The sequence below is a fragment of the Procambarus clarkii genome, chromosome 8, assembly GCF_040958095.1.
Source record: "Procambarus clarkii isolate CNS0578487 chromosome 8, FALCON_Pclarkii_2.0, whole genome shotgun sequence".
Lineage (NCBI taxonomy): Eukaryota > Metazoa > Arthropoda > Malacostraca > Decapoda > Cambaridae > Procambarus > Procambarus clarkii.
The window spans coordinates 53,487,123-53,542,266 of record NC_091157.1 but is presented as its reverse complement, the minus strand read 5'-3'; the positions used below and the strand labels follow the sequence as shown (position 1 = coordinate 53,542,266).

The following is a 55,144-nucleotide window of genomic DNA, read 5'->3' as shown; positions in this document are numbered from 1 at the left end:
ACATACTTCAGCCGATCAATCATACTCCGATTGGTCAACATACTTCAGCCACGTTATTGTGACTCATCGCCTGTACATTCATCCATGTTTCAGTAAGCATGATAATATCTATTTTTTTCTGCATTTAATTAAATTAGCATTTAAATCGTTTATTTTATTTCTTAGACTTCTACTGTTAGTGTAATATACCCTAAGTGAATTGTTATTTTGAGGCCCTTCAATTTCAATGATCATTTTGCCAATTCCTTTCTCCCCCAAACATATACTTTTATTATGTCCTTCCTCCAAATCAATTCCCATACCAATATCTACTCACAGTTTAAACCCAAACAAACACCTCTAATCACTGGTTCCAACGAGTTCGCAACAGCAACGACCCAAGCCCTTGATAGATGCACCCAATCCCGAGCATACATATCATTTCTTCCATAGAAGTGTTCCCAGTTGTCTATGAAAGATATTGCATTAGATTTGCAATATCTTTCCAGCCTGCAATTGACACCAAGTGCCCTCGACATCCATTCATTTCCCACTCCCTTTCTTGGAAGAATGCCACATATGATCGGGATTCCTCCCTTGCTCCTAATTCTATTGTTGCTTTGAATCTGTATTCAAATCAATAAAATCAAATATTTATTTAGGTAAGCTACATACAAGAGATTTTACAAAGAGTGATGGATTGCCATATTGGCTAAGTATATTGTGTTTGGCTAGATAAGAGTTAAGCTGCTTGTAGATTAGTTTTTCAAAAATTTGTGACAAGTTAGGCAGGATTGATATAGGTCTGTAGTTGTTAACATCTGTAAGATCACCACATTTGTGTACAGGGGTTACTCTCGCTCTTTTTAGGATATCTGGAAAGGTTTGGAGTTCAAGTGACTTGCTATTAGTTCCTCACTCCTAACTAGCCCAACATCATTACCCCCTGCACAAATACAAATAATGGGTTTGTTCCCATTTCCTGTCATGATATCTTTTATGTTTCCAACAATATCACCAATACCAGCTCCCGGATAGCAAATCCTTAACCTGTTCCCCTTATCTCTGGCACAAAACGTTCTGTCTAAATATCTCACCTGGGAATCTCCCACAACCAAAATTCGCTTCGTTCCAATCAGGAACGTTAGTTTACCTGCGCTTCAATTCTCCTCGTTGCTTTGCCTCCTCCTTGAACTACAGGTTCACCACAGCACTCGTCCTCTAAGACATCAAATGCGTTAGAAGTCTTTAGGCTATTAGGTGTCGGTTTTGCCAAGGTCTTCTTAAGACCCCTGTCCTTTACAACTTGCCAAGACGAGGCTTTTTAATACTGGTTAATATATATAATATGCCTAAATATTTATATATATTAACTCTATATTTTTACCGTTTATTTTCAATATAATGGGCCTCCGACGTCTACATTCAACGGTTTGTGTCTTCTTGGCTGGAGTGGAGACTTTCTTCTTGGTGGGTGAGGAGACTCTTGGTTGGGTTGAAGCGTTGCTACATCCAGCTACTGGGGCATTTGATGATGTAGGAATCATCATTTCTGCTTGGGAGGTCTTGGAGGCAACGGCAGGTATGTTCGTTTTGCTGCCTTGATCTATTCCGTTGCTGTTTCTTAGTGGAGTAGTGCTTCTTTGTTTCCTCCAGTTGTTGGAGGCCCTGTCCTTGCTCAGACTAGAAGGATTTGGTATGTCAGTTTGTTGCTGATCATCATTTATTCGGATTTGTCGAGGGGTGTACCACTGGCTTTTTACCGAGGGTCTGGTCGATTGGGTCTAGAAGTTGTTACTTTGGGTTGCTGGGTTGACCCGAAAGCTAATATTATTTTTCCCCTTTCTGGACATCGTTTGTCGCTTTCTGGACAGCGTGATGTGTATCCCCGCAGTTCGGATACTGCGGGGGATACACATTTTTGTGTATGGGGGATACACGGGGGATCTTTCGTTTGTTTGCCTTCTTTGTGCAGATTCTTGCATATGTCGGTATTGTGGAGCTCCCTACATACACCACATCGTTCCGGGCCTCTGCAGCCATCTTTGTGGTGGCCGAAGCGCTGATATCTGTAGCAGCGCATGGGTTCTGGGTTGTACAGTCTTAGCCTGAATTGACCATAGATCCCAACACTCAGTGTTGATGCGAGGTCCTTTTATTGTTACAAGAACCTGTCTTGTTTCTATATTGTTGTGCTTGCATCTTTCCGCCGTTGTAACATTTGGGCATTCTAAGAGACTGTTTACATGAACTTCGACCGGGAAATTTTGAACTATCATTTTGGTGATTTTTTCTTCTGGTTTCAGTTCAACTAGGTGTTCTGTGTTCCTGAGGTTTGTGACTATATTCGGATTAGCTGTGGATATATTATATTTACCTCTAATGTCGGGTTTGGCTCTAAGATCTGATCCTGGATTTTTGGTTTTGAATATGGTCCTTGTCATTGGTTTGGGTGCTGTTCTTGAGTTCTGGTTGGCTTCTAGTATGGTTTCTTTGGACGTTTCTTCGGTTCTTCTTCGTTTGTTTGCCTACAAGTTGCCACGGTGCTTCGTTTAGGGTTGGGTCGTCTTTAGCAATTTTCCTTGCTCTTGCTACTAGATCACTGTGTCCTTCTGACGTTAATAATTCAGGAAGGATGGTTAGGAAAGACATATACGGGGGAGACATGGTTACACTGTATTAAAAGAGTAACTGAGGGAGTGACTGTAACTGTGTACTGCTACACTCAGCGACTAACCTTTTTCGACTGAACCTTGGGTGACAAGAAACCGCAATTATAGTTCCTATTCCAAAACCTAAAGTCCCAGGAAATCCAAGACCCATCTCATTAACAAGCTGTCTGGCCAAAACTGCAGAAAGAATGGCCCTTAATCGAACTGAATGGAAAGCCAATCCACTACACCAAAATATGTTTGCTTACAGAAAAGGTGTTGGAACCATAGAATGCCTTACCTCCCTCCTGAATCAAATCAATGACAAACCTGGAATCCTTATTTTTCACAACCAGTTTTTCACAACCCTATTTTTAAACAACCAGTTGAAATTTACTCAAGAAATTGAATATCCAAGGAGTGCCGGACCAACCGGGCTGTGGTGGGTATGTGGGCCTGCGGGCCGCTCCAAGCAACAGCCTGGTGGACCAAACTCTCACAAGTCGAGCCTGGCCTCGGACCGGGCTTGGGGAGTAGAAGAACTCCCAGAACCCCATCAACTAGGTATCAACCAGGTATCTTCGGCAACGCTGTAAAGACAGAAACTCAGCTTTGCGCTCCCTGACCAGTCTTAGAGAGGGTGCATCTCTACCAGTACTCAAAATGTACTACGTTCAAGCAGTTAGGTCACTCATCGACTATGCTTCCCTTGCTCTTACATCCCTCAGTGATAACCAATGGGAGAAACTGGAAGTGTCTCAAAATGATGCTCTGAGAACAATGCTGGGAGCACCTATATGGACGCGTAGAGAGAACCTTAGAATGGAAACAAATTTACCAGCATTAGAAAACAGGATGAAACAAAGGATAGCCACCATAATAGGAAAACTTACTGGAACAACCGCCAGACTGTCAATCAAAGACAGCATACATAGATCCTTTCAGAAAGACCTACAGTATAGAACAAGCTCATGGATGGATAATGTGGTCAAGATTTTAGAGAAATGAACCATTGAAAACAGAGGGGAAGATAGACCATATCAACACTTTCGACAGCCTCCTCCATGGGAAGAATCGAATCTAAAGATAATCATTGAAAGATTACCAGTTAAAAAAACAGCATGTGACCCGCAGAGGCTCAAGGAAGTAATAGAGCAACAAATGGAAACTATCTCTGGACCTACGACTCACATCTTCACAGACGGATCAGTTGATCAAGAAAAAGGTTCTGCTGTGGCAGTAGTTTACACTAGCAACCATGAAGCTTACTGGGTGCTCAACATTGCAAACAGAATTATATGCCCTGAAAGAGGCAATAAACTACACAGTTGACAATAATTTACATGTCATCATTCATACAGACTCTAAATCTTCGCTCCATGCATTGTTATTCAGTCAGCACAGAGATAATATACAACTTCTCACAGAAATTCAACATATAGGAAAAGAAGCCCATAATCGAGGGCTGTCAATCACCCTAAATTGGATACCAAGTCACATCGGCATAGATGGTAATGAAAAGGCAGACTCACTAGCAAAAACTGTCACTACTCTACCTGTTGTACAGGTTCAAATACCTCCAAGTTTCTCACAGATAAAGGAGCAAATCAAGAAGAAAATATTCTCAACTATCAAAAGTCGCCAAAGTAGCGGAAGGAAGATCCACTGCGATATGGTACGAACAAGCCACTGATTACTCCTCTTTCAAGCCTGGTAAAAAGATATCCAGAGACATTGCAGTAGCCATACACAGACTCAGACTTGGTTACAAGTGCTGCTGGGAGGTAATGAACCCAATAGTTAAAGAGTGTCACATCTGTGAAACCGAAACAAAGGCGCCAAAATTGCACTACTTACTGGAATGTGAAGCTACTGAACCCCTGCACATCAAACTCAACATTAATTCAACGACAGCAGCTGCATTAGATGTGCATTCCACCGACTATTGAAAGGAAAAGCTATTGAGGAATGGGACTCATTAGTGAGCATTCTGCATCTACATCCGCAACCAAGATAATATTAACAAAACAAGATTAAAACCAGTGCACTAAAACAGAAGCGATAAATAAGCAGGGAAAAAGGAGATCTCCTCAATTCTAAACGTAGACCCAAATATCACAGGAAAAAGGTTATCATGTATAACCAAACTCAATTACGGGCTCACCATAGCCCGTGCTACATGGACACTTCGTCCTGAGTAGCTAAATCTGAAACAACAACATTCTACATTCAAACTTAGTTTTGTCTTCATTAACCACCAGTCCCATATGGTGTTGGATAATTCCGAAATTATCCAACACTGTTTGAACCTTTGAAATATCTTTGCCCTGAAACAAAATATCATCGGCATATATGATCGGAGTTACCCCATTTGAGAATCTCTGAGATGCTATCATATTCATTAGCACATTAAACACTCCTCCCTGAGGTGTGCCGAGTTCAAAAGATCTCACACCTGACATACAACCCTTGATACCACACCTAAGCCTTCCTTTCGTAAAGATAATCCCCTATCCAGCACAATATTCTCCCTTTAACACCAAGACCAGCTAATTCATATAAAATAACCTCTTTGTTGGCTTTATCAAAAGCTCCTTGTAAATCAATAAAAAATTCTATAATAATCATTATCATTAACTAGACATTTAATAATACAGTCAGAGGTACTTTTTCCTCTGAGGAATCCGAACAAATTACTAGACAGCTGATCACCTGTTATATATAAAAGTCTATTTAAAATGATCCTCTACATCATTTTACAAAAACACGAGGGTAAGGACACAGATCTGTACTCTCCATTAGCTTTAGGAATAGGGATGATCAAAGCTTTTTTTCCATTTACTGGGAATTCTGCCCTCCTTATAACTAATATTAAAGAGGTATATCAGTGGGCTTTTCGTCATAATGGCAAGTTCATTAAGTATTTCATAAGTTACTCCATCCTCCCCAGGGGCGGTAGATTTCCCAACTTTAATCGCCGTTATTAGTTCTTCTCTGGTAATACCAGAGAAGAACCCGAACAAATTGCTGGCCATTTTTGCTTCCTGACACTGTTTATTAAACCATGGGTTATTATATTCCCTTTACTGTTGGTATAAATCTCTCTTCGGCCTCCTGGTATTTCCGTATGACTAGGTCCATCATATCTTGGACTGTTTTTCATCTAATTTTTTCCTCCCACTGCACTTTTTCACTCCCACTCCCGGATAGTCCCTTATCCTCCTGTAGTCAACTCTCCTTTCCCAGACTTCTTGTCCTATGGTCACAAGTTTGAATTCCATCATGTAGTCAAAGACTAGGACACAATTTTTCGCTGGCCCCTAGAGGTATTTCATGCTCCAAATTCTTGATGTCTTCTACGTTCTGGGTGAAAATCAGGTCTAATAGACTCGGTGCATCTCCTCTTAACTTTGTGTCTTCCTTCACATGTTGTGTTAGGAAATTCCTGTCTATAACATCTACTAACTTTGCTCCCCACGTTTCGTCCCCTCCATAGGGATTCCTTGATTCCCAATTTATCATGATTTAGGTCCCCCATGACCGGCAATTGCTCTCATTCTGTGAGCTAATGTTGCTGCCTTCTGCAGTTCATCTATGCATGCCTTATTGTTGTCATCATACTCCTGCCTGGGTCTTCTACTGTTTGGTGGGGGATTGTATATTACCAAGATCACAATCTTTCTCCCATCTGCTGTCAGGGTGTCATGTATGAAGCTTGTGCTCTCATTGGTAACCCGATTTCCCAGGTCTTCAATCTTCCCTTTCCGCTCTATTAGGAGTGCCACTCCCCCTCCCTATCTCTGTCCTCTCTTTTCTTATCACCTGGTAGCCCTCCAGAAAGATTGCATCTGAGATTCTTATGTTTTGATAAGTTCTTATGTTTTGATACAGTGCCACATGAAAGACTGATTAAAAAAATAGAGTCTCATGGTATTGGGGGTGCTATATTAAGCTGGATTAGGGCATGGCTATACCAAAGGAAACAGAGAGTTAGTATAAATGGAATCAAGTCAGAGTGGGAAAATGTTGTAAGTGGAGTGCCTCAAGGCTCTGTCCTGGGACCTCTGTTGTTTATAATATATATAAATGATTTAGATTCAGGTTTGAGTAGCAACATTTGCAAATTTGCCGATGATACGAAAATCGGTAGGGAAATTAATTCGGAGGAGGACTCACTATCACTTCAAGTTGATCTAGATAGGGTTTTGAAATGGTCAAAGGATTGGCAGATGCAGTTTAATGCTGATAAATGTAAAGTTCTGAGGTTAGGTAATGATGATAGAGTTACAAGATACGAGCTAGATGGTGTTGTGATTGCGAAGTCGGATTGCGAAAGGGATCTGGGAGTTATGATTAGTAAGAATTTAAAACAAAAGGATCAATGCATAAATGTTCGTAATAAGGCAAATCGGACACTTGGATTTATTAATCGCAGCGTTAGTAACAAGACACCTGGTGTGGTTCTCAAGCTATATCTTGCTCTAGTTAGGCCCCATTTAGATTATGCAGTTCAGTTTTGGTCGCCATATTATAGAATGGATATAAATTCACTTGAACGTGTCCAGCGTAGGATGACTAAGTTAATTCCCCAAATTAGAAATCTTTCATATGAAGAAAGATTAACAAAGCTTAAGTTGCATTCACTGGAAAGGCGAAGAGTTAGGGGTGACATGATAGAGGTTTACAAGTGGATGAATGGACATAACCGGGGGGATATTAATAGGGTATTAAAAGTATCAACACAGGACAGAACACGAAACAATGGATATAAATTGGATAAGTTTAGATTTAGGAAAGACTTGGGTAAATACTGGTTCAGTAACAGGGTTGTTGATTTGTGGAACCAATTGCCGCGTAACATTGTGGAGGTGGGGTCCCTCGATTGTTTCAAGCACGGGTTGGACAAGTATATGAGTGGGATTGGGTGGTTATAGAATAGAAGCTGCCTCGTATGGGCCAATAGGCCTTCTGCAGTTACCTTTGTTCTTATGTTCTTATGTTCTTATGAGATCACGTCATTTATTTTCCACTATTGCAACTATATCAGGATCTGCCTCACTCACTTTATAAGAACATAAGACAAAGGTAACTGCAGAAGGCCTATTGGCCCATACAATGCCAATATTTTATAACCATAACCATATATTATAACTATAACCATATTACTATAAATATATAATCTATTTATAACCACCCAATCTCACTCATATACATGTCCAACCCACGTTTGAAACAATCGAGGGACCCCACCTCCACCATGTTACTCGGCAATTGGTTCCACAAATCAACAACATTGTTACTGAACCAGTATTTACCCAAGTCTTTCCTAAATCTAAACTTATCCAATTTATACCCATTGTTTTGTCTTCTGTCTTGTGTTGATACTTTTAATACCATATTAATATCCCCTTTGTTATGTCCATTCATCCACTTGTAAACCTCTATCATGTCAACCCTAACTTTTCGCCTTTCCAGTGAATGCATCTTAAGCTTTGTTAATCTTTCTTCGTGTGAAAGATTTCTAATTTGTAGAATTAACTTAGTAATCCTACACTGGACACGTTCAAGTGAATTTATATTCATTCTTTAGTACGGCGACAAAAACTACGGAGACTTTACCAGTCTCCACGGAGACTTTACCAGTCTCCGTGGTGTAGTGGTAAGACACTCGCCTGGCGTTTTCAAAATCTGGTCACCATTTGGTCCGGGAGACATCTCCCGTCACGCTGGGTGCAGTCGCACCTCCACAGATCTCTAGTATCATCTATTGATACTGGTGATCGCTCAAAAGGGCCACCACTTACGAGCTATTCATGCCCGTGCCACCTTTTGGGTGGCTTCATCTTCATCGTAACACATTCACAAGGGAGACATCATGCAGGGTGCATTCGCACCTCCACAGATCTTCAGTATCAGCTCTTGATACTGGTAATGGCTTAAAATAGCCACCACTTATGGGCTATTTATGCCTGTGCCACCTTTTGGGTTGCTTCATCTTCATCTTAACACATTCATAAGGGAGACATCTCCCGTCATGCAGGGTGCATTCGCACCTCCACAGATCTCCAGTATCAGCTCTTGATACTGGTAATGGCTTAAAAGGGCCACCACTTACGGGCTATTCATGCCCGTGCCACCTTTTAGGTGGCTTAATCTTCATCATCATCACCTGGCGTTCCTGGAGGGGTGTTTGGTGGGGTGAATGTGGGCTGGGGGGATCCGAGAAGTATCTGGGGGGGTGAATGGGGGTCTGGGGGAGGTGCTTGGGGGCGAATGGGGGCTGGGCATCTAGGGAGGTAGGTAGGAAGGTCTGGGGGGTAGGGCCTGGTTAGGTAGGTTTGGAGTAGGAAGGGAATACTGGGTCTGAAGATTAGGAAGGGTCTGAGAGGCTGAGAGGGGTTGAGAGGTAGCGTATGGTTGAGAGTCAGATAGAGGTTGAGAGGTTAGGGGGAGAAGGATAGAGGGGGTAGGGGGGGGAAGAGGGGCGGATGGAGCATAGATAGTGAGAGGGGGGAGGTGTTATTAGTCAGGGGGAACTCAGGGTAGGAGTGGTCATTAGGGAAGAAGGGAGGGAAAAGGGAAATGGAGGAAGAGGTGTAGGGTCCCCCCATCCCCCATGGGGGGACCATGTGCCCCCCCCTCTCGCAAGGGTAGGGGGGTCACATGGCAGGAGAAGGAATGAGGAGGGGTGATGGCTGGGCAGGTTTTGGGGGTTGAAAGGATGAGGGCTGGGAGGGTTTTGGGGGTTGAGGGGATGAGGACACCCTTGGAATGTGGGATGAAGCAGATGGATTTGAATGCGATGGTGTCAGGGGAGGTGTTGGGGAGATAAGAAGGAGGAGGGAGGGCTGATTTGGGGAGGAAGTGACCTGGGAAGCAGGTGTGAGCTGGTTAGCACCGGGTTGGGCACGGGGTGGGTAACTACGCTCAAATGGAAAGAGTTGTATCGTGGAGGTTTGCTCGCCTGTGGGCTATCTGTTCCTCTTTTGTCATGTATCTGTCAATATACATGTTGTAGTAGTTTTTGCTACCTTTTGGGTAAGTGTTTGTGATGCAGTATGTAATCTTGCCAGATGTGTTCCAAAGTAATGAACATGTAGCTATTGCAGGATGTGTTCGGAAGTGGTGTATTTCAGCCTGCCCACAGAGGTGCTGGAGCTGGTGTTTGCACATGTGCCTATAGTACATCTGTTGACTGTCGATGCAACTGTCTGCCGCTACTGGTACACAGTTATACTTAACCCTGCGGTGAGTAATGCAACCCTACAGTGAGTAATGCAACCCTGCAGTGAGTAGTAGAACCCTGCAGTGAGTAATTCAACCCTTCAGTTAGTAATAAAACATAATGTTGATATATGTAATCGTTCACTGAGTAATACATTATAGTGGTGAGTAATATAAACCTACAATGAGTAATACAACACTGAATTAAATATTACATAAATTGTACATTGAAGTTTTCATGTTATGTAGGAAATGAATTTCGAAATTATATGTAAGTATGGAAAATTGCTGCATTCAGAATGTGAATTTTTCGTAATTTACGTAATGTTCGTACTGATACATTAATGTACATACATAATGTACGTATTGTTATGTAATTACATAATGTCATACTGTTAATTCGTTTGTCTTAATTCTCTATTGAACTATTTCAGTTTATCCCCTGGAGAAAAATTCACCATAGACTGAAACTGGCGACATGGAGAGTACCATCCAGCATACCGCTCTTCCACACTTGCAGGAGTGACATGGTGCCAACCACTCACATCATGTCTACCCACTGTCAGCGCCACGGTTTTACTTCCGTGAGAGACTGTATCCCCAGTGTCATCAGGTAAGATAACACAACGATAGACTGTATCACCAGTATCATCAGGTAATATATCACCACGAGAGACTGAATCCCAAGTGTCATCAGGTAGGATAACACCATGAGAGACTGTATTACCAGTGTCATAAGGTAAGATAACACCATGATAGACTGTATCACCAGTGTTATCAGTTAAGATAACACCATGAGAAACTGTATCCCTAGTGTCATCAGGTAAGATAACATCACGAGAAGTTGTATTCCCAATTTCATCAGGTAAAATAACAGCATGAGAGACTATATCACCTGTGTTATCAGTTTAGATAACACCATGATAGACTGAATCACCAGTGCCAGCAGGTGAGATAACACCATGAGAGACTATATCACCAGTGTCATCAAGTAGGATAATACCATGAAAGACAGTATAAGTAGTGTCATCATGTAGATAACAGTAGTGGATACCAAGACTATAACAGTTCATTTTAGCTTTCTCATGGCAGGATTGTAGTCTGGGTCGTTTTAAGTTACGTGGTGACACACGGTCATAGTCTGGGCCCTTTTTAGTTACCCCTACAATGCAGTTGTAACACAGGGCATTTTAGTTACCTCGGTGATGCGCGGTTCCAGTCATCCCTAATTTTAGATGAGTGACAAAATCAGCCAGTTTTAATCATCTTTCAAATAGTCCAGTTTTTGAAAATGAAATGAAAATCAATGAAAATGGGATTTTTAATAAATAATTGAAAATGGGGAAAAATATGCAATCATTATTGCATATTTTTTCCCATTTTCAATTATTTATTATAAATCCCATTTCCATTGATTATTTATTTATACCCATTTTCAATTATTTATAATTAAATCATATTTTCAGTGATCGCATGTGTATTACCATTTTCAAAGATTGCTTGTTTATACCAAATAGCTACTTATAGATTACTTATTTAATGCAGGCCAAACCTGAAACACATTTATTCCCCCCCCCTATGTCAAGTCAGTCATTAACTGACACTAAAAATTTAAATAAACTGCAGAAGGCCTCTCCACAAGAAGCAAGAAAAAAGCACAATGCTCTCTCTCACACACACACATAGCCGGTGGCCGAGCGGACAGCACGCTGGGCACGTGATCCTGTGGTCCCAGGTTCAATCCCGGTCGCCGTCGAGAAACGATGGGCAGAGTTTCTTTCACCCTATGCCCCTGTTACCTAGCAGTAAATAGGTACCTGGGAGTTAGTCAGCTGTTAGTTAGCAGAATTCTGTGTTTAGTTTCATGTAGAGAGGGAGAATGCTGAGAAGCTGCCCTTTCTAGATGTAACAGATGTAGATGTAAGAGACAACATTAGCAGCATGATAGAGCATCACTAACGGTGTTGTGGATATTGGAGGATGATGGGCAGCAGGCAGGTGCCAGAAGAAAGGGTAAAGGATCACTAACAGTATTGTGAATATTGCAGGATGATGGGAAGCAGGCAGGGGCCAGGAGCTGGAGCAGCCACCAAGTTTGGTCCTTGAGAGACACAGACTGTACACCTTGGCAAGTGATACTCTGGAGAACATGGAGGAGGCGCTCATGCCCAGACCCTTCAACCTCTGGCACGTCGCTACCCTCATTGTGTTCCGTAGGTGTTCCATGCTCATGTTCTCCTCTCATTGTATTTATTTTCCTGCCTCGCTCCTGTTCTCCTCCACTTGGTCCTGTTCTCTTTCCTCCTCCTTCCCAAGTCTGCAGTTCTCCTCTAGTTGTTCGTGTTCTCACTTTTATCCTGTTCTTCCATAGCTCGTGTTCACCTTCAATTGCTCATGTTTTCCTCCCCTTTCTCCTGTTCTCCTTCCCTTCCTTCTGTTCTCCCTCCCACTATGTCCTGCTCTCCTTCCCTTTCTTCTGTTCTCCTCCAACTGTTATTCTTCTCCTCCTATGCTATTGCTATACTCCACCTGTTCCTGTTCTACTCCCATTTTTTCTGTTTTAGCTGTTCTGTTCACTATCCATTGCTTCCGTTCTCCTTTCCTTGCTTCTGATTTCCTCCCTTAGCTTCTGTTCTCCTCTCCTTTCTTCTGTTGTCCTTTTCTTTCTCCCGTTCTCGTACTAATACTGTTCTCCTCCTTTGCTCTTGTTCATCTCTCATTGCCCTCCTCTCAGCTCACCCTTCTCGTTGTCCTGATCCTGTTCTCCTTCCCTGGCTCCGGATTTCCTACATTTCCTCTTGTTCTCCTCCCGTTGCCCCAGTTCTAGTTGTTCCGTTTCTGTTCTATTTCCCTTGCATCTGTTTTTCCTCCCCTTGCTTCTGTTCTCCTCCCCATTCTCCAGTTCGCCTTTCCTTTCTGCAGTTCTCCTCCTCTTCTTCCGGTTCTCGTAGCACTGATACTGTACTCTTCCTCTTGCTCTTGTTCACCTCTCATTGCCAAAGTTCCCTTTGATCCGATCCTGTTCTCCTTCTCTTGATCCGGCTTTCCTTCATTTCCTCTTGGTCTTCACCCCCTAGCTCGTGTTTTAATCCATAGATCGTGTTCCCCTCCACTTGATCGTGTTCTCCTCCCCCTATTTCGCGTTCTCATTCCATTGATCGTGTTATCCTCCCCATGATTGTGTTCTAAACCCCATAGCACGTGTTACCCTCCCTTGATCGTGTTCTCCTTCCCTTAGCACGTGTTCTCATCCCATTGATCATGATATCCTCCTCTTGATCATGTTTTCCTGCCCTTAGTTCGCGTTCTCATCCCATTGATCGTGTTATCCTTACCTTGATTGTGGATTGTGGTACCCATTATAATTATGATCAAATTTATTCATTTGATATATCAAGGAATAGTGATTTCTGTATGTATCGAACTGAGTTAGGTTGAGTATAAATAGGAGGTGTCACGTATGGGCCAAGTAGGAAGATGCCTTTTTTATGTTTTTAGATAGCCAATACTTTCCACAGCCAGGCTGTTTACTCATCCTTGCTGATAAGCAACAATAAATGTTATACAGGTGGAAATGGTAATTGAATATCGACAAGGAAATATACTCCATAATTCACCTATTCCGTATAATGTGAGGGAAGTGTATTAGCAATGATTTGATGTTGGCAGTGTCGGAGGACGTGTGGGACGTGGAGGGGGCGGTCCACCTGCTGCTTCACCCTCACTCTCCCCTCACTTATGTGATGTCACAGAGGCCTTCTACTGCTTAGCTTCCCTTCTGATTTACTGCACAGATCACTTCTGTTTTCCAACAAGGTGAGTTAACTATTATTATTATGTTCGGGTCATTCTTGTGGTGAGAAGTTTCACGATAAAAAGTATAAATGATCACAATAGTAGCAACAATAGTAATCTCATCTGGATAATATATAAGAAACGTTATATAGATGCAATGTGGTTTGTCGAATTGCCCCTTTAAAAGAATGTCGGATAGCAAGGTGACCCTCACGAACTTGGTGGTATTGGACCTGAAGAGTCTCTGGAATTCTACTATTATGTGACCTTTGTAATCTAAATACAAAAAAGAGAGAGATGTCTGTCCAATGTCAAAGGCAATACGCTTGCATAGCCTCACCCAGTTTTGTAAAGTGATTACCGAGGTGTATTTGTCCAACACAGTCGGATTGGGTCTGCTTTATTATCTAACTATAAAGTGGTCGGCTCCCATTGTCACCACCATCAAGTTGGTGGAAACTCTGGCACTATGTTAATGACGTAAAATATTCAATTCCCAGGCATGTTTCCAGGTTGTGTTGACATAGGGTGGATCCAGCACGGATGTATCGACATTAGATTAATGATGCCCGTCTTACCAAGCACTTGGTTGATCCGGGTACCAGGTTGATCTGGGCACTTGATCGATCCGGGCACCAGGTTGATCTAGGTGCTGGTTTGATTAGGGAACTGGGCTAATTTGGGTACTAGGTTGATATCGGAATTGGGTTGATATGAGCAATGGGTTGATATGGGCATTGAGTTACTCTGAGCACTGGGTTGATCTGGGCACTGGGCTGATCTGGGGTCTTGGGTTGATCTTGGCACTGGATTGTCTTGGCACTGGGTTGTCTTAGCATTGGGTTAGTCTGGAAACCAGGATGATCTGAGCACTGTGTTGATCTGGGTACTGAGTTAGACTGGGAACCGGGATGATCTGAGCACTGTGTTGATCTGGTCACTGGGTTAGTCTGGGAACCGGGATGATCTGGGCACTGGGTAGATCTGCGTACTTGGTTAGTGTCAAAGAAACCTGAAGTACAATGTGTAGTGTCACAGTAATCTGACGTACGAAGAGTAGCGTCACAGTGACCTGACGAACCAATGACCTATCACACAACGTCAGGTGTCAGAGTGACCTGATGCACCCAGTGTAGCGTCACAGTTACCTGACAAATTGTCGTTTCACAATGACCTGACGTTCCAGGTGTTGCGTCACATTGACCTGACGTACCAAGTGTAGCGTCACAGTTACCTGACGTTCGAAGTGTAGCGTCACAGTGACCTGACGTACCAATGTAATGTCACAATGACCTGACGTACCAAGTGTATCGTCACAATGTCCTGACGTACTAAGTGTAACGTCACAGTGACCTGACGTACCAAGCGTAGTGTCACAATGACCTGACGTACCAAGCGTAGTGTCACAATGACCTGACGTACCAAGTGTAGTGTCACAATGACCTGACGTACCAAGTGTAGTGTCACAATGACCTGACGTACCAAGTGTAGTGTCACTATGACATGACGTACCAAGTGTAGCGCCACAGTGACCTGACGTTCCAAGTGTAGTGTCACAATGACCCTGACGTACCAAGTGTAGTGTCATAATGACATGACGTACCAAGCGTAGTGTCACAATGACATGACGTACCAAGTGTAGCGTCACAGTGACCTGACGTACCATGTGTAGCGTCACAATGGCCTTATGTACCAATGTAGTGTAACAATGACCTGACGTACCAAGTGTTGCGTAACAATGACCTAACGTACTAATTGTTGCGTCACAATGACCTGACGTACCAATTGTTGCGTCAAAATGACCTGACGTACCAAGTGTAGCGTCAAAGTGACCTCAAGTTCGAAGTGTAGCGTCACATATACCTGATGTACCAAGTGTTGCGTCAAAATAACCAGGCGTACGAAGTGTAGCGTCACAGTTACCTGACGTACAGAGTGTAACATCAGAACGACCTGACGTGTCAAGTTGAGCGTCACAGAAATCTGACGTAACAGATGGAATAAGTTGTAACAGGTCCGGACTTGGGACAGTTCTAACAGGTTGAGTGTCCGACAAAGTAGAGTCTAGGGACTTTTGTAACAAGTAGCGTCATAGCAGTGAGTCTTCCACATTGGTGTGAACATCAGATGGTGTTTTATCAAGAAGTAGAAAGAGGGTTAATAATTAATCAATTTTAGTAATTATAGTTAATTTAAGTTCGTTCAAGGGAAATATTTTTATGATGTTTACAGTCCAGAGACTGATGTTTTAAGAAGAATTCACGATATTATTAGCTGGTGAGGTTAATGGTGACATATTGCAATGATTTCCTCGTGTTCTTCTGAGGGAAAAATCCATGGCAATCTCGTTTTCTTTGAGTTATCTTGTTAGTAGTAAATAAACAGGAAGAATATTTGTCAAATGTATTGAAAGTTAATAAATGGGGTTGTTTTTTCCGATAAGTACCACCACCTGGAGTATTAAACTCTACCTCTATGATAACTTACAGGTACTACAACCTAGTGTATTATACGCTACCGCTATGATAGCCTTACAGGTACTAACTTCTGTATGGTGTATTATACACTACCTCTTTGATAACATTACAAGTACTACCACCTAGTGCATTATGCTCTACCACTATGAAAAGCCATTCAGGTTCCACCACCAGGTGCATTATTCTCTTTCACTATGATAACCTTAGAGCTACTTCAACCTGTTGTATTATACAATTTCTCTATGATAATCTTAGAGGAACTACCACATGGTGTATTATATACTACCTCTATGATTTACTTACAGGTACTACTACATGGTGAATTATACACTACACCTGTATGAGAACAGATGGAGAACTGCAGGAATAAATTATCACGAAGACCTACAGCAGGTGATTGGGGGTCAACAGCTGCAGCAGGTGTCTGTGGGTCAACAGTGGCAGCAGGTGTCTGAGGGTCACCTGCTCCAGCAGGTGCCTGTGGGTCAACAGCTGCAGCAGGTGTCTGTGGGTCAACAGCTGCAGCAGGTGTCTGAGGGTCACCAGCTCCAGCAGGTGTCTGTGGGTCAACAGTTCCAGCAGGTGCCTGTGGGTCAACAGAGGCAGCAGGTGTCTGAGGGTCAACAGCAGCAGCAGGTGTCTGAGGGTCAACAGCAGCAGCAGGTGTCTGTGGGTCAACAGCTCCAGCAGGTGTCTGTGGGTCAACAGCAGCAGCAGGTGCCTGTGGGTCAAAAGCGGCAGCGGGTGTCTGAAGGTCAACAGCTCCAGCAGGTGTCTGTGGGTCAAAAGCGGCAGCGGGTGTCTGAGGGTCAACAGCGGCAGCAGGTGTCTGTGGGTCAACAGTGGCAGCAGGTGTCTGTGGGTCAACAGCGGCAGGTGTCTGTGGGTCAACAGCGGCAGCACGTGTCTGTGGGTCAACAGCGGCAGGTGTCTGAGGGTCAACAGCGGCAGCAGGTGTCTGTGAGTCAACAGCGGCAGCAGGTGTCTGAGGGTCAACAGCGGCAGCAGGTGTCTGTGGGTCAACAGCGGCAGCAGGTGTCTGTGGGTCAACAGGGGCAGCAGGTGTATGTGGGTCAACAGCGGCAGCGGGTGTCTGTGGGTCAACAGCGGCAGCAGGTGTCTGTGGGTCAACAGCGGCAGCAGGTGGCGTTGGGTCAACAGCTGCAGCAGGTGGCGTTGGGTCAACAGCTGCAGCAGGTGTCTGTGGGTCAACAGCGGCAGCAGGTGGCGTCAGGTCAACATAGAACACAGAAGGTCATCCACAGCGAGACTCTTCATCTTACTCAAGAACAACTAAGAATCATCAATCATAAAATAAAAGCTAATCATGTAAGTAACGTCCTTTAGTTTGCACTTTCTGCCAGTAATGTAAGTAACGTAACAATGTGTGTGTACTTACTGAAGACAGTCATGTAAGTAACGCCATAATATATGTACTTACAGCCAGTCATGTAAGTAACGTCACTACGTGTGCACTTACAAAAAGCCATTCAAGTAAGTAGCATCATTCCGTGTGTACTTAGATCCATTCATGTAAGTAACTTCGCAATGTGTGTTCCTACAGCTAATCATGTAAGTAACTTCGCAATGTGTGTTTTTACTGTCGGTCATATAAGTAACGTTACTACTTGTGAACTTACAGAAGACAGTCATATAAGTAACGTCACTACGTGTGTACTTACAGTAAACACCGGGTTGTACAGTTACAGTACCGGGTTGAGAAGAATGTTATAATTGTTGTCCAGATTGTGAAGAATGATATAATTCAAGCAGGTAATGTTGACCAGACCACACACTAGAAGTTGAAGGGACGACGACGTTTCGGTCCGTCCTGGACCATTCTCAAGTCGATTGAGAATGGTCCAGGACGGACCGAAACGTCGTCGTCCCTTCAACTTCTAGTGTGTGGTCTGGTCAACATACTTCAGCCACGTTATTGACTCATCGCCTGCAAGCAGGTAATATTATAATCAAGCAGATAATTGTTGTCAGGTTGTGAATGATGCTAAAATAATTGTCATGTTGTGAATGATGTCATAATTGTTGTCCAGGTTTCAGTGGATGTTATATTTCCCGTCCATGTTGTGAATGATTGTATTATTGTTGTCAAGGTTGTGAATGATGATATAATAATTGCCTGAACTTTGAGGATGTTATAATTGTTGTAAGGCTGTGAATTATGTTATAACTGGTGGTTCAGGTTATGAATTATATTTTTAATTTGTTGTCTAGGGTCTGAAACCTAGAATAATAGATATGCTAATTGTCAATGACATTAAAGATGGTTGTCCAGTTTGTGAATAATGTTATAATTATTGTCCAGGTTGTGAAGATCGACGCCTTTGCAGGAGCAGGCAAGACTACAACCCTGCGGAGGTTGTGCCAAGAGCGACCACACACAAGGTTTCTCCTGCTTGTCCCCACTAAGTCACTCGAAGAACAATGTTCACAAACATTCCCCATCAATGTTACGGTGAACACTGCTCAGTCTATGGCTTTAGCACAAATTGGAACAAAGTAAGTTGAGCATGCTGGTTACAATCATACTATTTGGCTATCCGGTGGCTACATTCACACTACAGGGTGCATGGTGGCTACAATCACACTACAGGGCTGCCTGGTTGCTACATTCACAATACAGGGCTGCCTGGTGGCTACAATCACACTACAGGGCTGTGTGGTGGCTACATTCACACTACAGGGTGCCTGGTGGCTACACTCACATTACAAGGCAGCCTGGTGGCTACACTTACACTACAGGGCTGCCTGGTGGCTATGCGCACATTATAGGGCTGCCTGGTGGTTACACTCACACTATAGGGCTGCCTGGTGGCTACACTCACACTATAGGGGCTGCCCGATGGCTACACTCACACTATAGGGCTGCCTGGTGGCTACACTCACACTATAGGGCTCCCTGGTGGCTACACTCACACTATAGGGCTGCCTGGTTGCTGCACTCATACTATAGGGCTGCCTGGTGGCTACACCCACACTATAGGGCTGCCTGGCGGCGACACTCACATTACAGGGCTGCCTGGTGGTTACACTCACACTATAGGGCTGCCTGGTGGTTACACTCACACTATAGGGCTGCCTGGCGGCTTCACTCACACTATAGGGCTGCCTGGTGGCTTCACGCACACTAGAGCCTCAAACTAAAGCTCTGGTGCTGGTTTAAGATTATCTGAACCTCACACTTGGCAGTGCTGTTGTCGCGTGTTTGATCTTAACTACGTCTCTCTTCTTGGAAATGTAATAGTCATATACGAACCTGACTGATCTACAGTTGATGGCAGTTGTACTAAAGCAACTTCCTGCTGTTCTCCAGGTTCATGAGGAAACTATTCGCCCGCACCAGTCTTCATCAATGTGATGGACAAAACAAATATATCTTAATATTTCAAGAAATCTGACATTTCAGTGTTTGGATTAGGGATTTCAAAAGAGCAACAAATCTTTATGGTTGGTTTGGAAGAAATTATTATTCAATAATGTTTTGTTCTTTTGTTTTTCAGGTTTTCGTCAATTAATAAATTGGAGGACACATTTGGTCTGATTGATATATCTAAGTTCATCGACTTATGTAACCAGTCAAAAACCAGGTAAGACCAGCAAAGGCAATGAACAGTAGGATGTGTTGAAATATGGTCTCTAAATTACTACATTATTTTCTCAATGTCTAATTTAAATGTCATCACAAACATTAGAGAATTGATGTGTGAAAGTCTGGTATAATATTATGTTTCATGTTGATCATTTAAGTCATTGGACACTTAACTCCCTTGGAATTAATTATCTGTATGTATGACAGCTATCTGTATAGCTTATGAGTGAAACACTGCCTCTCCTGTATGTATAGTAGCTGATTGTACAGCTTAATAGGGACACACGTACTGTTTGTCCTACATGAATGACAGCTGCTATTACAGCTTAATAGTGGCACACTGTATATCTTGCATATACAGCTTAACGATATACTGCATGCATGACAGCTTCACAGTGACACACTGCATGTCCGGCATGTATGATAGCTGCTTGTACGGCTTAACAGTGACACACTGTATGTCCTGCTTGTATGACACCTGCTTGTACGGCTTAACAGTGACACACTGTATGTCCTGCACTTATGACACCTGCTTGTACGGCTTAGCAGTGATACACTGCATGTCGAGCATGTATGGCAGCTGCATGTACAGCTTAACAGTTATACACTGCATTTCCTGCATTTATGACATCTACTGTCATACATGCAGGGAATCACTGCATGTCCAGCATGTATGATACCTGCTTTTACGGCTTAACAGTGACACTGTATGTTCTGCATGAATAACAGCTGCTTGTACGGCTTAACTGTGATACACTGCATGTCCAGCATGTATGACAGCTGCTTGTACAGCTTAATAGTGACACACAACATGTATAGCTGGAAAAACCCTTTCCAGCTATACAACCGGTATAGCTGGAAAAACCAGCTATACAACCGGTATAGCTGGAAAAAACCTTTAGGATTTGTCTTCGCTTGCTCTGCTATGCGAACTTCAAAGTTTCTTTTTGCTTTCTTTATCTCTTTTTTAGTATTTCTAACCAGTTGTACGAATTCCTGTTCTAAACTGACTTCCCAATTCTTAATCCTTTTTGTACCACGCTCTCTTTTTACCTATAAGGTTCCTCAGATCCTTTGTTATCCACTTTGGATTATTAGTATTCAATCTATTCAATTTATATGGTATACTACATTCCTGGGCTTTGCTTAGAATATTTTTAAATAGGTTATATATTTTGAATCCACATCGAAAACCCATTTTACGTCACCTATCGCTGGGTTCACGTCTTGCTCCAAGACAGGCCCACACCCTATTCCCAAGACTTTCCAATCTATTTGACCCAAAAAATTTCTTAGGCTATTGAAATCAGCTTTTCGAAAGACAGGCACTAACAGAATTTTCTCCTACAGATATATTCCATTCAATGCTAAACCTGATTTCTTCATGATCACTGTTCCCTAGCTCACTCCCTATTTCGATGTCCTTAATTTGTGTTTCCCTGTTAGTTTACACTAAATCTAAAATATTATTTCCCCGCGTTGGTTCCTTTATGTGTTGCGCAAGAAAGCAATCGTCAATTAATTCTAGAAAATCTTCTGCTTCATTATTCCCTGTTTTGTTTAACCAGTTTATTCCACTAAAATTAGAGTCACCCATGACATAAATACTGTTAGATATAGATGCTCTAGATATTTCATCCCATAGATGCTTTGCTTCCATTCTGTCTAAATTTGGTGGCCTATATATAAATCCTATTATAATATTATTTGCTTTTTCGTTTAATTCCATCCAAATAGTTTCTGTATGTGGCTCAGTTTTGAAAACTTTCTTTGAGACTACATTTCAAATTGTCCCTAACATATATGGCTACTCCCCTCCTCGTCTAATATATCTATCCGTGCGAAATAGTTTTAATACATTTATTTGATATTCACAATCTTTAGCACAAAACGTTCTATCCAAATATCATATCTGGGAATCTCTCACAACTAAAGTTCGCTTAGGTACTTCCTTTACTCTCTGAGGGGCCTGCGCTTCATTGCTTTCCCTTTCGCGTGATCTGCAGTATCACCACAGCACTCGTCCTCCAATATGACAAATGAATTAGAAGTTCTTAGGGTGTCTGTAGGCGGCTTTATCAAAGTCTTCTTCTTCCCCTGAACTTTACAACTTTCCAAGACGAGATCTTTTTACTACTGGTCTCCTTCGTTTCTTCTTGTTGTCGTTTCAGCTGTAGTACCTCCTCCCGTAAAGAGTCCAACTCTGTCTTCAGGGCTCCAACTAGAGTCATCAGGTCCCTCACTACAACTTCCATATTGCTATGATAATATAACTACACTCAGGAGCTCCGGCTAACACACCCTCTCACCCTTACACAACTAGTGCATTATACCACTAGGGTATAATACTATATATACCACTATACCACAAAACCAAGATAATACTAAACTCGTTTTTTAGACCACTAGGGTATTTCACCACTGGTTTATTACAAAAGTAGGTTTTAAACCACTAGGTTATTAAGCAAATAGATGGTTTTATGGTTATTAATAGATGGTTATTAATAATGGTTATTAATTTCCAGCTATACCGGTTGTATAGCTGGAAAGGGTTTTTCCAGCTATACATGTTGTGTGTCACTATTAAGCTGTACAAGCAGCTGTCATACATGCTGGACACCACTAGGGTATTACACCACAAGGTTACTACACCAGCAGGATTTTACACCAATAGATTATTACACCACTAGGTTGAACAAATCCATTCTGCTCGGGTGCAGGGGGGGGGGGATTGTGTAAAAGCCTGGTTTGTGCCTCGGAAAGGCTACGGGATCCAGTAAGTTCAGTACAACTTCGGTTTCAACCCATTTTACCCTGTCGTAGCTCAGTCGATTAAGGCAGTGTCTGGGATGCTCCCAGACGCAGGTTCGAATCCTCGTCACTGCCCTTGTGGATTTCTTCATTTGATGCATCACGTTAGTGTGATCTCTGTGTGTGACCACTAGGTTATTACTCTACATGATTCTTACACCACTAGGTTATTACTCTACATGGTTCTTACTCCACTACGCTATTTCTCTACATGGTTCTTACACCACTAGGCTATTACTCTACATGGTTCTTACACCACTAGGCTATTACTCTACATGGTTCTTACACCACTAGGTTATTTCATCACTATGCTATTACACAACTAGCTTATTACGCCAATTGGTTATTATGCCACTAGGTTATTACACTTCCAGCTTACTACACCTCTTGGCTATTACACCACTAGGTTATTTCATCACTATGCTATTACACAACTAGCTTATTACGCCAATTATTATGCCACTAGGTTATTACACTTCCAGCTTACTACACCTCTTGGCTATTACACCACTAGGTTACTACTCAATTAGGTTATTGCACTTCGAGTTTAGTACATTAATAGGTTATTAATCCAATAGGTTATTACTACTCTAGGTTATTATACCACCAGCTTATTTCACCACTACTCCATTTGGTTATTACACCTCAAGGTTATTACTCCACTAAATTATTACAATACTAGATTATTTCACTACTAGGTTATTACACCATTATGTTATTACTCCACAAGGTTATTACACCAAAAGATTATTACACTACTAGCTTATTACACTACTAGCTTATTACACCACTTGGTATTTCTCCGCAAGGTTCTTACACCACTAGGGTTATTACCACACTAGTGCATTATACCACTAGGAAATTACAAAACCAAGTTAATACTAAACTCGGTTTTTAGACCACTAGGGTATTTCACCACTAGGTTATTACACCACAAGGTTGTCGCACTACTAGTATATTTCATTACTTGTTTATTACACAGCTAGGTTTTTAAAGCACTAGGATTTTATTTAAAATATTATAAATTATATATAACTATTAAGCCACTATATTATTACACCACTAGGTTATTACACAATTATAATATTACATCACTAAATAATTTCACCACTAGGTTATTACACTACTATATTATTACACCACTAGGTTATTACACAATTAGAATATTAAATCACTAAATAATTTCACCACTAGGTTATTACACTACTATATTTTTACACCACTAGGTTATTACACAACTAGAATATTACATCACTAAATAATTTCACCACTAGGTTATTACACTACTAGATTATTACACCACTATGTTATTACACTACTAGAATATTACACATTAGGTTATTAAAAAAGATTATTACACATTAGGTTATTAAACTAGATTATTACACCTCTTTGTTATTACACAATTAGGTTAATATACCACTAGGGTAATACACTACTAGATTATTACACTACTAGAGTAATACACTAGATTATTGCACTACTAGAGGCTACACTCAGACTACAGGGCACCCTGGTGGCTACTCTTACTTCAAGGCTGCGTGGTGGCAACATTCACACTAAAGGGTTCTTGGTGGCTACAGTCACGTTACAAGGCTCCCTTTTGGCTACACTCAACCTTCAAGGCTGCCTGGTCGGCTACGTTCACACTACAGGGTCTCCCTTGTGGCTACACTCACACTCCAGAGCTGCAACGTGGCTATACTCACACTACAGGGCTCCCTTGTGGCTACACTCTCACTCCAGAGCTGCCATTTGGCTACACTCACACTACAGGGGCTCCCTTGTGGCTACACTCACACTCCAGAGCTGCCTGATGGCTACACACGCATTACAGGGCTGCGTGGTGGCCACACTCACACTACAGGTCTGCCTGGTACATATACTCACACTACAGGTCTGCCTGGTAGCTATATTCACACATCAAGGTTGCCTTGTGGCTATACACAAACTTCAGTGCTGTCCGGTGGCTACACTCATATTACAGGGCGCCCTGGTGGCTACACTCATATTACAGGGCTCCCTGGTGGCTACACTCACATTAAGGTGCTGCCCGGAGGCTATATTCACATTTCAGTGCTCCTTGTTTGCTGCACTCACATTATAAGGCTGCCTGTTGGCAACACTCACACCACAATGCTGCCTGTTGGCTTCACTCATACATCAAGGCTACATTGTGACTACACTCACACTGCAAGGTCGCCTGGTGGCTACAATCACACTACAGGGGCTACCTGGTGGCTTCATTCACATTACAGGGCTGTCTAGTGGCTACACATTACAGCCCCGTTCCTGTGCTAGGTTAGTCCACTACGGGCTCACCATATCCCGTGCTACTTGGAACTTTTTGTTCCCTGCAGATGAATCTTAAACAATAACGACAGAGCCTACACTCACTATATAGAGCTGCCTGGTGACAACACTCAGACTTTTTTGCTGTTGTTTTAGATTCAGCTTTTCAGAACTAGTACCAAGTAGCACGGGCTATGATGAGCCCGTAGTGGACTTACCTGGCACAGGAGCGGGGCTGTAACCGCTTTCTTTCTTGCTGTCTGGTGTCCACATTCCCACTACAGGGCTGCTTGGTTGCTACACTCACTGTTACAGCCACTTAGGACCAGTAACCGGGTTCCTGATGGAAGAACCTCTTTTAGTGTATCCGACCCCAAGTCAGTAGTACGCTCTTAGGAATTGGTTATATTGTGCAATAGAGAAAAGGGGGGATGAACAAAACACTATTTCCTTTACCAATATATTTACACTTTCACCAATAAAATATTTGAATAAATAGACTATTACTATACTTATTTACAATAGTGTCACTTGCACACACGACACACAAAACGCACACTATGCAGTATTCGTCAACCCCAGTGTTTCCACTACCTAGTACCTCGTCCACACGTACTGAGAAACATTAGCGAGTTCACCTTATACGTGGGCCAGTCCACCGACACAGTATCACGAGGTGCCTATTCTCTACTATCGCTCTCCAGCTACACACTGGCAGAGGACTTCAGCCACATGCTGCCCGGGGTCTCCAACAATCATATACAGGGGTAGCTAACCCCTGGCAGAAGCCTCCTAGCGACCAGCACGATAGCGACCAGCACGATAGCAGCACTGTCTCTCTCTCTCTCCAAGTTCTTCTCTCTTTCTCTTATCGTTCTTCTCTCTCTCTCTCTCTCTCTCTCTCTCTCTCTCTCTCTCTCTCTCTCTCTCTCTCTCTCTCTCTCTCTCTCTCTCTCTCTCTCTCTCTCTCTCTCTCTCTCTCTCTCTCTCTTTCCCTCTCTCTCTCTCTCTCTCTCTCTCTCTCTCTCTCTCTCTCTCTCTCTCTCTCTCTCTCTCTCTCTCTCTCTCTCTCTCTCTCTCTCTCTCTCTCTCTCTCTCTCTCTCTCTCTTTCCCTCTTTCTCTCTCTCTCTCTCTCTCTCTCTCTCTCTCTCTCTCTCTTTCCCTCTCTCTCTCTCTCTCTCTCTCTCTCTCTCTCTCTCTCTTTCCCTCTCTCTCTCTCTCTCTCTCTCTCTCTCTCTCTCTCTCTCTCTCTCTCTCTCTCTCTCTCTCTCTCTCTCTCTCTCTCTCTCTCTCTCTCTCTCTCTCTCTCTCTCTCTCTCTCTCTCTCTCTCTCTCTCTCTCTCCCTCTCCCTCTAAGCTCTCTCTCCCTCTAAGCTCTCTCTCTCTTCTATATCTCTCTCCTATCTGTCTGTCTCCATCTCTCTCTTTCTCTATTTTGCTGTATCTCTCTCTTCTCCCTCTCATCATTTTTCTAAATGCAATAAAGATAATTTTTCCTAATAATTGCAATAAATAAAAATTAGAACTATCATTTTAAAAACTTCTGCTCCAAAACGTTATCGCATAACATTTAAAACATTTATTAAAACGTTATGACCTCATGTTTTATACGTGTACTTTTAAATTCTAAAAACATGTATATTAAATGTAATTTAAAACGTACCCAAAACAATGAAATGTCGTTTTAAGCACGTTTTGAAAACGGGAAAATGTTTAGTGGAACAAGGCTACCTATTGGATACAATCTCACTACAAAGTTTCCTGGTGGCTACACTGACACTTCAGGGCTGCCTGATGGCTAGACTCTCACTACAGGGCAGTTTGGTGGCTACATCCATACTTCAGGGCTGTCTGGAGGCTACAAGGTACACTACAGAACAGCTTCGTGGCTACACTCACACTACAGCCCAGCCTGGTGGCTACACTCACACTACAGGGTGGCCTGGTGACTACAGTCACACTACAAGGCTGCATGGTGGCTACAAGAACACTACTGAGTTGCATGGGGTCTACAATCACACTACAGGGCAGCTTTATTACACATTACATGGCAGCTTGGTGGCTACATCCACACTACAAGACTGCCTGGATTGTACACTCACATTTCAGGGCGGCCTGGTGGCTACACACACACTACAGGGCTGCCTGGTGGGTGCACTCACACTATAAGGGTGCCAGATAGTTACACTCACACTACAGGCTGCCTGCTTGTTTCAATCACAGTACTGAGATGACTGGTGGCTACACTTACTCTGTAGGGCTGCCTGGTGGCTATAATCGCAGTACAGTAATAAATAACTTGTTTGCACTATTCCAATAACTTGTATACACTCTTCCAACAACTTGGTACACTTCCAATAACTTGTGTACACATTCCAATATTTCCGTGGTGAACAGTTTCCGTGGTGTAGTGGTAAGACACTCGCCTGGCGTTCCGCGAGCGCTTTGTCATGGGTTCGTATCCTGGCCGGGGAGGATTTACTGGGCGCAATTCCTTAACTGTAGCCTCTGTTTAACGCAACAGTAAAATGTGTACTTGGATGAAAAAACGATTCTTCGCGGCAGGGGATCGTATTCCAGGGACCATAGGATTAAGGACTTGCCCGAAACGCTGCGCGTACTAGTGGCTGTACAAGAATGTAACAACTCTTGTATATATCTAAAAAAAAAAAAAACTTTTGTACACTCGCCAATAACGTTTGAAAATTTCCCAATAGCGTTTGAATATTCCCCAATAACGTTTGAATATTCCCTAATAACGTTTGAATATTCGCCAATAACTTGTGTCACTATTACAATAATATGTGTACACTCTTTCAATATCTTGTGTGAACTCTTCATTTAACTTTTGAATACAATGCCAATAACTTGTGTACAATCTGTCAATAACTTGTGTAAACTGTACTAATAAGTGTTGTACACTTCTCCAACAACTTACAGCTCTAAGACTCTTGACTTGGTAAGAAGAACTATTGATTGCTTCATGAGTTCCTCGAACGAGTACATCACCCTGCAGCACGTGCCCAACGACACGCGCCATATTTGGGAAATTGAGACCCTGACGGACGAATGTCGATATAAGGTTAGTCCAATTTGTTGGTGTGTAATATAATGTGTAGGTTAAGTCCATGTTAAGTGTTAGTAAAATATGTTGGTGAGTCTGTAATATAATGTATAGGTTCAGTCCATGTGGAAGGTTAGTCTAATATGTCGTTGAATCTGTAATATAATGTGTAGGTTCCGTCATGTAAAGTGTTAATCCAATATGCTGGTGAGCCTATAATATAATGTCTAAGTTCAGTCCATGTAGATCCTAAGTCCAGTATATCGGTGAGTCTGTAAATTAATGTGTAGGTTCAATCCATGTAGATGGTTAGTCTAATATGTTGGTGAGTCTGCATTATAATGTGTAGGCTCAGCCCATGTTGAGTGTTAGTCCAATATATTGGTGAGTCTGTAAAATAATATGAAGGTTCAATCCATGTAGAGTGTTAGTCCAATATGTTGTTAAGTCTGTAGTATAATGTGTAGGTTCAGTTCCTGTTGAGTGTTAGTCCAATTTGTTGGTGAGTCCTTAATATAATGTGTAGGTTCAGTCCATGTTGAGTGTTAGTCTAATTTGTTGGTGGGTCTGTAAAATAATGTATAGGCTCAGTCCATGTGGATGGTTTGTCCAATATGTTGGTGAGTCTGTAATGTAATGTGTAGGTTCAGTCCATATTGAAGGATAGTCTAACGTGGTGTTGAGTCTGTAATAAGGTGTAGGTTCAGTCCATGTAGAAAGTTAGTCCAATATATTGTTGAGTCTGTAATATAATGTGTAGGTTCAGTTTAAGTAGAAGTTTAGTCCAATATGTTGGCGAGTCTGTAATATAAAGTGTAGGTTCAGTCCATGTAAATGGTTAATCCAAAATGTTGATGAGTCTGTAATATAATGTGAAGGTTCAGTCCATGTTGAGTGTTAGTCTAATAATTGCTGAGTCTGTAATATATAGTGTGTAAGTTCAGTCCATGTTGAGGGTTAGTCCGATATGTTGGTGAGTTTGTAATATAAAATACAGGTTCAGTACATGTTGAGGTTAGTCCAATATGTTGTTGTGCTGGTAAGTTAACGTGTTGGTCCAGTGCGTGTCAAGGCAAGATGTGTTGACACATTGTTGACGGGGTATCACCTCAAGAGGACTCCACTGACATTAGAGAAAGCAACTGTTTTTTTTTGCATTTAGTGCATTCAGGAAGTAGCAAAGAGACACAACGGTAGTACAAGTAATGCATCAATGTATACAGTAAAGACAACCTTGACAACTGCGAACTCATTGTTGATTTAATGAAATAATATTATGTGACAAAGAAAAGATGAGGTTTTTTCCTCAGATGGGGAGAAGGTATGAGTTGTAGCAGACATACGCTATGTTAGTCTGGATTAATCCCTTAAACGACGAAACGTTATGTATAAAGGTAACTCTCATCTCACTGTTTCACTGACCTACTAGACAAGTACAAAACAGAAATTGTGTTGGTAACTCCATTTGAGGTGAATGTTGAATATAATTCTCCACGTGAGGGAAATGTTGGCTGTAACTCTCCCAACTGAGTGAATTGTTGACTGTAACTCTCACCTTAAGGGAAAAGTTTGGCTATAACTTTCGACTTGAAGGGAATGTTGTTTATTCTACCACTTGAAAAGGAATGCGGACTATTGCTCTCCACTTGAATGCAATAATCATTGCAACTCTTGTTCCCTTTTTGCAATCACTAAAATGGAATCCCAATACCAAGATAAAGGACACTAAACTCCCCACTGGTCTCCCAAGCATTGTGGAATAGAGTGGAGAGTCTCATGTCGTCCGTCTATCGGCCTGCCGTATCATCTGTCGTGAATCTATTGATCTGAACACCAGCAATCTGAACACCACAAGAAGTAAATGTGGAACAGGAACACACTCCGGCTGAGTAAGGGTCCTCGGTGCTGTGGTTCTCACCAACACTACAGAACATGGCAGGTCGTCGGGTGCAACGAGAGCAAAGTTGGTTGCAATTTTCAATCTGAGAAGATCATTGGCTTTAGCTCTGCTTATAGGAAATGTTGGCTGTATTTCGCGACTTAGAGGGAATATCTGCTGTATTTCTCCACTTGAGGGGAATGATTGCTGTATTTATCCACTTCAAGGGAATGTTGGCTGCAACTGGCCACTTGAGGGAAATGTTTGCTGTATTTATGCACTTGAGGGGAATGTTTGCTGTATTTATGCACTTGAGGGGAATGTTTGGTGTATTTTTTCACTTGTCACTTGAAGGAAATATTGGCTGCAACTCTCTACATGAGGAGTGAATGAATGTGGTCTGTAAACATCACTTAAAGTGAATGTAGTCTGTAGCTCCTCATATAAAAGGCATGCTGGCTGCAACTTACTGGGAATGTGGTTTGGAGCTCGTTACTTAAGAGGAATATTGGTTGCATCTTCCCACATGAGAGGAATACTGGCTACAACTTTCCACTGGAGGGGAACTTTTCACTTACCCGGAATCACTGGTGATGTACACTTACCCTAGGATGCTAGATGAGCATATTTTCCTTTGGGCGCTAAGAGGGCATATTTTCCCTAAGTAACAAAGTAGCATACTTTCCCTTGAGTGCCAAATGAGTATATTTCCCTTAAGCGCTAGGGAAGCATACATCCCTAGAGGTACATACTTCCCTTAGAGAATCATGTTTCTCTTAACTAATTTAATTTAAGTTAATTAATTTAATATAACACTTTCAGCCTCCCGGCGAACAAGGAAAAACTAAGCTCAAAGTGCTCTTGGAGTTTCGGGGGATCCAGCGGAAACACTGAAAAGTGTATACTCTTTTCACTGTTCTGATCTTAATTTTTGATGTACACATTTCATTTTTGTACCAATGTGTTCGCAATAGAATGTTCTAGAAAAACATATGTATAAAATGTCATCAAACTGTGATTTAAACCACTACCAATAAAGAAACTACGTCGATCACTAGCCCAAACAGCGACGAGATGTTTCCATTCTTTTCAGGGTTGTCAACTCCACACTTGTCCTACAGCGTTAAATTTGGTATCTTTGAAAACGCAATAAAATTCCCTACACGAACATATGCATATAAATGAAGAATGAGGACCGCAGCCTACCCGCAAGAGTGTGGGAAGTGGGCGAAGAGTTATCTGTCACCTCACATCGGCGATCTACAATAGCCTTACCACGATACAACACAGTGCCGTTCTCCCAAATAGGCTATGTGGCTACTAAAGAAAACGTAAATTTTATGGCAAACATGTTCATACTATCCCCAAGTCGATCAGATAAGATTTGAATTTTATAGAAATATTTGTTCGTCGGACATAAAAATATGTCCAACAATACAATATGGGCAACTTAAAGTGGACCCCGTCGGACACGCTCTTGTGTCCACGTGGGAGGAAAGTTTAATCACTAGATGATCATACTGCCCTCATGCGCTAGAGGAGAATATTTTCCTGTATCTTCACATATAGATGCAAGGTCAAGTGCAGAACTATTGCATTATGTTCCGCTGTAGTTACAGTGACGATAACTGATCTGCGATGTACTTTGTGTTTATATTTGAATTTTGTATTGTCAGGTCCTGTCACTTGCCGAGTCAGTGTGGATGGAGATGAACAGGTGCTGGGAGAGGCAGCAAATTTCCATGACACAGGTGAGTGAGTTATGAACAGTGTTGTAACAAGTGCTCGGCCAGGCTGCAGGTGTCCATGACACAGGTGTGTTATTGACAGTGTTGTAATCCACTTTCTTGAAATGGGAAATCAGCAGCCAGGAGAGGTGTACTGGAAAACTGGGAAACTTTGTGACATTTTCCAATTTAATAACACTGATGGATCGCATACTTCCCATTGTTACCCAACTGACAGATGGTATGTTTTCCATTTATATAAATGTTGTGGTGCGAGCACGTGTGACGGCTGTGTGTTGTCAACAGGACGGACTGGTGAAGGCCTGGCAGCTAACGAAGCCTCGTATCCAGGGGTATGACGTGTTGCTGGTCGACGGAGCAGAGGACATCAATGATGCCGTCTTGGATATCCTCCTCAACCAACACTGTGCGAAGGTCAGTAGGGGAAGAACGGAGAGGAAGAGCAGCAGGGGAGAGACGGAGAGGGTAGAGCCGCAAGGGAGAGAACGGAGAGGGTAGAGCAGCAAGGGAGAGAACGGAGAGGGTAGAGCAGCAGGGGAGAGAACGGAGAGGGTAGAGCAGCAAGGGAGAGAACGGATAGGGGAGAGAACGGATAGGGTAGAGCAGCAGGGGAGAGAACGGATAGGGTAGAGCAGCAGGGGAGAGAACGGAGAGGGTAGAGCAGCAGGGGAGAGAAAGGAGAGGGTAGAACAGCAGGCGAGAGAACGGAGAGGGGTAGAGCAGCAGGGGGAGAGAACGGAGAGGGTAGAGCAGCAGGGGGAGAGAACGGAGAGGGTAGAGCAGCAGGCGAGAGAACGGAGAGGGGTAGAGCAGCAGGGGGGAGAGAATGGAGAGGGTAGAGCAGCAGAGGGAGAGAACGGAGAGGGTAGAGCAGCAGGGGGAGAACGGAGAGGGTAGAGCAGCAAAAAGGGAGAGAACGGAGAGGGTAGAGCAGCGGGTGGAGAACGGAGAGGGTAGAGCAGCAGTGGGAGAGAACGGAGAGGGTAGAGCAGCAGCAGGGGAGAGAACGGAGAGGGTAGAGCAGCAGAAAGGGAGAGAACTGAGAGGGTAGAGCAGCGCGTGGAGAACGGAGAGGGTAGAGCAGCAGTGGGAGAGAACGGAGAGGGTAGAGCAGCAGCAGGGAAGAGAACGAAGAGGGTAGAGCAGCAGCAGGGGAGAGAACGGAGAAGGTAGAGCAGCAGGGGAGAGAACGGAGAAGGTAGTGCAGCAGGGGGAGAGAACGGAGAGGGTAGAGCAGCAGGGGGAGAACGGAGAGGGTAGAGCAGCAGGGGGAGAACGGAGAGGGTAGAGCAGCAGGGAGAGAGAACGGAGAGGGTAGAGCAACAGGCGAGAGAACGGAGAGGGTAGAGCAGCAGGGGGAGAATTGCGAGGGTAGAGCAGCAGGCGAGAGAACGGAGAGGGGTAGAGCAGCAGGGGGGAGAGAATGGAGAGGGTAGAGCAGCAGAGGGAGAGAACGGAGAGGGTAGAGCAGCAGGGGGAGAACGGAGAGGGTAGAGCAGCAAAAAGGGAGAGAACGGAGAGGGTAGAGCAGCGGGTGGAGAACGGAGAGGGTAGAGCAGCATGAGAGAGAACGGAGATGGTAGAGCAGCAGGCGAGAGAACAGAGAGGGTAGAGCAGCAGGGGGGAGAGAACAGAGAGGGTAGAGCAGCAGGGGGGAGAGAACAGAGAGGGTAGAGCAGCAGGCGAGAGAACGGAGAGGGTAGAGCAGCAGGCGAGAGAACGGAGAGGGTAGAGCAGCAGGGGAGAGATCTAAGAGGGTCGACCATCATGGGAGAGAACAGTGAATAGCGGCAGGAGAGATAAGGGAGAGGGAAGAACAGCAGGGAAGACAAGGGAATGGGTAGAGCAGCTGGGGAGAGAAGGGAGATGAGTGAGGGACCTGGTGAGAAAAGAGAGAATGGAAGAGGACTGGAGGAGAGAGGAGGGATGCGGGTGAGAGTGAAAGAAGGATGGCAGACAAGTCAGGGGTCAGGGCATTGAACGACGACGCTGGAGAGAGAAGGAAAACAGCTGGAGAACTGCTGAGGAGGGTGGACAGAGGGCAGGCGAGTTATATTTAGATCGGAGAGATTGTCGAGTGAGAGGTCTGAGGAGGCATGCCGGAGAGGAGACATGATGCTGGCTTCCAATTTTCATACACTTTCTAACACCCTCTTTCGTGACGCTGGCTGCCCACTACCCTAAACTCTCCTACGTGATGCTAACTCCTCATTACCCTAAACTCTCCTACGTGATGCTGGCTGCCCACTATCCTACACTTTCCTACGTGATACTGGCTGCCCACTACCCTAAACTCTCCTACGTGATGCTGGCTGCCTACTACCCTACACTCCTCTACCTGATGCTGCCTGCCCACTACCCTACACTCTCCTACGTGATGCTGGCTGCCCAGTGCCCCACACTCTCCTACGTGATGCTAGCTGCCCACTATCCTACATTCTCACACAGCACCCTCTACGTGGTGCTGGCTGTCATCTATTATAAACTCCTTCACCCTTCCATTATATTGTGCTGGCTTTCATCTACCCTATACTCCGTTACTCTTCCGTTGTGTTGTGCTGGTTTTCATCTACCCTATACTCCGTCACCCTTCCTTTATGTTGTGCTGGCTTTCATCTACCCTATACTCCGTCACCCTTCCTTTACGTGGTGCTGGCTGTCATCTATTGTATACTCCTTAGCCCTTGTATTAGATGGTGCTGGCTGTCATCTGCCTTATAATCAGTCGCCCATCCTTTACATGGTGCTGGCTGTCATCTACTCTATACTTCACCACTATTAAATTCTGTGATGTTGGCTGTCATCTACTCTATACTCTGTCACCCAACGTTGACGGGGTGCTGGCAATCATCTACTTTCTTTACTTCTTTACGTCACCCTTCTTTTATGGTGTGCTGGATGTCATCTACTGTATACTCCTTAACCCTTTTATTTGGTGGTGCTGACTGTCATCTACCCTGTACTCCGTCACCCTTCCTTGACGTATTGCTAACTGTCATATATGCTATACTCGATTACCCTTCCTTGACGTGGTGCTTGCTGTCATCAACATTATATTCCGTCACCCTTCCAACATGGTGCTGGCTGTCACCTATCCAACACACCGTCACCCTTCCTTGACGTGGCGATGGCAGTCTTCTACCCTATACTCCTTTAAACTTCCATAACGTGGTGCTGGCTGACATTTACCCTATGCTCCGTTGCCCTTCCTTGACGTGGGGCTGCCTGTCATCTATCCTATAATCCGCCACCCTTCCTTGACATGTTGCAGGCTGTCGTCAACCTTACACTTAGTCACCCTTCGTTTACGTGGTGTTGGCTGTCATATACCCTATACTCCGTTACCCTTCCTTTACGTTGTGGTAGCTATCATTTACCCTATACTCCATCATTATTCCTTTACATGGTTTTGGCTGACATGTACCCTATACTCCATCACCCTTCCTTTCTGTGGTGCATGCTGTCATCTACCCTATACTCTGCCACTCTTCCTTGACGTGGTGTTGGTAATCATCTCCCCTGTTCTCCGGCACCCTTCCTTTACGTGGAGCTCCTGTCATTTAACATATGCTCTGTCACCTTTCCTTGATGTGGTGCCGGCTGTCATCTAACCTTTTCACCGTCATCCTTCCTTTAACCGGTGCTGGATGTCATCTACCCTGTAAGCTATCACCCTTCCTTGAAGTGGTGCTGACTGTCAATCTACCCTATTCTTCATAACCCTTCCTTTATGTGGTGTAGGATCTCATCTTCCCTATACTCCGTCACCCTTCCTTGAAGTGGAGCTGTCTGTCATCTACTTTATAATCCATCACCCTTCCATGTCGTGGTGCTGGCTGTCGACTACCATACACTCTGTCACCCTTCGTTTACGCTGTGCTGACTGTCATTTATCCTATCACCTTTGCATGACGTGGTGTTGGCTGTCATCTACTCTTTACTCCGTCACCCTTCCATGATGTGGTGCTGGCTGTCATATACCCTATTCTCCATGACCCTTCCTTGCCTTAGTGTCGGCTGCCAACTACCCTATTCTCTATCACCCTTCCTTTAGGCGGTGCTGGCAATATACTCTGTCACCTTTCCTTTATGTGGTGCTGACTGTCAACTACCCTATACACCGTCACCCTTTCTTGAAGTGGTGCAGACTATTATCTACCCTAAAATACGTAACCCTTCCTTTATGTGGTGTTTGCTCTAATCCACCCAATACTCTATCACCCTTCCTTAACGGGTGCTGGTTGTATTCTACCCTATACTCCGTCACCCTTCCTTGTCGTGGAGCTGGCTGTCATCTACCCTATACTCCATCACCCTTCTATGATGTGGTGCTGGCTGTCATCTACCCTATACTCCATCACCCTTCTATGATGTGGTGCTGGCTGTCATCTACCCTATACTCCGTCACCCTTCTATGATGTGGTGCTGGCTGTCATCAACCCTATACTCCGTCACCCTTCATTTACTTGGTACTGGGTGATATTTCATATATATCTATTGTGCGCAGATTTTCATCTGGTGACAGTTGTCATTGAATTGTGTTGTTGTTTATGTTTCAGGTGTTTGTGGGAGACTCTTGCCAACAGCTGCGCTTCTTCGGAGGGACAGTCAGCGCCCTGGATAAGGTGACAGCCACTCACAAGTTTTCCCTCAGCCAGTCCTTCAGGTTCGGACCGGAGGTGTCATATGTAGCACAATGTGCTCTGGAGGCTCGCCTATTGGTTCCCCACCGGACTGTCGTCGGAGCAAGAAAAAAAGACTCATTTGTCCATGCTCCAGATCCTAAACTTTTTGACCCAAGCTCAAAACTCAAAAGGGCTTATATAGCTATGACAAATACGGAACTTTATAGAATAGCCACGAAGATATGTGAGGATAAAGAGTACATTGCAGCATCCATGACATTTGCTGGTGGATTGAGTAAGTATGGATATGACGATGTTATGGACATATTTAATTTAAATCAAATTCAGGAGGGTCTTGCCACAAGAGAATCAGCAAATATTCAGAATCCATTAGTGGCCAAATTCGAAACCATAGCCGACCTTACGAACTTTGCTAAAACGTGTGAAGACCGGGAGCTACTTTCCAAAATTAATATGTTCCATTACAGTGGGAGTAGGACACCCTATCACGTGACTCTGCTTACTCAGAGGTGCAACACAGAGGCATCCGAGGCAGATATATGCTTCAGTACCGTTCACATGGCCAAAGGACTTGAATGGGACTGGGTTATATTGACAGATGGCATTATTAACCCATTATTCAACTTACATGACTTATATGCATATAATGATGAAATGTTGAGGCAGGCGTATGTGTCCTCGACACGAGCCAAGAAGTTCTTAACCATCAACAATGCGGTTCTCTATGCCCTCCTTTCCGCCCATGACGAGCTGGACGTGTTAGTAGCGAGGAAGAGCGTCCAGGAGAGCGTTGTGTGTCTGTGGTGCCACGCCCCCGTCACCCCCTCGCCCTCCCCGCTCATAATTAAGGTACCCTCGCAATCACTTTTTTAATAAACTCTTGTCATGATTTTTGTTCAAAGGTATTATATATATTAAGTGGTAATTTTGTGTAATATATAATTGCCGGACTTGAAAATAGTAATGATACATGACATATTATATTTCTTATATAGGAGAAAGATGTCACATAATCTTGAATATACTTAATTTTGTATATAATTTTTAGGCACTGTCATACTACATATCTGATAAAGGTTACCGGTTTCCCGGAGGATATATGTGCGACGGGTGTGCAACAAACGCAGTAGTCACAAGCCTCACCAGGTGAGAAACAATTTGTTAGTGGTGCTGTGAGTTGTTAGTGGTGCTGTGAGTTGTTAGTGGTGCTGTGAGTTGTTAGTGGTGCTGTGAGTTGTTAGTGGTGCTGTGAGTTGTTACTAGTGCTGTGAGATGTTAGAGGTGCTGTGAGTTGTTAGTGGTGCTGTGAGTTGTTAGTGGTGTTGTGAGTTGTTAGTGGTGCTGTGAGTTTTTAGTGGTGCTGTGAGATGTTAGTGGTGCTGTGAGTTGTTAGTGGTGCTGTGAGTTGTTAGTGGTGCTGTGAGATGTTAGAGGTGCTGTGAGTTGTTAGTGGTGCTGTGAGTTGTTAGTGGTGCTGTGAATTGTTAGTGGTGCTGTGAGATGTTAGTGGTGCAGTGAGTTTTAAGTGATGTTGTGAGGTGATAGTGGTGTTTTGAGTTGTTAGTGGGGCATTATGTTGTTAATTGTACATAACGTTGTTAGTGGTGCATCAAGTTGTTAGGTGGTGCTGTGAGTTGTTAGTGCTGCATCAAGTTGTTAGTGGTGCTGTGAGTTATTAGTGGTGCATCAATTTGTTAGTGGTGCATCAAGTTGTCAGAGGAACATTAAAGTTCTTAGATGTGCATCAAGTTGTTAGTGGTGCATCAAGTTGTTAGTGGTGCATCAAGTTGTTAGCGGTGCTGTGAGTTGTTAGTTGTGCTGTGAGTTGTTATTGGTGCTGTGAGCTATTTGCGGTGTTATGAGTTGTTAGTGGGGATCAAGTTTTTAGAGGTGCTGTGATTTGTAAGTTGTGTTGTGAGTTGTTACTTGGGCATCAAGTTGTTAGTTGTACTGTGAGTTAGTGAGGCTGTGAGTTGTTGGTGGTGCTCTGAGTTGTTAATGGTGTGTGAGTTGTTAGCGGTGCATCAACTAACAAAGCATTAATATTATTGTTTTAATTACCTTTATTCTTCTATTGAAATTCATATATTTTTCTTCATGAATAATATTATATTTCAGAATCACTGGAATAGAAGGTGGTGAAATGCAAATCTTTGCTCGAGCCTCCCGCTTAAGGTTGATCACTGGGAAGCAGCACGAATCAACCCTCTACAACGAGAACGCAATGAGATGGGTAATTATTATGTTACAAAGGTCTGCAGACTAATAGCAGACATTTAAAGCTCAGTTGACTATTTCCTGACCTAAAAAGCTCAGTAGACTGAAATCTATTGTTCAAAGCTTTGGTGCCTAACCCATGATCTTTCAAAGATTAGTAGACAAACACCTTATCTTCAAAGCACATTACACTACTAAATGACCGTCAAAGTTCAGTAAACTAATACCTGACCTTCAAAGCAAAGTAAACTAGTGCCTGACCTTCAAAGCTCAGTAAACTAATACCAGACCTTCAAAGCTCAGTAGACTAATAAACAACCTTCAAAATCAGAAGATTAAGACCTGACCTTAAAAACTGTGTTGACTATTACCTGACCTTTGAAATCTCAGATTCACATCGAAACTTAAAAAATTATTAGATTAACGCCAGACCCTCAAATCAGAGTAGAGTAATCCCTGACCTTGAAAGCTTTGTAGACTAACACCTAACTTCAAAAAATTAGTAGACTAACACCTAACTTCAAAAGTTTAGTAGACTAACACCTAACTTCAAAAGATTAGTAGACTAACACATGATCTTCAAATCTTAGTAGCCAAAACCGTACTTGCTAAGCAGAGAAGACTAAGACAACAATTAAAACACAATAGACTAACAACTTACTTTCAAAGCATAGTAGACTAATACCTGACTTTCAAAGATCAATAGATTAATAAGTTATCTTCAAAGTTCAATACACTAATACGTGACCTTCAGAGCTAAATATACTAATTCCTGCAACTCAAAGCACAGTAGATTAACACCAGCCCTTCAGAGTACAGTTTTCTCTCACTTGACCCTCAAAGTTTAGTAGACAAACACTTGTCCTACAAAGCACAGTTGGCTCACTTCTGACCTTCAAGGTTTATAAGATTAACACCTGATCTTCTAAGCTTAGAAGACTAACACCTGACCTTAAAGCACAGTAGACTTGCATCTGACCTGCAAAGCACCGTAGATTTACAATTGCCCTTCAAAGCACAGTAGACTAATACCTGACCTTCAGAGCACAGTACATTAACACCTGACCTTCAAAGCACAGTTGATTAACACCTGACCTTCAAAGCACAGTATACTAACTCCTGACCTTCAGAGCACAGTACACTAATACCTGACCTTCAAAGCACAGTACACTAATACCTCACCTTCAAAGCACAGTAGACTAGCACCTGACCTTCAGAGCACAGCACCCTAGCACCTGACCTTCAAAGCACAGTAGACTGGCACCTGACCTTCAGAGCACAGTAGACTAGCACCTGACCTTCAGAGCACAGTACACTAGCACCTGACCTTTAAAGCACAGTACACTAGCACCTGACCTTCAAAGCACAGTAGACTAGCACCTGACCTTCAAAGCACAGTAGACTTGCATCTAATCTTCAAAGCACAGTAGACTAGCACCTGACCTTCAGAGCACAGTAGACTAGCACCTGACCTTCATAGCACAGTAGACTAGCACCTGACCTTCAAAGTACAGTAGACTAGCACCTGACCTTCAAAGCACTGTAGACTAAGACCTGACCTTCAAAGCATAGTATAATATCACATGACCTTCAAAGCACAGTAGACTAACACTTGCCCTGCAAAGCACAGTTGACTAATACCTGCCCTGCAAAGCACAGTAGACTAATACCTGACCTTCAAAGCTCGGTAGACGAACATCTGACCTTCAAAGCACAGTAGACTAACACCTGACTTTCAAAGCACAGTAGACTAACACCTGCCCTGCAAAGCTCGGTAGACTTACACCTGCCCTTCAAAGCTCAATAAACTAACACCTACTCTTCAAAGTACAGTAGACTAACACATTTTTATTTTTATTTGTTTCAGTGTTATTCTGGCATAGGCCTTAAGCCTCTGGCTGGCCCACTATGTGTTACTTGTTTTTGTTTCTCTTTTATTTAGGCAGAGTATGAGTATTTATGACTTGTATGTTCGTTTCAGTATGAATGTGCTGCATGTGTTTGACAACTTCTTCTGCTCTGTTGAATCATAGTTATCATATTGGGTTTGTGACTGCACTGTGTTAGATAATGTTGCAGTGGTGTGTGTCGGGCATTTCTCCACAGTGCTGACATTTCCTCCCAACTTCTGGAACCTGTATGCCTATTTCCTATGCACATGGGTATCGAAGCTTGATGCTATATAAGTGTACTTATGTTTTGTGTTTTTTGATAAAAGGCTTCCTTTTATCAAAATAAGCGGTTCCTAGTTAGTTGAATTCTTGCACAAAACCGCAGAACCTGATGTTGCTGCTGCTTTGTTGTGGTCACTGTACATCTTCTGCATTACTCTATTTAAATTAATTGTACTCACTTAAATCGTGACGGACTCTGTGAAATGTAAATGTCTATATTTCTTCTCTTGGTTGCAAGTTCTGAAACTTTGTGTACAATATCCTTCCCTATTAATCTCACATGACTTGGAACCAAGTTGATAAGTACCCGACGGCCTTGACTTTTGAATCTTTGCATTAATGCTATGACGTTTGTGGTCAGATGGATGTTATCACGTATGTGTTCTTGTTGGAAGGTTTCAGTGGCAGTTCTCGAATCTGTATGTATAACATGTTGTCTGTGTTCAGCAAGAGTATGTTCCATAGCATTTTGAATAGCATTTCTGTTTGTAAAGTTGAACACCCGTTTGAGAGTCTACTAGTTTGAGAGTTTGAGAGTAGACTAGCACATGACCTTCATAGCACAGTAGACTAGCACCTGACCTTCAAAGCACAGTAGACTAGCACCTGACCTTCAAAGCACAATAGACTAAGACCTGACCTTCAAAGCATAGTATAATATCACATGACCTTCAAAGCACAGTAGACTAACACTTGCCCTGCAAAGCACAGTTGACTAATACCTGCCCTGCAAAGCACAGTAGACTAATACCTGACCTTCAAAGCTCGGTAGACGAACATCTGACCTTCAAAGCACAGTAGATTAACACCTGACTTTCAAAGCACAGTAGACTAACACCTGCCCTGCAAAGCTCGGTAGACTTGCACCTGCCCTTCTAAGCTCAATAAACTAACACCTACTCTTCAAAGTACAGTAGACTAACACATTTTTATTTTCATTTGTTTCAGTGTTATTCTGGCATAGGCCTTAAGCCTAACCTCCAAAGGATACCTGATCAACCAGGCTGTGACTCATACGTCAGGCTGCGAGCAGCCGCGTCTAACAGCCTGGTTGATCAGTCCAGCAACCAGGAGGCCTGGTCGACGACCGGGCCGCGGGGACACTAAGCCCCGGAAGCACCTCAAGGTAGCCTCAAGGTAGCCTAAGCCTCTGGCTGGCCCACTATGTGTTACTTGTTTTTGTTTCTCTTTTATTTAGGCAGAGTATGAGTATTTATGACTTGTATGTTCGTTTCAGTATGAATATGCTGCATGTGTTTGACAACTTCTTCTGCTCTGTTGAATCATAGTTATCATATTGGGTTTGTGACTGCACAGTGTTAGATAATGTTTCAGTGGTGTGTGTCGGGCATTTCTCCACAGTGCTGACATTTCCTCCCAACTTCTGGAACCTGTATGCCTATTTCCTATGCACATGGGTATCGAAGCTTGATGCTATATAAGTGTACTTATGTTTTGTGTATTTTGATAAAAGGCTTCCTTTTATCAAAATAAGCGGTTCCTAGTTAGTTGAATTCTTGCACAAAACCGCAGATCCTGATGTTGCTGCTGCTTTGTTGTGGTCACTGTACATCTTCTGCATTACTCTATTTAAATTAACTGTACTCACTTAAATCGTGATGGACTCTGTGAAATGTAAATGTGTATATTTCTTCTCTTAGTTGCAAGTTCTGAAACTTTGTGCACAATATCCTTCCCTATTAATCCCACATGACTTGGAACCAAGTTGATAAGTACCCGACGGTCTTGACTTTTGAATCTTTGCATTGATGCTATGACGTTTGTGGTCAGATGGATGTTATCACGTATGTGTTCTTGTTGGAAGGTTTCAGTGGCAAGTTCTCGAATCTGTATGTATGATAACATGTTGTCTGTGTTCAGCAAGAGTATGTTCCAAAGCATTTTTAATGGCTAGCATTTCTGTTTGTAAAGTTGAACACCCGTTTGAGAGTCTCCAACTAACTACAGAATTTCCTGCATGAACAAATCCACAAAGGCAGTGACGAGGGTTCGAACCTATGTCCGAGAGCATCCCATACACTGCCTTAATCGACTGAGTTACAACAAGGTTAACAGAATTGCATCCAGAAGTTCTTCTGACTTTACTTGGATCCTGCAGCCTCTCCGAGACACAAACCATGATTTTACGCAATTACCCCATGCACTCGAGCTCTGTCAATAGGCCGTTCTACCTCTTCGCCCTTACTTCATTACACACAGAAATGACAATAGCGTGATGCCTCAAATGAACAAATACATATGGGCCGTAACGAGGGTTCGAACCTACGTCCGAGAGCATCCCAGACGCTGCCCTAATCGACTGAGCTACGACATGGTTAAAAGAATTGCAACCAGAAGTTCTACTTCAACTCTACTTCAGAATGCGCTCTATGTCATCTTAATTATTGGGACCGCTTAAAAGTTGACACACTCCCGCTACACAAACACACCTCCTTGACAAACACCTCCAAGAATTACCGGATTCATACATCAGGCTGCGAGCAGCCGAGTCCAAAAGCCTTTTTTGACCATACGACTAACCGGCGGGCTGAGGGGCCATTGAACCCCAGAAGCTACACAAGGAAAGACGCTGACTTGTGAAGAGTTTTTTAAATTTGTCAGTTACCAATCCAGTTTGGACTTGGGACTTGGCCAAGTGATGGTTAACTGACTTAAGTTTATTGTCTGTCTCTTGTGTTGAATGATTCCTTTGATCTTGAGTTGCCACTACTTCTTGCAGTTGTTTTTGTGGATTTTTATGGTCTGGTGTCTTGACTACCCGACTGTTGTTGGTTGTCTGTATGTCCATGTCGCGTTGTTTGTCCTCTTGTGCTCTGTCTTGTCTCATTCTGTTTCTTGTGTAACTGAGGTCTGCTGCAGGAACTTGTCCATTATTACACAAGTGATTTCTTGAGTCTGTTGTTGTGAGGCGTTCTTCATCATCTGTAGGCAATTGATTATGGTCTCTGCCATGATCTTCAGGATGTTTTTATAGCTGGATTTCGGTAAAACAGTAAATTTGCTGTGTTGATTCCGAAAGTGATTGCTGTTCCTCCCATGTCTCACACTTGCCTTCTGGAATGTGTCTTGCCCTCCCACATCTCACACTGGTCCTGTATTGCATGTCCGCTCCACCCATCCTCACACACTTGCTTTATAATTATATAAAATATAATTGTGACTGTAAGGGTTGTATACGTGCCCGTCTTCTCTGGAATTACATGGGGTTGTATCGCAGCAACATCCCCCCCACCCTCCAACCACCAGACGTATACAGTAGTGTACTCCGGCTTCTCCCAAAATGCCACATATAAGACTTGTGTTTTATGATAGTGAAGCAAGACACTTATCTTACTTAGTACACTTAAAAAAAAAACATGAACGTTTGGGCAAGATTTTTTTAAATCGAGACTTACATAATTATTGTTTACTGTAAGATTAGAATAATGTTTGTTTCTCTCTCAGGAACAGCAGGGTGCTATTAACAGAACAAAAAGGAGGATCCGCGTTTTAGCCAATCTGATTGTCTTAAAACGCCATAGGTCCCTGGTTTCCAATGATGGTCTTCCCCCGGTCGTCTAGGTCCAGAACCACCACCATGATTAAATGATCATGAAAATTTTGAAGAATTCTGTAAAATAAAAATAAAATTATTTCCATTTCAATAATTTTTCCAATGTTAGAGTGTTTGATTTTCATTTATGACTTATTTGTGTTTATTTTACTTTTCCTGTGATACCTCCTGTGTGTGTGTGTGTGTGTACTCACCTATTTGTGCTTGCGGGGGTTGAGCTTTGGCTCTTTGGTCCCGCCTCTCAACTGTCAATCAACTGGTGTACAGATTCCTGAGCCTAGTGGGCTCTATCATATCTACATTTAAAACTGTGTATGGAGTCAGCCTCCACCACATCACTGTCTAATGCATTCCATCCGTTAACTAACCTGACACTGAAAAAGTTCCTTCTAACGTCTCTGTGGCTCATGTGGGTACTCAGTTTCCACCTGTGTCCTCTTGTTCGCGTCCAAGGAACGTGTCCCTTGTTCGCGTTGTGTGTGTGTGTGTGTGTGTGTGTGTGTGTGAGTGTGTGTGTGTGTGTGTGTGTGTGTGTGTGTGTGTGTGTGTGTGTGTGTGTGTGTGTGTGTGTGTGTGTGTGTGTGTGTGTGTGTGTGTGTGTGTGTGTGTGTGTGTGTGTGTATTTGTGTGTGTGGGTGTGTGTGTGTGTGTGTGTGTGTGTGTGTGTGTGTGTGTGTGTGTGTGTGTGTGTGTGTGTGTGTGTGTGTGTGTGTGTGTATGTGTTTTCACAGTACAGTTTTCTCTCACTTGACCCTCAAAGTTTAGTAGACAAACACTTGTCCTTCAAAGCACAGTTGGCTCACTTCTGACCTTCAAGGTTTATAAGATTAACACCTGATCTTCTAAGCTTAGAAGACTAACACCTGACCTTAAAGCACAGTAGACTTGCATCTGACCTGCAAAGCACCGTAGATTTACAATTGCCCTTCAAAGCACAGTAGACTAATACCTGACCTTCAGAGCACAGTACTTTAACACCTGACCTTCAAAGCACAGTAGACTAACACCTGACCTTCAAAGCACAGTATACTAACTCCTGACCTTCAGAGCACAGTACACTAATACCTGACCTTCAAAGCACAGTACACTAATACCTCACCTTCAAAGCACAGTAGACTAGCACCTGACCTTCAGAGCACAGCACCCTAGCACATGACCTTCAAAGCACAGTAGACTGGCACCTGACCTTCAGAGCACAGTAGACTAGCACCTGACCTTCAGAGCACAGTACACTAGCACCTGACCTTCAAAGCACAGTACACTAGCACCTGACCTTCAAAGCACAGTAGACTAGCACCTGACCTTCAGAGCACAGTAGACTAGCATCTAATCTTCAAAGCACAGTAGACTAGCACCTGACCTTCAGAGCACAGTAGACTAGCACCTGACTTTCATAGCACAGTAGACTAGCACCTGACCTTCAAAGCACAGTAGACTAGCACCTGACCTTCAAAGCACAGTAGACTAAGACCTGACCTTCAAAGCATAGTATAATATCACATGACCTTCAAAGCACAGTAGACTAACACTTGCCCTGCAAAGCACAGTTGACTAATACCTGCCCTGCAAAGCACAGTAGACTAATACCTGACCTTCAAAGCTCGGTAGACGAACATCTGACCTTCAAAGCACAGTAGACTAACACCTGACTTTCAAAGCACAGTAGACTAACACCTGCCCTGCAAAGCTCGGTAGACTTACACCTGCCCTTCAAAGCTCAATAAACTAACACCTACTCTTCAAGGTACAGTAGACTAACACATTTTTATTTTTATTTGTTTCAGTGTTATTCTGGCAAAGGCCTTAAGCCTCTGGCTGGCACACTATGTGTTACTTGTTTTTGTTTCTCTTTTATTTAGGCAGAGTATGAGTATTTATGACTTGTATGTTCGTTTCAGTATGAATATGCTGCATGTGTTTGACAACTTCTTCTGCTCTGTTGAATCATAGTTATCATATTGGGTTTGTGACTGCACTGTGTTAGATAATGTTGCAGTGGTGTGTGTGTCGGGCATTTCTCCACAGTACTGACATTTCCTCCCAACTTCTGGAACCTGTATGCCTATTTCCTATGCACATGGGTATCGAAGCTTGATGCTATATAAGTGTACTTATGTTTTGTGTATTTTGATAAAAGGCTTCCTTTTATCAAAATAAGCGGTTCCTAGTTAGTTGTATTCTTGCACAAAACCGCAGATCCTGATGTTGCTGCTGCTTTGTTGTGGTCACTGTACATCTTCTGCATTACTCTATTTAAATTAACTGTACTCACTTAAATCGTGATGGACTCTGTGAAATGTAAATGTGTATATTTCTTCTCTTAGTTGCAAGTTCTGAAACTTTGTGTACAATATCCTTCCCTATTAATCCCACATGACTTGGAACCAAGTTGATAAGTACCCGACGGCCTTGACTTTTGAATCTTTGCATTAATGCTATGACGTTTGTGGTCAGATGGATGTTATCACGTATGTGTTCTTGTTGGAAGGTTTCAGTGGCAGTTCTCGAATCTGTATGTATAACATGTTGTCTGTGTTCAGGAAGAGTATGTTCCAAAGCATTTTGAATAGCATTTCTGTTTGTAAAGTTGAACACCCGTTTGAGAGTCTCCAACTAACTACAGAATTTCCTGCATGAACAAATCCACAAAGGCAGTGACGAGGGTTCGAACCTATGTCCGAGAGCATCCCATACACTGCCTTAATCGACTGAGTTACAACGAGGTTAACAGAATTGCATCCAGAAGTTCTTCTGACTTTACTTGGATCCTGCAGCCTCTCCGAGACACAAACCATGATTTTACGCAATTACCCCATGCACTCGAGCTCTGTCAATAGGCCGTTCTACCTCTTCGCCCTTACTTCATTACACACAGAAATGACAATAGCGTGATGCCTCAAATGAACAAATACATATGGGCCGTAACGAGGGTTCGAACCTACGTCCGAGAGCATCCCAGACGCTGCCCTAATCGACTGAGCTACGACATGGTTAAAAGAATTGCAACCAGAAGTTCTACTTCAACTCTACTTCAGAATGCGCTCTATAAGTCATCATAATTATTGGGACCGCTTAAAAGTTGACACACTCCCGCTACACAAACACACCTCCTTGAAAAACACCTCCAAGAATTACCGGATTCATACGTCAGGCTGCGAGCAGCCGCGTCCAAAAGCCTTTTTTGACCATACGACTAACCGGCGGGCTGAGGGGCCAGAAGCTACACAAGGAAAGACGCTGACTTGTGAAGAGTTTTTTAAATTTGTCAGTTACCAATCCAGTTTGGACTTGGGACTTGGCCAAGTGATGGTTCACTGACTTAAGTTTATTGTCTGTCTCTTGTGTTGAATGATTCCGTTGATCTTGAGTTGCCACTACTTCTTGCAGTTGTTTTTGTGGATTTTTATAGTCTGGTGTCTTGACTACCCGACTGTTGTTGGTTGTCTGTATGTCCATGTCGCGTTGTTTGTCCTCTTGTGCTCTGTCTTGTCTCATTCTGTTTCTTGTGTAACTGAGGTCTGCTGCAGGAACTTGTCCATTATTACACAAGTGATTTCTTGAGTCTGTTGTTGTGAGGCGTTCTTCATCATCTGTAGGCAATTGATTATGGTCTCTGCCATGATCTTCAGGATGTTTTTATAGCTGGATTTCGGTAAAACAGTAAATTTGCTGTGTTGATTCCGAAAGTGATTGCTGTTCCTCCCATGTCTCACACTTGCCTTCTGGACTGTGTCTTGCCCTCCCACATCTCACACTGGTCCTGTATTGCATGTCCGCTCCACCCATCCTCACACACTTGCTTTATAATTATATAAAATATAATTGTGACTGTAAGGGTTGTATACGTGCCCGTCTTCTCTGGAATTACATGGGGTTGTATCGCAGCAACATCCCCCCCCCCCTCCAACCACCAGACGTATACAGTACTGTACTCCGGCTTCTCCCAAAATGCCACATATAAGACTTGTGTTTTATGATAGTGAAGCAAGACACTTATCTTACTTAGTACACTTAAAAAACAATCATGAACGTTTGGGCAAGATTTTTTAAATCGAGACTTACATAATTATTGTTTACTGTAAGATTAGAATAATGTTTGTTTCTCTCTCAGGAACAGCAGGGTGCTATTAACAGAACAAAAAGGAGGATCCGCGTTTTAGCCAATCTGATTGTCTTAAAACGCCATAGGTCCCTGGTTTCCAATGATGGTCTTCCCCCGGTCGTCTAGGTCCAGAACCACCACCATGATTAAATGATCATGAAAATTTTGAAGAATTCTGTAAAAGAAAAAGAAAATTATTTCCATTTCAATAATTTTTCCAATGTTAGAGTGTTTGATTTTCATTTATGACTTATTTGTGTTTATTTTACTTTTCCTGTGATACCTCCTGTGTGTGTGTGTGTGTGTGTGTGTACTCACCTATTTGTGCTTGCGGGGGTTGAGCTTTGGCTCTTTGGTCCCGCCTCTCAACTGTCAATCAACTGGTGTACAGATTCCTGAGCCTACTGGGCTCTATCATATCTACATTTAAAACTGTGTATGGAGTCAGCCTCCACCACATCACTGTCTAATGCATTCCATCCGTTAACTAACCTGACACTGAAAAAGTTCCTTCTAACGTCTCTGTGGCTCATGTGGGTACTCAGTTTCCACCTGTGTCCCCTTGTTCGCGTCCAAGGAACGTGTCCCTTGTTCGCGTTGTGTGTGTGTGTGTGTGTGTGTGTGTGTGTGTGTGTGTGTGTGTGTGTGTGTGTGTGTGTGTGTGTGTGTGTGTGTGTGTGTGTGTGTGTTTTCACAGTTTTTCACAGTACAGTTTTCTCTCACTTGACCCTCAAAGTTTAGTAGACAAACACTTGTCCTTCAAAGCACAGTTGGCTCACTTCTGACCTTCAAGGTTTATAAGATTAACACCTGATCTTCTAAGCTTAGAAGACTAACACCTGACCTTAAAGCACAGTAGACTTGCATCTGACCTGCAAAGCACCGTAGATTTACAATTGCCCTTCAAAGCACAGTAGACTAATACCTGACCTTCAGAGCACAGTACATTAACACCTGACCTTCAAAGCACAGTAGACTAACACCTGACCTTCAAAGCACAGTATACTAACTCCTGACCTTCACAGCACAGTACACTAATACCTGACCTTCAAAGCACAGTACACTAATACCTCACCTTCAAAGCACAGTAGACTAGCACCTGACCTTCAGAGCACAGCACCCTAGCACATGACCTTCAAAGCACAGTAGACTGGCACCTGACCTTCAGAGCACAGTAGACTAGCACCTGACCTTCAGAGCACAGTACACTAGCACCTGACCTTCAAAGCACAGTACACTAGCACCTGACCTTCAAAGCACAGTAGACTAGCACCTGACCTTCAGAGCACAGTAGACTAGCACCTGACCTTCATAGCACAGTAGACTAGCACCTGACCTTCAAAGCACAGTAGACTAGCACCTGACCTTCAAAGCACAGTAGACTAAGACCTGACCTTCAAAGCATAGTATAATATCACATGACCTTCAAAGCACAGTAGACTAACACTTGCCCTGCAAAGCACAGTTGACTAATACCTGCCCTGCAAAGCACAGTACACTAATACCTGACCTTCAAAGCTCGGTAGACGAACATCTGACCTTCAAAGCACAGTAGACTAACACCTGACTTTCAAAGCACAGTAGACTAACACCTGCCCTGCAAAGCTCGGTAGACTTACACCTGCCCTTCAAAGCTCAATAAACTAACACCTACTCTTCAAAGTACAGTAGACTAACACATTTTTATTTTTATTTGTTTCAGTGTTATTCTGGCATAGGCCTTAAGCCTCTGGCTGGCCCACTATGTGTTACTTGTTTTTGTTTCTCTTTTATTTAGGCAGAGTATGAGTATTTATGACTTGTATGTTCGTTTTAGTATGAATATGCTGCATGTGTTTGACAACTTCTTCTGCTCTGTTGAATCATAGTTATCATATTGGGTTTGTGACTGCACTGTGTTAGATAATGTTTCAGTGGTGTGTGTCGGGCATTTCTCCACAGTGCTGACATTTCCTCCCAACTTCTGGAACCTGTATGACTATTTCCTATGCACATGGGTATCGAAGCTTGATGCTATATAAGTGTACTTATGTTTTGTGTATTTTGATAAAAGGCTTCCTTTTATCAAAATAAGCGGTTCCTAGTTAGTTGAATTCTTGCACAAAACCGCAGATCCTGATGTTGCTGCTGCTTTGTTGTGGTCATTGTACATCTTCTGCATTACTCTATTTAAACAAACAAAGCAAACAATTTTAGGTTGCCACAACATATCTGGAAAGGAGTTGAAAGGATTGGAAACGTTTGTTTTATCGTATCAGATACGATATTGTGTGTGGACTTAAATAGGTTTCCAAAACTTATAACCAAGACATATGTATCTAACACTAATTTGAGATGTTGTGGCAACTTTGCACTCCTAACATGAGTCATTCATAATCCATTCATACACCAATATGAATCTCTTGTGAAAGGTTTGAGCCTAATCTGAACCCTTTTCACATCTTAGTGTTTAAAGTTAAATTTCTTGAAATTAAATTATATTATTTTATATTATATTATATTATTTTTATTATATTTTATTTTATGTATTATTATTTTTCTTATATTTTGTTATATTATATATTATTGTTCATAATTTAAATATTAAAACTAATTTAAGGGTAAAAAAATCAAATAATTTATATTTCTTTTATTATTTACTAACAAATCAGCAAAAATACAAAAACATATGACCTATATAATTATATATATATATTATTAAATATGACCGAAAAAGTAAGATTAATAATTCTAACACGAATTTTCTCAATCTTTCGTACATTACGCTTCACTGTTGGAGGTAAATCAAAAATCACTTCTCCAAAATTAATTTTTATTTCTAGTCTGACGCGACACGGGCGCGTTTCGTAAAACTTATTACATTTTCAAAGACTTCACAAATACACAACTGATTAGAACTTACGTATCTCTGATTTTATATCTACATTTGAGTGAGGTGGGAGGGGTGATGTGGCATTAACACAAGACAGAACAAGAGGGGATATTAATAGGGTATTAAAAGTATCAACACAAGACAGAACAGAAACAATGGGTATTGAATAGAAGTGTTTGTAGAAAGCCTATTGGTCCATATTTCTTGATGCTTCTATATTGGAGCGGAGTCTTGAGGTGGGTAGAATATAGTTGTGCAATAATTGGCTGTTGATTGCTGGTGTTGACTTCTTGATGTGTAGTGCCTCGCAAACGTCAAGCCGCTTGCTATCGCTGTATCTATCGATGATTTCTGTGTTGTTTACTAGGATTTCTCTGGCGATGGTTTGGTTATGGGAAGAGATTATATGTTCCTTAATGGAGCCCTGTTGCTTATGCATCGTTAAACGTCTAGAAAGAGATGTTGTTGTCTTGCCTATATACTGGGTTTTTTGGAGCTTACAGTCCCCAAGTGGGCATTTGAAGGCATAGACGACGTTAGTCTCTTTTAAAGCGTTCTGTTTTGTGTCTGGAGAGTTTCTCATGAGTAGGCTGGCCGTTTTTCTGGTTTTATAGTAAATCGTCAGTTGTATCCTCTGATTTTTGTCTGTAGGGATAACGTTTCTATTAACAATATCTTTCAGGACCCTTTCCTCCGTTTTATGAGCTGTGGAAAAGAAGTTCCTGTAAAATAGTCTAATAGGGGGTATAGGTGTTGTGTTAGTTGTCTCTTCAGAGGTTGCATGGCTTTTCACTTTCCTTCTTATGATGTCTTCGATGAAACCATTGGAGAAGCCGTTATTGACTAGGACCTGCCTTACCCTACAGAGTTCTTCGTCGACTTGCTTCCATTCTGAGCTGTGGCTGAGAGCACGGTCGACGTATGCGTTAACAACACTCCTGTTGTACCTGTCAGGGCAGTCGCTGTTGGCATTTAGGCACATTCCTATGTTTGTTTCCTTGTTGACTGCAGTGTGGAAACCTCCGCCCTTTTCCATGACTGTTACATCTAGAAAAGGCAGCTTCCCATCCTTTTCCGTCTCGTAAGTGAAACGCAGCACGGAACTCTGCTCAAATGCCTCCTTCAGCTCCTGCAGATGTCTGACATCAGGTACCTGTGTAAAAATGTCGTCAACATACCTGCAGTATATGGCCGGTTTCAAGTTCATGTCGACTAAGACTTTTTGCTCGATGGTACCCATGTAGAAGTTTGCAAACAGGACACCTAGGGGAGAACCCATAGCGACCCCATCTACTTGCTTATACATGTGCCCATCCGGGCTCAAGAAGGGTGCCTCTTTAGTACAAGCTTGGAGTAGTTTCCTCAGAATACTTTCTGGCATGTCAAGAGGAGTACAGGCTGGATCACGATACACTCTGTCGGCTATCATTCCGATTGTCTCGTCCACAGGTACGTTGGTAAACAGCGATTCTACGTCCAACGAGGCTCTTATCCCTGTGGCCCGTGCGCCCCGCAGTAAGTCCACAAATTCCTTTGGAGACTTCAGGCTGAAGGCGCAAGGAACATAAGGAGTCAGCAGGCCGTTGAGTCGCTTCGCCAATCTGTACGTGGGTGTGGGTATCTGGCTAATGATTGGCCGAAGTGGGTTTCCAGGCTTGTGCGTCTTGACATTTCCATACGCATATCCAGGTTTATATTCCCCAATGATCTTTGGCAGGTGGAGTCCGGATTTCTTGGCGTTCACAGTTTCGATCAGTTTGTTGACCTTTGCTTTTAATTCGGCTGTAGTGTCCTTCGTTACCCTTTGGAACTTAGTTTGGTCAGAGAGTATGATGTTCATTTTCGCCAGATATTCGTCTTTTTTAAGAATGACATATATTGGCGACTTGTCACCTCTCCTGACAACTATCTCCTTGTTCTCACGAAGGCTTTTAGCTGCCGCTCTAAGCTCGGGGGACAGTATGGTGCTTCTGTAGTTGCCTCGATTCTTTCCTCCTTCTGCAATAAGTTCTGCTTGTAAGGTATCTTTGGTAGTGACCTTCTTTTGTGTCTCGAGGTCGAATATGTCGTCCAACAGAATTTCCAACTCCACTTTCCGGGCCATTTCACTCGGTCTGGACATAACATGACAGTTTATGCCCAGATTTAGGAGAGTGACTTGGTCCTCAGTGAGGTTAATTCCTGCAAGGTTCAGGAAGCCATCTCTTGGTCGTGGAATTGCCATAGGTCCTCCATATAATGTTGTTAGTTTCTTGATAATCCTTGTTTCAGTGCTGAGGTGATGTTGGTCTGTGAGGATGTCGAGGTGTTGTTCAATGCATTGAACAACACCTCGACATCCTCACAGACCAACATCACCTCAGCACTGAAACAAGGATTATCAAGAAACTAACAACATTATATGGAGGACCTATGGCAATTCCACGACCAAGAGATGGCTTCCTGAACCTTGCAGGAATTAACCTCACTGAGGACCAAGTCACTCTCCTAAATCTGGGCATAAACTGTCATGTTATGTCCAGACCGAGTGAAATGGCCCGGAAAGTGGAGTTGGAAATTCTGTTGGACGACATATTCGACCTCGAGACACAAAAGAAGGTCACTACCAAAGATACCTTACAAGCAGAACTTATTGCAGAAGGAGGAAAGAATCGAGGCAACTACAGAAGCACCATACTGTCCCCCGAGCTTAGAGCGGCAGCTAAAAGCCTTCGTGAGAACAAGGAGATAGTTGTCAGGAGAGGTGACAAGTCGCCAATATATGTCATTCTTAAAAAAGACGAATATCTGGCGAAAATGAACATCATACTCTCTGACCAAACTAAGTTCCAAAGGGTAACGAAGGACACTACAGCCGAATTAAAAGCAAAGGTCAACAAACTGATCGAAACTGTGAACGCCAAGAAATCCGGACTCCACCTGCCAAAGATCATTGGGGAATATAAACCTGGATATGCGTATGGAAATGTCAAGACGCACAAGCCTGGAAACCCACTTCGGCCAATCATTAGCCAGATACCCACACCCACGTACAGATTGGCGAAGCGACTCAACGGCCTGCTGACTCCTTATGTTCCTTGCGCCTTCAGCCTGAAGTCTCCAAAGGAATTTGTGGACTTACTGCGGGGCGCACGGGCCACAGGGATAAGAGCCTCGTTGGACGTAGAATCGCTGTTTACCAACGTACCTGTGGACGAGACAATCGGAATGATAGCCGACAGAGTGTATCGTGATCCAGCCTGTACTCCTCTTGACATGCCAGAAAGTATTCTGAGGAAACTACTCCAAGCTTGTACTAAAGAGGCACCCTTCTTGAGCCCGGATGGGCACATGTATAAGCAAGTAGATGGGGTCGCTATGGGTTCTCCCCTAGGTGTCCTGTTTGCAAACTTCTACATGGGTACCATCGAGCAAAAAGTCTTAGTCGACATGAACTTGAAACCGGCCATATACTGCAGGTATGTTGACGACATTTTTACACAGGTACCTGATGTCAGACATCTGCAGGAGCTGAAGGAGGCATTTGAGCAGAGTTCCGTGCTGCGTTTCACTTACGAGACGGAAAAGGATGGGAAGCTGCCTTTTCTAGATGTAACAGTCATGGAAAAGGGCGGAGGTTTCCACACTGCAGTCTACACAAAGGAAACAAACATAGGAATGTGCCTAAATGCCAACAGCGACTGCCCTGACAGGTACAAGAGGAGTGTTGTTAACGCATACGTCGACCGTGCTCTCAGCCACAGCTCAGAATGGAAGCAAGTCGACGAAGAACTCTGTAGGGTAAGGCAGGTTCTAGTCAATAACGGCTTCTCCAATGGTTTCATCGAAGACATCATAAGAAGGAAAGTGAAAAGCCATGCAACCTCCGAAGAGACAACTAACACAACACCTATACCCCCTATTAGACTATTTTACAGGAACTTCTTTTCCACAGCTCATAAAACAGAGGAAAGGGTCCTGAAAGATATTGTTAATAGAAATGTTATCCCTACAGACAAAAATCAGAGGATACAACTGACGATTTACTATAA

The 55,144-nt window shown here is 43.0% G+C and overlaps 1 protein-coding gene across 1 annotated transcript; it reads left to right on the top strand.

Moving 5' to 3' along the window:
- Positions 1 to 18,407: 18,407 nt before the first annotated feature.
- LOC138361577 (F-box DNA helicase 1-like) lies at positions 18,408 to 41,854 on the top strand. Its single transcript, XM_069320838.1, has 10 exons — positions 18,408 to 18,643; positions 19,645 to 19,731; positions 27,778 to 27,919; positions 31,457 to 31,531; positions 31,814 to 31,942; positions 36,088 to 37,023; positions 37,223 to 37,320; positions 38,293 to 38,407; positions 40,927 to 40,940; positions 41,764 to 41,854. Exons 1-10 carry the CDS (start codon positions 18,408 to 18,410, stop codon positions 41,852 to 41,854), a joined length of 1,923 nt encoding a protein of 640 aa, XP_069176939.1.
- The last annotated feature ends 13,290 nt before the right edge of the window (positions 41,855 to 55,144 follow it).

Coding starts and splice junctions, on each gene's coding strand:
- LOC138361577 (XM_069320838.1), top strand. CDS start 18,408: ATGGTTGTCCAGTTTGTGAATAATGTTATAATTATTGTCCAGGTTGTG. Junction 31,532..31,813: donor AGCAAATTTCCATGACACAG/GTGAGTGAGTTA, acceptor TGTTGTCAACAG/GACGGACTGGTGAAGGCCTG. Junction 37,321..38,292: donor GTAGTCACAAGCCTCACCAG/GTGAGAAACAAT, acceptor ATTATATTTCAG/AATCACTGGAATAGAAGGTG.